A 72,089-nucleotide genomic window follows, 5' to 3' on the forward strand; every position below is an offset into this window, starting at 1 on the left:
GAACCAACTAGACTTTAAGAACATCCTATTAAAGTACATTCCCGCTGATCTGCCAGATTTCAGCATCATCAGCAAGCACTCATAAATATTTTCCTCGGTTTAACGCAAATGCTCCGAATGACTTGGTTGGGGAATCTTTCAGAACAGACTATTGGTTATTCCCCACATCCTTGTCATGGGAGTAAACGCCGATAAGGTCTCAAATAAAGTAGCCCATTGAACTCGTCTTAACCTTTTTGTGTGACTACGGACAAACAGCGTTTACCCTGCTATATTCAGAGTCACAGAGGGATCCCCATTTTTTCTTTCATTAGTTATCGCTCCGCTGCATGAATTTTTTGAGAACTTCTAGGTTATTAAACATTTCAACAACGTTTACATAAACTAAGGTGCGCGGGAGGCTATCGATGTTAAGAAATACCAGTTCACACGTTTATACACGAAGTTCTTACAAGTACACATGCGGTGAAAGAAGAAAAGGCGATAAAAATGAAAGCGAAAGTGAAAGTTAATTTCAACGAAAAGAGGGCGCCAAGACAAAAGGAAATAGCCTGACAAGGTCCAGGACACCCGTGGAAAGCTGCCATTGTGCACGAGCACTTCACAACAAATTTCTCAAGCATTCTACAAAGTATGACGCAGTAAATCAACATGCATGAAATCAGTACTAGAAAAGAGTGAATCGCATACACAACTTATCGTAGTAGCGGTATAAAGATACATAATTCTTTAAAAACACAAAAATGTCCGTCCTAAAACACAGAGAAAATATCACAAAGCTTGCTATATGTGCGTTAGAGAAAAAACATTGGGACAGTAATAAAATAAATACAAAAGAATACAAAGTCTGTCGACTAAAGAAATATCTCAATCCGGTTATCGTGTTCTTAGCCATGTTTTGCATTCTCCATTCCCGTTCCGTGCAACTGAGTGATCATCCCCTAAGTTGCTTCTCATGCTTCTTCTTCTCATCACAGATCATGCTTCTCACACCGACGTGATATGAATAAATATTATTTTTCGTGGTCGCGGCTGAATGTGTGAGAAACATGCACAGGGTTGTGTGGTTAGTCGTTCGTTACGAAATAATCAAAATTAATCACAAATGACCGCCCCACTATGCTGCACACCTTTGGCTCTCTTTTTCTCTGAACATCTGTCGGTAGCGGTCCTTCACAGTTGTTGGGCCGTCTTGGCTGTTATGTAAATTAAACTCGCAGGTTACACGGCCCAACATGCCTGCTTTCCCGGCACCAGGAAGCAGCTAGCTTGACAGCGCCTAGATAACATGCACAAGCTGTGCCTCTTCTAGAGCGTCTGATACACCGAATAGCTTAGTTTAATTAACAGACCCACAAAGCTGAGATGAAGTCACAATTCCACGCTTAAGATATGAAGCGTTGAGGGAAAGCGTGCATGCCTTCAGGCTATGTTATCTTCAATACAATGCTGTCAGTAAAAATTGGTGACATCAACTAAAACGTATTTTGTATAATTTATCACCTTGGCTTAAATTAATACCAATGTACTCGAGATCATTATAAGGGGGACCAATCGTGTCTGCTCTGTACACCTTAGATCTCCATAGTGTAACATCGGTTTTATGGAAAAACTTCCTGCAAAAAAAAAACACCTCCGTCATTTATTTTTGTAGCACAGAGGAAGAAAGAAAAGGCAGGCCTTTTAACCGGACGAAAATATTTGTTCAACTTTGCGATTGATATATTCCATCGAGCCATGTTATGAGCTATCGAAAATGCTTGCGCATGTCCAACCTAATATATCTATCTTTCCAGGGCACAGTTCAAGCACCCAAAAGCCTCAAGATCGCAACGGATGGTGTTTGCTCCAAAATAAAGATAAAAACCGTTCACTAGAGAGAGAGATCTCAATAGGGTCTCATTATCGCTTTCACACAATATTGAAGTCAAGCACCAAGATAACAAAGGAAACGTAAAATACAGATCGCATCGTATCACAACATTTTTCTAATATGAGTTACAAAAATTCTAAAATGCAAAGCAGTCATGTGTATGAATAAATATCAGTTGTTCTAAAAAAATTGTGCTTCTTGTCTTTTTATCGCCCCTATATCTAGGCTCTGTGCGCTTGTTTCTCAAAAAGAAATGGCGGACGCACAACATAGTCGCGATACACAAACGTCGCCAGATCTTCTCTTGACTTACGCGACATGGAATAAACGCTGTTATGATGATCATTTGTCTTGAGTCTGAATGTTTGGATAATATCGACAAATCCACTTGTTTATCTTTACTTGGTGGCCATGTTCCAGCCTCTAAGAAATATCACTCAACGCAGGACGCGCCTGCATGTATCGGAAGTTTTTACAATGTTATCGATGGTTGTATCGGCTCTCTGTTGTCACCGCACCTTGTGTAATCTGATTGCGTGTACGGGTGACGCGAACTGTGTAGCACTTTCTGGAAGAAAACGTGGTACCTGCGGTTACTCTGGAATTTTCAAGGGCTCATGTACGAAAGCCGACGTGCTTGACCCGCTGATGAGGTTTCGACTATCGCCGGTTGTCTTCGCCGTTATCGTTGCGCTGTGAGTGTAGCCTGTTTCTTTGGGCACACATTCACCCAATATAACTTAGTTTTGTAATTCACTGTTGTGCTACTGTGTTTGTTACCGTCAGTACTAAGTACCATCTGGCGGAGGTGCTTTGCATTCGTGTACCGGACTTCCTTGCAAAGCGGGAAGAAAAGCCCGAACCATGAACACAACCCGACCGTCGTCCAAGGGCCAGCAACTAAGCCGCAAGCTGCAAGCAATGCCCCCGGTGTGCAGCCTTGTGCCTGAGACGACTAGGAAGATCGTTGCCAAGACAACAACAATGGTAGCTCCAGCGTCCCCCCTCGCGCTTCATCAACCGAAGCAGCCACCTACCCTCCGCGCAGCTTCGTCAGACGATCCCGACAGGTGGCTCCAAACTTTCCAAAGAATCTCAGCCTTCAGCAACTGAACCTCTGAGGATAAGCTACACCACGTGTACTTCTCCTTGAAAATGTCACGAACTAGCCCTGGAGGTCGTTGGACATGGTTCGAGAAATGGGAGTCTACCATTACAGCGTGGAACCTGTTCCCCAGTAACATTCTGAGGACCTTGATGAGGGCCGTCCGTAAAGTATGGGACAAAGTTACAGTGGATGCCCGAGTGCAGCTACCTATCGATAATGTTGCCTTCTTTTCGGTAGAAATTAGCCCTATTTTACGCCACACCGACTGGGCCATGTCCGAGGAGAAAATCACCAACTCATGCATTGTATGAAGCAAAAACTTTTCGCCATAATAATATGAAGCTCACCAAAAACATCTGAAGAGTTTCTTCGCGAGGCCGCTAGCATCGAGAAAACATTGGAAATGCGGAATGGACAATTCAACCGCTGCACCAAGTTAACAAACTACGCCGTATTTCAATCAGTGGGCACGGACGATCAGCGTGAAACTATCAGAGTGGGCGTACGGGAGCAGCTTCAGAAGTCGTTGCCCTCGACGCAGCTTCAAGCAGCTTCCATCGCTTAGATGGTCCGCGAGGAAATTCAGCATTCACTTGGAGTCCCCTAATCGCAGTGGCCTCGGCCGGAAGCCATGACCTACCCCTCCGCAGCCTGCCGTCTCCCGCCGTCACGCTCCCCCTCGGTGACCGTACCAGGGCCCAGGGCCACCGCAGTTCCGTCGTTCGCCACTGCAGTTGTCAGCTTGCCCTTACATCGCTTAGCGCAGCAACCCAGGCAAGACAGATATATGGCACGATCCGGAGCACTGCCCGATCTGCTACCACTGCCTAGAAGCGGGCCACGTCTACCGCCCATGCTCATACCAAGACTTCGAACTGCATGACTTGGCCGTCAACGCGCCGCGTCCACAGCTACACAGACTATAACAGCGGTCGTACGGGAGGAGCTCCAGTAGTCGTTGCCCTCGACGCAGCTTCAAGCAGCTTCCAACGCTGAGATCTTCTGCGAGGAAATTCAGCAGTCGCTTGGAGTCCCCTAATCGCAGTAGCCTCGGCTGGAAGCCATGACCTACACCCCCGCATCCCGCCTTGAGCGGCCAGCTTGGACAGCTTCGTGAGCGGCCACGTGACACTCGCCGCCATCCAGACGAAGCCTCCAAGCCAGAAATACGCCTACATAAAACGACCGGACGACGCCACGAACCCGCCACAAGTCAACGCGACGCAGCCGTGATGCGACACCAGGACCTAACTGCAACTGAAGATAGTGGAATGGGCTACTCCATTATCAGTGGATTATTGGCTGCCAAGTTAAAGAAAGTCAAGACTGCATGCAACGGCCCTCTAATCTGGATGGCTTGAAGACACCTCCTACTGCCAGAAATGCCGTTCATGACTGCACCTACCCTGCTACCTTTGTAACCATCCAAGAGTGTTCTCGAGACGTATTTCTCGGCATGGACGTCTTGAACTAGCACGGCGCAGTCATCGACCTGAAGTCGAAGTCGACAGTGCTATCCGAAGATCAAGCGATACCGCAGGAGCACTCTCGCAGTCACCACGCCTTGAGTGCGCTCGAAAATCAAGTCTACATGCCGCCTTGCTCCAGCATTGCTATTACCGTCTGCACGGAAACACCCACAGACGTAGAAGGCGTCATCGATGGTCACCAAAGTCTACTACTGCAAATGGTGTCGCTCGAATGCACGGAGAGAAAGCGAAAGTGATGCTGACAAACTTAAGCCAGGTGTTCAAGCACATCAATAAGGCGACGATGATCGCATACATCGAGGAAATTATGGAAACCAGCAATTCTTTTGTACTCTAGGATTCTGCCGCATCTACTCCAAGGAATACGGTTCCCGAACCGGACTTCGACATCAATTCAAATGTCCTCATGAGTAAGCAGCAACAGCTCAGAAGTCTTCCCCGAGGATAAAAAGAGTGCTTTTTGACGTCATGGAAGATTCGACAAAAACCACTTGAAAAGCATGCCATAATAACCGAAGAGCGTGCTCGACGACTCCGCCAGAGCCCTTTCCTAGTTTCGAGTCGAGAACGTCAAGCTATAAGGGAACAAGTCGACGAAACGCTGCGCGTAAGCAGCAGTCAGCCGTCAAAAAGCCCGTGGTCATCACCTGTTGTATTCGTGAGGAAACGTACAGAACCATAAGCGGCGACTATGTGTGGGCTCCGGGGTCCCACTCCCCTCCGGAATCATAAGGGGGTGGGGGGGGGGCTGAGCCCACACGGGCGATGTCGCAGTCCCCTCCTGCACCCCCCCCCCCATTAAGAAACACGTAAAATGTCATTACCAGAGCTGCATCACTCAGATAAATTGAGGCTTCTTTTGACTTTCCTGGACCTATACCCTTGCAATTTCATAGTGGCTAATACCTTATTGGATTAGTGTGGGCGCGGACGTCAACGACATTTAGTTCAAACTTTCGCGTTATTGCTGCAAATCCTGGCAATAGGAGGACACGCGCATTAGAAGCACTAGCGGTGGCTGCCTCATCCGTATTTTCTCACTTAAACAATGTGTTAAGCTTCCCCTGTAAACACCATGCACACACTATATATATATATATATATATATATATATATATATATATATATATATATATATATATATATATATATATATATATTGTTTTAGAACAGATGGAGGTAGCCAATAAAATCTTTAACGTTATTGATACTAGATGATGAATAGAAAATAGAGAATAAATGAATTGCTGTTTTCTGGCCTTCCTTAAAATTTATTTGCATGCATTTTTGTCCATGAAACAAACCTATAGTCTTGAGTAAGCCCTTCGGAAGATTTTTATCAATGGCGTGTGTAATGCACGTGAGTGTTGCTTGTCTCAGTACTGCTTCTCTTTCAAGTAAGCAATGCTAACGACTCATAAACAACTCTTCCAATATTTTACAACATTATAAGCGACCGAAAGATTGTCAGTTGCATGCGAAGGTCATAAAAATGTACAGGGTGTCCAAATTAACTTTCACGCACCAAGATTTAAAAAAATGGCAATGAATTACTCGAAGAAAACCTAGTACAGATTGTTTTTTTCCCAAGTGCAAGTGCTTTATTTTGCTTTATATATATATATATATATATATATATATATATATATATATATATATATATATATATATATATATATATATATATATATATAGTGTGTGCATGGTGTTTACAGGGGAAGCTTAACACGTTGTTTAAGTGAGAAAACACGGATGAGGCAGCCACCGCTAGTGCTTCTAATGCGCGTGTCCTCCTATTGCCAGGATTTGCAGCAATAACGGAAAAGTTTGAACTAAATGTCGTTGACGTCCGCGCCAACACTAATCCAATAAGGTATTAGCCACTATGAAATTGCAAGGGTATAGGTCCAGGAAAGTCAAAAGAAGCCTCAATTGATCTGAGTGATGCAGCTCTGGTAATGACATTTTACGTGTTTCTTAATGGGGGGGGGGGTGCAGGAGGGGACTGCGACATCGCCCGTGTGGGCTCAGCCCCCCCCCCACCCCCTTATGATTCCGGAGGGGAGTGGGACCCCGGAGCCCACACATAGTCGCCGCTTATGGTTCTGTACGTTTCCTCACGAATACAACAGGTGATGACCACGGGCTTTTCGACGGCTGACTGCTGCTTACGCGCAGCGTTTCGTCGACTTGTTCCCTTATAGCTTGACGTTCTCGACTCGAAACTAGGAAAGGGTTCTGGCGGAGTCGTCGAGCACGCTCTTCGGTTATTATGGCATGCTTTTCAAGTGGTTTTTGTCGAATCTTCCATGACGTCAAAAAGCACTCTTTTTATCCTCGGGGGAGACTTCTGAGCTGTTGCTGCTTACTCATGAGGACATTTGAATTGATGTCGAAGTCCGGTTCGGGAACCATATTCCTTGGAGTAGATGCGGCAGAATCCTAGAGTACAAAAGAATTGCTGGTTTCCATAATTTCCTCGATGTATGCGATCATCGTCGCCTTATTGATGTGCTTGAACACCTGGCTTAAGTTTGTCAGCATCACTTTCGCTTTCTCTCCGTGCATTCGAGCGACACCATTTGCAGTAGTAGACTTTGGTGACCATCGATGACGCCTTCTACGTCTGTGGGTGTTTCCGTGCAGACGGTAATAGCAATGCTGGAGCAAGGCGGGATGTAGACTTGATTTTCGAGGGCACTCAAGGCGTGGTGACTGCGACAGTGCTCCTGCGGTATCGCTTGATCTTCGAATAGCACTGTCGACTTCGACTTCAGGTCGATGACTGCGCCGTGCTAGTTCAAGACGTCGATGCCGAGAAATACATCTCGAGAACACTCTTTGATGATTACAAAGGTAGCAGGGTTGGTGCAGTCGTGAACGGCATTTCTGGCAGTAGGAGGTGTCTTCAAGCCATCCAGATTAGAGGGTCGCTGCATGCAGTTTTGACTTTCTTTAACTTGGCAGCCAATAATCCACTGATTACGGAGTAGCTCATTCCACTATCTTCAGTTGCAGTTAGGTCCTGGTGTCGCATCACGGCTGCGTCGCGTTGACTTCTGGCGGGTTCGTGGCTTCGTCCGGTCGTTTTACGTAGGCGTATTTCTGGCTTGGAGGCTTCCTCTGGATGGCGGCGAGTGTTACGTGGCCGCTCACCAAGCTGTCCAAGCTGGCCGCTCAAGGCGGGATGCGGGGGTGTAGGTCATGGCTTCCAGCAGAGGCCACTGCGATTAGGGGACTCCAAGCGACTGCTGAATTTCCTCGCGGACGATCTCGGCGTTGGAAGCTGCTTGAAGCTGCGTCGAGGGCAACGACTTCTGGAGCTCCTCCCGTACGACCGCTGTTATAGTCTGTGTAGCTGTGGACGCGGTGCGTTGAAGGCCAAGTCATGCAGTTCGAAGTGTTGGTATGAGCACGGGCGGTAGACGTGGCCTGCTTCTAGGCAGTGGTAGCAAATCGGGCAGTGCTCCGGATCGTGCCATATATCTGTCTTGCCTGGGTTGCTGCGCTAAGTGATGTAAGGGCAAGCTGACAACTGCAGTGGCGAACGACGGAACTGCGGTGGCACCGGGCCCTGGTGCGGTCACCGAGGGGGAGCGCGACGGCGGGAGACGGCAGGCTGCGGCGGTGTAGGTCATGGCTTCCGGCCGAGGCCGCTGCGATTAGGGGACTCCAAGTGAATGCTGAATTTCCTCGCGGACCATCTAAGCGATGGAAGCTGCTTGAAGCTGCGTCGAGGGCAACGACTTCTGAAGGTCCTCCCGTACGCCCACTCTGATAGTCTCACGCAGATCGTCCGTGCCCACTGATTGAAATACGGCGTAGTTTGTTAACTTGTTGGAACGGTTGAATTGTCCATTCCGCATTTCCAATGTTTTCTCGATGCTAGCGGCCTCGCGAAGAAACTCTTCAGACGTTTTTGGTGCGCTTCGTATTATTATGGCGAAAAGGTTTTGCTTCATACAACGCATAAGTTGGTGGATTTTCTCCTCGGACATGGCCCAGTCGGTGTGGCGTAATATACGGCTAATTTCTACCGAAAAGAAGGCAACATTAACGATAGGTAGCTGCACTCGGGCATCCACTGTAACTTTGTCCCATACTTTACGGACGGCCCTCATCAAGGTCCTCAGAATGTTACTGAGGAACAGGTTCCACGGTGTAATGGTGGACTCCATTTCTCGAACCATGTCCAACGACCTCCAGGGCTAGTTCATGACATCTTTCAAGGGGAAGTACACGTGGTGTAGCTTATCCTCAGAGGTTCAGTTGCTGAAGGCTGAGATTCTTCCGAAAGTTTGGAGCCACCTGTCGGGATCGTCTGATGAAGCTGCGCGGAGGGTAGGTGGCTGCTTCGGTTGATGAAGCGCGATGGGGGACGCTGGAGACGTTGTTGTCTTGGCAACGATCTTCCTAGTCGTCTCAGGCAAAAGGCTGCACACCGGGGGCATTGCTTGCAGCCTGCGGCTTAGTTGCTGGCCCTTGGACGACGGTCGGGTTGTGTTCATGGTTCGGGCATGCATTCCCGCTTTGCAAGGGAGTCCGGTACACGAATGCAAAGGACCTCCGCCAGGTGTTAGTTAGTACTGACGGTAACAAACACAGTAGCACAACAGTGAATTACAAAACTAAGTTATATTGGGTTAACGTGTGCCCAAAGAAACACGCTACACTCATAGCGCAACGATAACGGCGAAGACAGCCGGCGATAGTCGAAACCTGATCAGCGGGTCAAGCACGTCGGCTTTCGTACATGAGCACTTGAAAATTCCAGAGTAACCGCAGGTACCAGGTTTTCTTTCAGAAAGTGCTACACAGCTCGCGTCACCCGTACATGCAATCAGATTACACAAGAGGCGGTGACAACAGAGAGCCGATACAACCGTCGATAACGTTGTAAAAACTTGCGATCCATGCTGGCGCGTCCTGCGCTGAGTGATATTTGTTAGACGGTGGAACATGGTCCCCCAATAAACATAAACAAGTAGATTTGTCGATATTACCCAAACATTCAGACTCAAGACAAGTAATCATCATAACAGCGTTTATTCCAAGTCACGTAACTCAAGAGAAGATCTGGCGACGTTTGTGTATCGCGACTATATTGTGCGTCCGCCATTCCCTATTGAGAAACAAGCGCACAGAGCCTAGATATAGGGGCGATAAAAAGACAAGAAGCACAATTTTTTTCGAACAACTCATATTTATTCATACACATGACTGCATTGCATATTAGAATTTTTATAACTCATATTAGGAAAATGTTGTGATACGATGCGATCTGTATTTTACGTTTCCTTTGTTATCTGGGTGCTTGACTTCAATTTTGTGTGAAAGCGATAATGAGACCGTAGTGGGATCTCTTTCTCTAGTGAACGGTTTTTATCTTTATTTTGGAACAAACACCATCCGTTGCGATCTTGAGGCTTTTCGGTGGCTTGAACCGTGCCCTGGAAAGATAGATATATTAGGTTGGACATGCGCAAGCATTTTTGATATTGCATAACATGGCTCGACGGAATATATCAATCGCAAAGTTCAACAAATATTTTAGCCCTGTTAAAAGGCCTGCCTTTTCTTTCTTCCTCTGTCCTACCAAAATAAAGGACGCAGGTGTTCTTTTTTTGCAGGAAGTTTTTCCGTAAAACCGATGTTACACTATGGAGATCTAAGGTCTACAGAGCAGACACGATTGGTCCCCCTTATAATGATCTCGAGTACATTGGTATTAATTGAAGCCAAGGTGATAAATTATACAAAATACGTTTTACTTGATGTCACCAATTTTACTGACAGCATTGCATTGAAGATAACATAGCCTGAAGGCATGCACGCTTTCCCTCAGCGCTTCGTATCTTATGCGTTGAATTGTGACTTCATCTCAGCTTTGCGGGTCTGTTAATTAAACTAAGCTATTCGGTGTATCAGACCCTCTAGAAGAGGCACAGCTTGTGCATATTATCTAGGCGCTGTCAAGCTAGCTGCTTCCTGGTGCCGGGAAAATAGGTATGTTGGGCCGTATAACCTGCGAGTTTAATTTACATAACAGCCAAGACGGTCCAACAACAGTGAAGGATCGCTACCGACAGATGTTTAGAGAAATAGAGAGCCAAAGGTGTGCAGCATTGTGGGGCGGTCATTTGTGAATAATGTTGATTATTTCGTAACGAACGACTAACCCCACAACCCTGTGCATGTTTCTCACACCATTCAGCACATTCTCACACATTCATTCAAAAAGAATACGTCGGTGTGAGAAGCATGATCTGAGATGAGAAGATGAAGCATGAGAAGCAACTTCGGGCATGATTACTCAGTTGCACGGAACGGGAATGGAAAATGCAAAACATGGCTAAGAACACGATAAATTTTTCCATTCTAAATACGGCGTCCAGCAATTGGCTTAAATTTATTTCAATTCAGAAACGCGCTTTGCGTGCCATTGAAGGCTTTCGTGGTAGACCTTCAGATTTACCTACGTCCCTGCTATTTCAGAAATATTGAATCCTTAAAGTAAACGAAGCATATAATTTCTGTCTACTTAGGTACATCCAGCGTTATAAATTATTCTTTTCTTGTGCGGGTAATTCCAGGAGTCGATAAGGTTTTCCGACGAAACGTAAGCTTGTTCCAATCACACGAACCAATTACGACAAACAAACACAAAGTTACGAAATTCCCGTGGTAATAAATAAATCTCCCTTTGAAACTGAATATTACCTTCAACAAAAACGTTTTAAATCTACAAATAACAAATACCTATTGGAGCAAACGGAATGAGATATTTCTTTAGTCGACAGACTTTGTATTTTATTGTATTTATTTTACTACTGTCCCAATGTTTTTTTCTCTAAAGCACATGTAGCAAGCTTTGTGATATTTTCTCTCTGTTTTAGGACGGACATTTTTGTGTTTGTAAAGAATTATGTATCTTTATACCGCTACTACGATAAGTTGTGTATGCGATTCACTCTTTTCTAGTACTGATTTCATGCATGTTGATTTACTGCGTCATACTTTGTACAATGCTTGAGAAATTTGTTGTGAAGTGCTCGTGCACAATGGCAGCTTTCCACGGGTGTCCTGGACCTTGTCAGGCTATTTCCTTTTGTCTTGGCGCCCTCTTTTCGTTGAAATTAACTTTCACTTTCGCTTTCATTTTCATCGCATTTTCTTCTTTCACCGCATGTGTACTTGTAAGAACTTCGTGTATAAACGTGTGAACTGGTATTTCTTAACATCGATAGCCTCCCGCGCACTTTAGTTTATGTAAACGTTGTTGAAATGTTTAATAACCTAGAAGTTATCAAAAAATTCATGCAGCGGAGCGATAACTAATGAAAGAATAAATGGGGATCTATCGGTGACTCTGAATATAGCAGGGTAAACGCTGTTTGTCCGTAGTCACACAAAAAGGTTAAGACGAGTTCAATGGGCTACTTTCTGTGAGACCTTATCGGCGTTTACTCCCATGACAAGGATGTGGGGAATAACCAATAGTCTGTTCTGAAAGATTTCCCAAACAAGTCATTCGGAGCACTTGCGTTAAACCGAGGAAAATATTTATGAGTCCTTGCTGATGATGCTGAAATTTGGCAGATCAGCGGGAATGTACTTTAATAGGATGTTCTTAAAGTCTAGTTGGTTCATACTTGAACAGAGGTTAAAACAGCGGGAAGAAACGAGGGCAGGCGAAACAAACACACGACACAAAACGAGCGCAGGGATGCCCAACCCTTTTTGCTCTCAATCATTCCATGGGATGGATACGCTATTCACCCTTCGCGAGTTGAATTTGGCTCTTAGCGTAATAAAAAGACTTGTGCTGTTGGTCCGGATTTGGTCAACAATCAAGTGCTGACCAATCTATCATACGAGCGAGAACGAGCCTCTCTGGACATATTTATTTGTGTCTGGAGCACGGCAGAGATCCCCGAAGCGTGGAAGACAGTATGGATGGGGCCAGTGCCCATGTCTAGAAATGTTCCTGCGAACCTCGCTTCAAATCGACCAATATCGCTAACATCATGTGTATCAAAGTTGATGGAAATACTAATACGTACGAAGTTAAGTTGGTTTATTGAACAAGTAGGTAGGCTGTCAGCGTGTATGATCAGATTTTGCCCATGGTTGTGTGTTGAGGACAGTGTCTCGGCCTCACTAAGCCACATCGAGCACCTTCGCGTCCATGCCCTTTGGACACTCGTCATCCTTATGGATGTTGCCCAAGCATAACGACTGTGTTCCTCATATCGCGTAGTTTTGTCTACAGCACTAGAAGGTGGGGCAGTTATCGCGGGCTTTCGAGAACTACACGCTTATTTCGCATGTCACGTCGTGGTTCTAACGGACTGGAAGCCATTGTTACAACGATTCTGCCGTGGCCTTCCTCGAGACAAGTTTACAAGGCAATCTCTGGCACCAATAAAGTTCTTATGGGCAAGGTATTTAACGTAAAGTTTCAATGCATCCCATACCACATAGGAAGGGAAGGAAATGAAAAAGCTGACGTTCTTTGCACGCCTGGCACTGATATATGTCCTGAAAGTAACGGCGCGAGCGATTTTACAGAACCCTATGGATGCACTCCGCATTCATCCTAGGGCGATCCGCCATATTCCACATCAAGCCTGTGTGACCGATTAACTTACTCAGGAAGATGCAACGCTGGTCTACCGCCTCCGAACGGACTTCGACTACAGCGCGGTTAGGTTATTCAAGACTGGACGATGCGTTTCCCGGCTGTGTACCTTTCTTGATGGTATTGGGCACATCAAACATTTGATTTGCTTATGCTCGCTGTTCGACGCAGAAAGAAAAGCGATGGTCGACAGCCTGCAAAATAATGGTCTCTTGCACAGGACACTTGAAGACATCGCTTTCCCTAAAGGTTCCGGCCTTTTCAGGAAGAAAGTGCAATGAATGATAATTTTTCGCATGTAAGCTGCGGGGCCCTTCAACACCTGAGGACCCACTTAGCGACGCACTCAGAATTGCCGGCTACGTATGCCAGGCTAGCCCCGCCTGCTGCAACACCGCCACCAATAGCATCATCATCTACGAACGAAAGTTCATCGAGACAGCGCCTGCATATAATTGTTAAAGATTAGATGCAACGTTTTCTCTATGAACCGAATATGTTATGCATGTCTTACCCAAGAAAAACGAATGTACTTCGGCTAGACAGACTCATTAACCTAAACAGATAGAAATCATCCCAAGGGAGAAAGAGAGAGCAAATGATAAATGAAAGGTAGGGACGTTAACCGGGACTGAGCCCTGTTGGCTACTCGACACTGGGGAAAGGGAAAGGGGGACGGAAATATTAAAAGAAGAAGAGAAAGTCCACTGGGGATATCATTCGGTCAATCAGTCCGGATCACAGACGGTGACTCAATCCGGTAGCTTTCAAATATCGCAGCAGCACTTTTGGGGCATTTTGTAGCTGCCATATGTGAGGCCATGGTCCCAAGATCTTGTTCAAGGTGAACGGCTTTCTATCTAGCTGATTGACAGCTGTGCAGAGGTCATGCGTTTAATTTTCAGATGGGCTCTAGCACAGTAGATGTTCTATCGATTCCCCGACACCGTAGGCATGGCAAAAATCTTGTGAAACCAATAATAACATGTCTCACCGTCAACTGGCTGCACGTTTAGGTTTCTACTTTGAAGCCGCTGCACCAGTACTAACACCAGGAGCAGCAGCTGGCGCGGTTGCAGGAGCGGGAGCAGCGGGAGCAGCGGGAGCAGCGGCAGCCGTGACCGGGGCAGCAGCAGCAGCGCCAGCGGCTCCGCTACCGGATCCTGTGCCTGATGTAGCACCGCCTGTTGTCTCTGCTGCCATGCACTGGGTTCTGCGAGCACAAGCACATTTTTAAGTTTGGGTTCTTAATATACAAATCATACACGTAGCAACATTTAAGCGAAGCTGTTCTTGCTACTTGAATTGATTTTTGTATGAAAAAAATATCACTCCCTTGGGAAACTTTCTCGGCAAGGATGTCCTCACTGAGTCTATGATAAATCGAATTCGCGATTATATTTCTCACAAATTTATTATGTATTGCCAACACTTAAACAATTTTTAAATCTACTACTCAACCAAAGCAATGCACAAATTACGGAAGCCCCAATCACAGCAAAAGAGACCTACCCGGTCGTCGCATCGGACTGCTTACCAGAATAAAGTCGGACCGAAATAAATTTTCGGAGGAGTAACTAGGGTAACTTACAGATTATAGTTATCAGCCCTACACTGATCTGGGGTATGATGGCGAAATAATCACATTGCTATATTTCATAGAGAGCAAATCAGCTAAGGAAGGCAGTTTCAATCGAACGCGAGACACTAAAAGCAATAGCAAGGCTTTCTGTTTCGCTGACGGCTTCTCAGAGTTATTTGGTGACAAGAGCAGTGCTTGCTAACAGCGGCATCGCAATCGTCGCGCATCAGTGGTGCACGAGGTGACAAAGAAGGAAAAGCGATGACCTTAGTAAGGGCCGAAATTTACGATTACGTATATCTAGCTTGGCGTTCACGGCACGTTGTGCTATGACCAGTGTATGCGCCACTACGTGGCTTCTATACAGCTGTTCAGCAGGGTAATTAATGTGTGTTAATGTGTGTGAGCATAGCACTGTAGCCAGCAACGGAATGCAGAACACGGTCCTGACTCTGTCGGAACCAATCGAATGGGGCACGAGGTTTCGCCCACATAGCTTCGTCTCTATCGCCGGCAAACGCGCTGCGCTTTTCTGAAGACCTTTTAATCTTCAACGCAATGGCTGTGCAAGCGCATCGACGACGTGACAGCGCGGCGGCATAGGCGCCACTGTGAATGGTGATGGCACAAATGCGCCGCAAACATCCGTATAATTGCTACAGTAGCAAAATGAAAGTCAGATTGGACTGACACTTTTCTTCGGTACTGGCGGCATGACAGACCATTTCTGGGAAGATGAAGAGAATACAAACTAAGGTCTGGCATACGAAATTATTAAAGTTATGCGACTCATGGGAAACTAATTCTTCAAGGAAATTATTTCTTTTCCCAATACACACACACGTGGCTTTCTCACGTAAACACGCTCTTGCCTTGTTATGTGTGCTGCCTCACCAATGTCATGATTATGGCCGTTTTTGTTGTTGTAAATTACAACTGCTTTATAGAAAATGAATGCACAACCTCACGCATGGCCGTGCAAGGTAAACGAGCATATTTTCTGTGTTAGACGTTCTTAAAACCCTCACGAAACTAATCATTGAGGCACCTGTCTGTATGAACTGCACAGCAAGCACCATAGGTCGAAATAATCTGATATACAAAAGCGTACTCTAACAAGGAAGAGTAGTCTGCTCCTTAGCAGCATCGCCCCAGGTATGAGCTCGTGGTTGCTGTCCTTATCCGAACGCTTCTAACCGCTGCCCCATCGCCTGCGTCCGCTGATAATAAATTCTTGGGAAATGATGGAGTTTGCTAGGCTTAGACAAACCTAGAACTTCAGAGTCACACTCTACCCACCATCATCCCCGACCACGCTCGCCCTCTTTGAACTACTCCAACGGCACCACCCACACTAGTTTGTTCCGATGCCTTGGGTCAGCGAGATCCCCCTATCTACGCCGGCACAGATGACAACGACGTTTAGGTGTGGATCACCTCTTACGAGCCAATGAGTGCCCATAACCAGTGGGACGATGTTATCAAGCTGAGAAATGTACCATTGTATCTCTCCGACAATGCGAAACTTTGTTTTCTAAACGATGAAGCAAACCTCGCTACGCGGTTGGTCGTCAAGACTAGCTTTAAGCATGTTTTCGGTCGTCCAGGGGTAAGAAAGCTTCATGCAGAACGTTTGCCTACGCTATCCCAATATATTGGAGATAATTTCACGAGTTACTTTGAGCACACGCTTGACCTTTTTAAACGGGCGACCGGGTTGATGTCAGAGAAGGAAAAGATCAAAGATATAATGAAGGGTCTTGTGAACGATGCGTTGCAAATGTTAATATCGAACAGTGCTCACACGGTCCTCGAAATGATAAGATTGTGTCAGAGTTACGACGAACTGCGCAGGCAACAGCTTCGCAACCGACGTCCTCCTACGACCGCCCACCTTCTGTCAAGCCTCGTAGTCGGCGACAACCATGCAACAGCGTTCCTATAAAATTCAGGAGTTCATTGGCGCAGGGGTCGCTCGCCAGCTATATTTGATGTCTTCTGTCGGAGACCCACCCCCCACTTCGCCACCTCCAATCCGCGACTTCATCCATGAGCAAGCTTATCAAGCCGTTTCTACAGTCCATGAACAGACGCCAGTCACTGCACCCCCAACGTACGCAGAAGCAGTTGCCCGATCTCGTCCACGCACGCTTTCTTCCTGGCGCCTGCGTGTGCTGCTAATAAATCTCTGAGCAGTAGAAACAATTCACGTGGCGGTCCTTATGTATGGTTTTGCATACTTCCGTTCTTTTAACGATAGGGCTTCTCTATGAAAGCAGAAACTCCCTGGGAGCAAGAAAAAAAGACCATAGCAATTTCGCCGTAAATACGCGAGAAATGCGTTAGCTGTACATCGCCCCTCTTTTAGATCGCAGATCGATAATTGAAGCCGCATGCACCACATTGCAAAGTGTTGCTCAGGACCTCGCTCGACAACCATGGTGCCTCTTGAAGGAGCGAAGTGTAACTGATGGTGGCCCGTAGGAGGCCACCATGAGTTGCTATACACGGGGTGATCATATTGCGGTTTTCCGAAGTTTTCTTGATGGAGATAACATATTTTTAGTATATATATATATATATATATATATATAGATCACTTAACACGCATACAAAGTTTGCCACTTCGACACTGCAAAGCTCTCGCGGTAAAAACCAGCCGAGAGCAACTGCGTGTCCCTTACTTTTATGGCCGGAGAGACACTGTCTGCTATATCGGGCGTACAACAACATTGAGCCTCTTATCCGCGTTTTCTCATTCCTGGCAACGGGTCGACATGACGAACAAAAGGTGACGTGTGCCTCTTTTTCATTTTATATATCGCAAGCCAGCGCACAGTCTCAGTGATGCCGTTGCTTAATTTCCCCACTTGAGAATTTAGTCGTGAAAGTTTGTTCCATGCACGCGATGACTGAAACCTTCTGCCGTATTTAGCAATTACAGGGTCAGTCTTTGATGAGAAAGCCGATTCGGCATTCAGTCCAGGGCACTTCTACCTTGAAGCGTTGCACTTAGTGCTGGCGATCTGGCCGACTTCTACATCAATTTAAGGCTGGCTTTTACTATGGCCTCCACTACAGGCATAATTAAAAACATTCGGACATAACCAGTTTACGATGGTTGCGTAAGTAATGCGAGAGCTCTTAATTCGCACCGCACATGTTCTTGATTCGGTTCATTACAGCCGACAAAAGGGGGCTGACGTTACGTCCGTTTGTCTTAAGAGGAATCGACATTTGTGCAAGTTCGTACTGGTGGAACACCTTTATGGGGCCACGCAAATGACGGATACACAAGGAAAGAGAAATACAGGAAATCGCTGACTCACAACTGACCGTATTGGAAAGAACACGCACTGCGGGTCTCTGGACCTCTGCTGATCTAGCACTCTCAAGCCGCTCAAGGCTGTCGCTCTTCTGACAGCGTACTGGTGGCAGTGCTCTTACACTCTAGTGGCGCGCATAGTCTGCACCCGCGTTTCAACTTTTGGCATAGCCTCAAGGATGGCTGACATCATTCTTGCTGCAGGCTCAGGTTCTACGCATCGTATGAGATATAATTTTGTAATCGCAGAATAATGTAACCTTTTATTAGCTCGTTGCTCGGTTTCACACATTGGGGCCCTCCGTAGCCATAAAGGTGAGCAAAGCCAGAAGAAGCTTCCGTTGAGGGAACCGCACGCTGCGTCGCTTGCAGTGAGAGAGGAGTGGTCGGTGACGTGACGCAATGATCTGGTAGCTTTGCGTCAACACTATTACAAGAGTAATTGTGTTGCCCTCCGCCGACTGTATCGGGGAAGTTTTTCTGTATGACTTAGACGCCTTGCTTTTCCTCTGATGGTTAACTGTTACGGTGGCGATGCCTGGCTCAGCGCGCTCTGGCAAGCCGGGCTGCGCCAGTGTAGGCTTTAGGAAGTCGGCGTGCGTTGAGGCATTCGCAGAAGAGCATAGTAGCTTACACGAGGACGCTGCAGAATATGATTTAAACAAACATCATGGAAGAACAGTGACCTTCGGCCTCTAAGAGTTTCGGCGAACTCGAGATCGTGAGCAAAAAAAGTCTAGCTGCCAGCAGAGCGAACGCAATTTTGTTTCTTTTTTCACACTAGTAACCGCCCTGTGATTTTCTTTACGCAGTCATGGTATCGAGACCACATAGATAACACATAGATTCGTGGAGAAGCCAATGAAATTGTATCGCATTTATAAATAAGAATCGTATGCCAATATCGGGTAACCTTCCGGTTGCAGTCTTCGAAATAGCCAGTTTGAGAATATAAGGTTGCTTACCATGACGGTGATTGCTTGAAGGCACAACAGCATTAGCAAGCTTTTGCTCTTGTCATATAAAGATTTCTACATACGTTGTAATGAGTGACACAAAGTAGGCATCAAAGTTGTCTATCAGAACGCCTTAATATTTGTAAAAATTCGGCATGCCTACAGCAAACCTTTATATTACCATTGTTTACGGAAATTCAGAAACTGCATCCACTAGTTGTGTGACACGAGTAGTTACCTGTGTGAGCAATTCTTTTCTGTTTCTTGCGTCATTTAAAAGTACGTATCCAAACAATATTGCTCAGTTTTCTGCCCTATTTGACAGACATGCCTTTTAGAATTTTAGTTCTAAAACGTTCTTGCAACGGTAGTTCTATCGCCCATGAGACAACGACATACCAGTGATGCAGTAAAAAAAATTTACAGCGTGTTTAACAAGGTACACATATTTTCGCTGCCCATTTCGTGGTAAAAACTTTTAGGTACAAAAGAGGGAAACTAAGATATATTTAGAATCAGTGCTGCAGGAGCAATCGAAACTTTTTCTACACACTCCTAGCTACCGCTCCCCGATTTTGAATGACATACCACCACTAGAACCTACAAGGACAAGCAATGTATGGATTCTGTACATTACCACATTTGTAAGGGTCTCGCCGCATACTTACGCAATCATGACGCTCGCAATAATGGACAGGATTACTAGAACCTTCGAAGCAGCCATCGCAAATATTGTGCACTAGCAGATCTCCACTGTACTGTGAACAGGGTAGCTAAGCGTCGCCGCCTTTTATACACGACCAGCCACCCCCTCTCTTCTCCTTCCCCCATAACCAAAAACATCTGGAGCGAGGTAGGGAGTGAGAGAAATGCAGGTTTCAATAACGCAAAGAGCATGAGAGCAACACTATTGCTGAAGGTACGAATGATCAATAATGTCATTCGACATTTCACAGGCACAATATATCTTTGTCAGTTTCGTAATCATTTGTTCGCGTCCCTTTAAAATAGAACTATGTTTCAGCGCAGGAGAGAACATGCTCGCGGGATTCTTTGTTCTTTCTCTTTTTTTCGTTTGTCAATGATACAGTAGGAAAAAGACGCCGCTGTATGCCTCTAAGAACGTCACAAATGTAATCGGCTGCAACGGGCTGTGTTTTTGACGCCAGCATGCAAGAAACACTACAGTATATTTCAGGAAAATATATCTCAAAAAAGTTTCTACAATACTTCTTGAGTAAAGGGTTCGCTGTGTTTCGGAAAAGATACGAAATGTGTTCTTGTTTTCTGTCAAAAGGGATAGCTGATAGTCTATCCTCATTTTTCCAGTTATGTTTTTACCCCTCAAATAAATGCTTCACATGATTTTTGTCATTCCTGCCTTCTGCTCTTGTTAAATCGATGACTTTATTTTTTCACCTCACCTAGTAAACAGGTAGAGGAAACTAGTTTTACGGTTCTATCGTATGCTCCGCATTTCTGAAGCAGCTTGCGCAATATGTCATCGTAAGCTGCCCTCGTTATTGCATTAGGCATATTCAGCAAGATTTGTGCGCTCTCCGCGATTAAGTCCTTTTCGGACATTTTGAATTTCCCTATTTTCCAGCGCAACAAAATTGCCCGTTACCTGTCCCGCCCCACCTGCCAACGCGGGATTGTATGACTTGTGCACTCGCTTCGTGTCCCGCTGCTGCCATGTTAGGAAGCCGCTATTCTGCCGTTGCCCCTTTTTCGCTCATTAGGTTCATGCTACTGGATATGTTACCATTAATGGGCTCACCTACAGAAAACCGTCTATCCGAAACAAAGATTATTTGCACAAGAAATTCATCATGCAGCAGCGTGCTACTTGGCACAAGTGCCCCATTGACATCGTAGTTGTGATTATTTTTGAAATTCGCATGTGTTATATAGTTTAAATGTAAGATCCAGTATAACCCCCTAGTCCACTGAGGAGAAAGTAGAACACAATATATACGAGAAATATTTTCAAGTGGCTGCACGCAAAATACAACTCCTTTCATCGAAATAGAGAACTTCGGTAAATAGAATATGTTAGTAGCGACAGCCTCCATGCGCCCATGTTGGGTTTGTCGGAAATCGCGCTGACCCAGTGGCTGTCGTCTACACTCTAAAAAAACTCTTAAATTAAAAAAAAATTGACAGAACATTTCTGAACCGCAATATAATGGTTCTGTGAATGTTCTACAGCAGAAACCTGTTAAAAGAAAAAAACTAATTTTATGTTGTTCTTATAGCCTATAAATCAATTTATAACTAAAATATAGCCGTTCGAAATTAACTCTAACCGCATAAATAAATGTAAAATAAAATTTTAGGGTTCTTTTCTTTTCCAACACGCCGTTTTTTCTATATACCACGCCCGACGCGCTGTTTGCTATAGTGCGTTTACGACCCGTGCCATAATCAAGATCGCTGCTCTTCGAGTCAACGCATGTCGACACTGCTGTGTTTCTCCTTCAGCCAATCGGAACACGTGAGGAGTGTTCTTTTCACAGAAACTTCAAACCATGCATGACTTAATTTTGCTCAATTTTTTCCGTGTGTTTATAACATAGAACAGGACTATAATGTAGCCCGCAAAGAAAATTCAGGCGGGCAGTGAAAAAAGTTTGCAGCTACGTGTTCCGACATTTCAGCGTACGTTGCGCTTTGTGAGGCAGCGTTAAATTTGGGCATGAAATTTAGCTTTAATGTCTGCAGCGAAGCTGTATATGGATACCCGATTCGTCCGTCCGTCTGTCACTCGCCTGTATGCTGAAAACTCCTGCGCATGCGCAAAAGAAAAAGGAGAGAAAGAGGGGCGCGCGATTTTTCAACACTGTTTACTGAGATCCATGATGCCACACTACCAGGACCGAAATTTCCACTTACAAGGCTGGCGTGACGTCCAAATCACTGTTGCCTACTCAGGAGAATCCCCATAATATTACATGTCAGTCGGGCCTGGCAACATGACGGAGGGCATGTTGTTAGGCAAGTCGGTTCATGAGTTAAGCGAAATATTGAACTGCCTGAAAAACACAGGACATGCGCAGAAACATAGCGGCACGCTGAAAGCGCAGATGACGTCGTGGATAGGGGCAAAAAGGCCTTGCGCTATATATTTTGGTACTGGATAGCGCAGTCACGCCGTTGCTTTCCGTCGCAGCAGAGTGCGCGAGCAGCCGTTTCTCTCCGGCTCCGAAACGGCTAGGCTTACGCGTCATGCGCACTCCTTAGCAGAAGGCAGCTTTCGACCAGCAATGCCGCGGGCGGAACAGGGAATAAGCTCGTCTACGCCATGCCAATTCTGCAGCCCGTGCGCAGGAAGAGGCTCGTGCAGCCGAGCGAAAGCAGCGACTGGGCACCGAGGACCTGGCAGCCTACTAAGCCGTCGCTTAATGAACCGCAGGGATTACCCCTGTGATAAACACTGTGGTCGGCCGTTAAGCTTCGCTGCTTAACCATCCGTACGGAGTGCATGGGCGGTGATTTTTGCTATAGCACACGTTAGGGCTACTACCCACTGGGCTTGACAAGTAAATGTATTATTCGGATTGTACTTCTTTGGCTGTGGCTGCGAGAAAAAGAAATGAAAGCTTGCGTGAGTTCTCAACAAAGCTCACTCAAGGTCGCGGCATCGAATCTCGGCCACGGCGGCCACATTTCGATGGGGGAGGAATGAGAAAACAGGCGTGTACTTAGATTTACGTGCACGTCAAAGAACCCCCGGCGGTCCAAATTTCTGAAGACCAACACTGCGTCGTGTCTCTTAATCAAATCGTGCTTTAGGCGGCTAAAACCCTATAATTTAACTTTTTTTAACAAAGCTCATTCTGCGACGTCAGTCCTTAGCTAGGATAAAGTGTTTAGTTTATTGAAGTGACAGGAATGTGTGACTTTTTTCTTTTGTGTAATATTTTATTTGTTTTGATACTTGCACGTGAACCCGCCGCTTTTGAGAGCATAGAGCATACGGTATTCATTTTGTTGCTTCGTTAGCGGGGATTCCATTGTTTTAGTGCGTTACCGTCAGGAAGCCGTCGCTTGTCACTGGCCAAGCAAAAGCGATTTTGCTTGGCCACTGACTAAATCGTTTCATTTTGTAAATAGCGGGAACACTTTTTTTGTTTGGCTAGGTGTACGATGTGCGCATTTTAGAAGCAAAGCGCGGAAGGCCGTAGTACGTGAGCAGCGAAGCTATGCTATCATCACACACCTGGCCACAACGAATTTCTCGCATGTCGTCTGCTAGCCTCACTTCCTCAGTCTGACAAATATTAGATAAATGATGGACTCAAGAATTAGAAAGCAATGGGCAAAGTTTGCATGAATGGAGCAGCAGTAAAACATTAAGTAAAAAAAATCAAGAGGCCGCAGGTGTCATCGTTTCACGTAACTAATGCTGTACAGTTAATATAATGTGTCCACCGCTTTAAACTGTAAGCACTATTTTATACGTTGTGCCATTCTGCAGACATTTTTACAAAAATAGCTGACGTGAGATTTGTTTGCGACGTATGTACGGTGCACTCGAAGCCTCGTGTTTGTGTTGCATATAGTAAATGCTGTAAATATCTGGCACTGAAGTAAATTCCGACTTTTTTTTCAATTTCTGCAGCTCAACGTTGGTACAGACGAGACGTAGAGCATGCTGCGTACGGGAGTTCAGTTTACAAGGGGCTCGCGTTAAACACAGTTTTGCTTTTCATGCCCTGCGCTCTTGCGTGCCGTTTTCTGCGCTGATAGTAGAGATGGTACAGAAAACGCGCTGAGAGCACAGGCGTCCATAGAGAAAGAGACGAGGACGTAAACCCTATGCGCTCCTCCATCCAAAGAGTGCAGACGTTGGCATCTTTACACACTCTGCGCAACCTGTATGCACACTGCGTTTCGCCCCATCTTCTCACGCTCGGCTGTATCGGGCGACAAAAATTTATTACTTAAGGGCGATTTAATTTTGTAGGCGGACTGTTTAGGTGGCCATTTTCGGCCTCTTAAAATCTGGCCCTTCTTGAATGCCGTCGCCCTGCCTCATAGGTCGCAATAGGCTATTGGTGGAGAAGCATGCGCCTCACGGCGGACCGCGGGTCTTTTGTACGCTGTAGAAACTCATTTAAGGAATGTATGAGTGCTTTTGAGTAGAGCAAAGAGACAGCAGCACACGGCGCACTTCAACACGACGCCACTTCGTGAGTTCGAGTTCGAGTGCTGATCCCTTCCACGTGGTTCCCTCCCGGAATGTCTGTATACGGCGCGGGTTCTTGAGGGTTCTAGCCTGCTGGCCATCCGTTTGGTGAGGTGGCCTTGTGGGTTTTCTTTTCCTGTTCTTTTTCCTGCGTTTATCTGAGGTTTTTTGGCTTCCTATATTCCTGTGGTGCCAGCGTAACTTCGGCTTGGCGCGGGCGCCACGTGGTTCTCCCTGCGATAGTGGCCCCTTCGTGTCTTCGTCCGCTCACCTTCTTTGGTCGTGTTCCGAAAGGCGCGACCAATGTCGACGCTTGTAAGGCGCTTGTGCAGCGTTTTTCGTTGTCCGATTTGAAGTCAGCGCGGGATTTTGGCGCGGGTCATTTTGAAGTTACGTTTAAGAAGAATGCCGCGGTTGTTCACTTCTCAGCTGATACCGCTTTGAAGGTTCGTGACAGCGAGGTTCGGTTCTAGTATGGAGGTGTTTGTGTTAAGGTGGTGAGGGTTTTTGGCTACCACAAGGATCTTTCAGACCAAGCTCTTGTCACAGAGCTAGAGGTCTTTGGAAAGGTCCACGACATCTACGAAGAGTGCGTGCCGGGGTTCTCTGCCATTCGTACAGGACACCGGCGGGTCCGGATAGAGGTGGTTCCTAATCTTCTTCGTGTAGGAGTGCGTGTCGTCCAGTGGGAGTATGAGGGAATCGTTCGCTTGTGCCGTATGTGAAACCTGGCAGGTAACCATGTGGCCGTGTGTGACACGCCGAAGTGCGCGCACTGCGAGCAGTTCGGCCACGTGGGGTGCGACGCGGCGTGCGTACGGTGTGGCGGAGACCATGCGGTCTCGGCATGTAGTGTCCGCACCTACTCGTCAGTAACCGAGAGGACAGACCAGCAGGAATGCGCAGCAGTGGTCGTGGTTGCTTCGCCCGTTTAATTGCACGGCAGCTGCCTCGGACGACGAGGACAGCCGTGCTTATTTGAGCGTGGTCGATGTCACCGAGTGCGGAGATGATTCCGTGGATTCTGTCGGGAACTCTGCCGCCTGTCACGGCAACGTGCGAGAGTGGAATGGGCGAGGAGGTTGACGCGAAGGTCACTGCCGCCTCTGTGGTTGTTGCGCCCCGCGCTACGCCGGCCGCGTGCCCTGGCGGGGCGGAGCCGTTGACTGACACGACCGACGAAAAGGAAGGGCAAAAAACAGCGCAGTAAGCGTGCTGGCTCTGCTGCCAGGGACGCGGCCGCACAGCGCGCGTCGGGCTCGGAGCCTGGCGCTCCTGAAAACAAGTGCACTGCCATGGACCATACAGATTCCGACTCTGATACTGACATTCCTTCGGACATGGAGGATTTCACTCCTTGTGTGCATTGTAAAGGGGTTCGATAGCGACTACTCCGAACTGCCGGACAGCTACTATGATGCTACTAATGAGGGGTCTCCGGTTTCGGAGACTCTCTCATAAGTACTTTCAGCTTATATGTCTTATGCGGCTAGGATTACTCAACGCTAGCCTGCTCTTTCTTTCTCCAGCTTTTTGTTGTTTCCTTTGCTTTAATTAGCTTTCCGCAATATTTTATCTCCCCCAACATGGCTTCTTCCCTTACTATAGCTTCTTCTAATTGTAAAAGTTTGTCCCGAGCTTCCAAGCAGTTAGAGGTTGTCAACTTGGCTAAATCCAAAAAAATAGGCTAGGCCAAATCCGTCACTTTGACAGCATTTTTCGCACCAGGTCTTTCTGGAGTTATGGCGAGTCGGGCAGCCGGGGTATAGCCATCATTTTGACGTCAAATTCCGATGGCCTTGTTCTTCGTCATGCCAGGGATGCCGAGGGCCGTATCTTGTCAGTGGATCTTGATTGTGGCATTTAAATTGTTAATGTTTATGCTCGAAACCTGTCTAGAGATCTGAGAGAGTTTTTCGCTGCATTAGAACCTTACTTCCTAGGTCCCCCACGGCTAATTCTTGTAGGCCACTTCAACTGTGTGTTAGAATAGACTGATCGCGTCTCACGTAGAGGGACTCCATCAGTGAAAGATATGCGTGGAAATACTGTACAGTGAGAGCTCGTCGATGGGCTGGAACTGGTCCATGCTTGGCGCTTGCTTCGCCCTGGACAGTCAGGAATGACTTGAGCAGGAAGGGGCCGATCGTTTTTACAACTCGTCGGCACTAGCTTCCAGTATGCATTCTTCTTGGTCGATTCCTTCTGCTCTTAGCGACTACAGCTTCCTTATTCTACGGTTTGCCATTCTAACACAGTCTCGCAAAGGAAGAGACCGTGGCGCGTAAATACACGTTTCCTGAAAGACATGCAGGCAACCGCTGAGGTATCATCCATTCTCTTTCGATCACTGCACAACAAATAGAATCTAGGAGGCACAGAATGGTATGACGTGAAGGTCAGATTGCGTGAGTGCTTCAGGTCTTGGGGCAAGCGTCGAGCGTGCGAGGAGTGAGGAGATTGAAATTGCTTCCGACGCGATCTTTCTGCTCTCGAGGCTGCTGTCCGGTGAGCCTGGTGTAGTTCTGGCGCTGGCCTCACTCCGAAAGGAACTTCGGATTCTCCGGCAGTGACGCTTGGATGGCTTGAGAGCCACAACCCGAGCAAAGCGGTGGGAAATGGAAGCGTGGTGCAGCAGAAACTTCGTACGTAGGCATCTTTCAAGGAAGAGCACAACTCTATCTTCCGTAGTAGATCCAAGTGATGGTAGCATAGTCGATTCAGCGTATGGAGTTCTTGCACTGGCGAGGCAGTTTCACATGACCTTGTATGCCTCTCCAGTTGCCTCTTCAGCTGTCTTTCCTTTTGCTTCACCAGCTGGGCCACCGCAAGTATGTGACTCAACCATAGATGAGGACGAGTTATCTTCAGCTTTGAAGTCTATGAAGCATAATCGCAGTCCAGGATCCCATGGTCTGAAAGTCAAATTTTATGTTAAGTTTCGGGCACTGTTAAGGAAGCCGTTCACATCAAAGCTGAACAGGTTACTCAGTGAAGGGACTTTGTCAACGTCTCCACGAGAGGGGCAAATCATTATACTTTGTAAGAACGAGTCAAAAAGCTCCGATCTGAGAGCATGGCATCCAATCACCCTCCTTCACTGCGATTATAAGTCCATAGCAAAGTGCCTGTGTATGCGAATCATACCAGTAGTCAACACTGTTTTGGTTTCATACCGGGCATGTTGTGTCCAAGGGCCCTCCACTCAGCTTCCCGGTTTAGTAGTGAGGGACCTTCTCCTGTGGGCAAATACCAGTAAACCTCCAGGTACTCTTTGCTCCTTCGATAAGGAGAAGGATTTCGACATCATTAGCCATAGGTACCTTTTCCGTGTTCTGGAAGAGGCTGCTTTTAGTGTGGGTTTTCGGCAGATGTGGTCCAAGCTTTCCATTGTCGACCAACTTCTATTGCTCTCATACGGAACCGCGTCTCGGAGGCGTTCATTGTGGGACGTGGTGTACGGCAGGGCGACCCTCATTCACCTGCCGTCTACGTACTTGCTTTTGAACTCCTTCTGCAGAGGTTGTCATGTGACAGTAGAATTGGCAGGTTCCTCCTCCCATCAGGTTCCCCTCCGGTTGCACTCTTTGCCTATGCGGAGGACTTGTCCATTGTCGTCCCGGACGAGACATCAGCTTGCAGCATCTTGGAGGTCATGGACAGTTACTGCGAGGCGAGCGGTGCAAGGTTGAATGGGTCGAAAAGTGCAGCCATGTACATGAACTCAACTCCGTCCACTCCGGAGCCCGTTCACGGTATCCCCGTGAAATCGCGGCTTCTTATTCTAGGTTTCCGATTCGAAACACATGGTCTCTCTCCTGAAAACTGGCAACAGGCTAAGGAGAAGCTTGAAACCAGGATTCAGGAATTCAGCGCGTTGTCATGCCCATTGATTGCGCGAGCGACAATTCTCTCACTTCTGTTTTCCTTCCTGGCGTAAGTGGTGTGTGTGTCTCCTGTTCCAACCGGAACCAAGCTTATCTTGGAGAGGGTTTACTTTCGCTTCCTCTGGAAGGGGACAACTGGTTGTGTAGCTAGGCAGGTGCTCAAGTTGCCCAGAGATAAGGGAGGACTTTGAATTCCCGACCTGGGCAGCGTGCATACTGCACTACACGTCAGGTGGACCCAGGTCGCCCCTAACTCCGATATGCTCCTAACGCAAAGCTTAACCCTTTCTTTCTCAGCACCCGACTCCGCTTGTTTTCGTAGAGCACGTTTTCCAACTGTGTGCCTCGCTCAGACTCCTTGTCCAGCATTGAGGCGGCGGCCGCCAATTCTCTGCTGAGCCTGGCAAAGTTCACCCCGGCGTCGACATAGTTTCAACTCCAATACAAGAACTAGTCAATATCTTTACCCCAGGTCTCCCCCCGCATTGCCAGAGGTACGATCTGTCCCTCCACAGGCAAAACTGGAAGCTCATTAAGGCCAGTTTCCTCAACTCTAGGCGAGCTGCGTTAATGTACTGCCTGGCGCTAGGGTGCCTGCGGTTGAGTTAAAGGCGCTTCACAGCCGTCCCGGCTACTGGAGTGTACCTTTTGTGTGGCGGTCGTCAAGACTCAGGCATCTTCACGCAGTGTTTGTTTCCTGCAGGTCTTCTCCAAAGGATTGCTAGTCTCCTTAAGCTCCCGGGTGTTCCATATCAGACGCTTCGATTTTTGCATCCTTCGCCTAATCAGGCGATTCGTGCTTCTTCTCGCCGAGTGCTCATAGCAAGTTTGGTTAGTACGCTGTGATGTACTTTTCGGGGGACGGGCTGCGGGCCTTCACGAAGTGGCATCGCTTGGGCGACAAGAACTTCCCGAAGTGTGGGCTCGTTCTGCCGTGTTTTTGATGAGTCAGGTGGAAAGCTCTCCATTAAGTTATGATGCATGCTCCTAAGATCACTCGACTGGCCATGTGTGCCAGTCGGTCTACGGGGATTTCTTTGGCCCAGTGGAACCCAGAGCCGGAACCGGTCGTGGCGCACCCTCGTGTGGTCATGCGGCTCCGGGGATGGCTTTGGCGGTCTCCATGGTTGTATGCCTTGACCTCTTTTGCGTCAAATCAATCCGAGGGTCAGTCAGGCTTGTGTCCTGTAACACCGACATGGCTATTTGTTTGGTCAGTACAGTAACTCAGTTGTGCTGTACCACAACAGCCCCCTTGTCCGGGAATGAGCGCTGGCCCGAAACAAAGCCACCCGCCCTGTCAGCCCGGGTAAAGGGGGAGTTCCGGGGTCAATGTACTGGATGATGTTGCGTTGATGAGTACATGTAAGCTCTGGGACGTGGCACGTCCGGGTGCCAAGTCCTCGTCCCATCTTACAATGGCACCAAGCCGGTCAGGCAGGCCATCGACGACGGATATGACATTGTTTTGTATGTAAACATGTGTACAATGTAAACTTAAAGCAATGCCAAGTTAACAAACCTAGTTATTCTAATGATACCTCTCATCGTCATCCTACCTGCGGATCTTGCCCCTGCCGGAGCTGATCGCCCTTCATCGTTGTCTCCCTCGTGAGCTGATGCGTCAGATCCCTAACCGCTGCGGCTCTTCGCTACACTATGTTAATACTGTCATCAGTAGGTGACGTGCAAAAAAAAAACCTGCCAGTGAACCAAGATAGTGGGAGGGTGATAATTACGCTGGTATGCTTAACCGGTGAAGCCCAACATCGGAACTTTTTTCTTTGACTTCATTGACTGTTGTTCCTATAAAATGAAGCAATAGTCATTCTGAATGTGTCTCCTTCTGTACGCTTAGCTGTCCTTAAAGAAGAAAACCACAGACGCCTCAACTAACCTGAGGCTCACACATTTTCTAGCTTAGTACATATTGGGAATAATAAAATGAAGCATGCCAGTGAAATGTTCTGTATAAGCTTCTACATTTTTAAACAAATAGGGACCACCAACATAGAGTTGTGTCTGTGTTTTTATGTGTGTGTTGCATGCGTGGTGTGTGCGTGGTTTTGTGGGGAATGCGTGTACATTTTGTCCCATGGTGAGTGCTGTTTGATTCAAAGTGTATACGGTGCCACTGACTGTCCGCGTACTAATATTCTGCAGTTACATAAAAAGAAATAGTCGTCCGGCTGGTATAAATATTTTTTGAAAGTGGCCTCCCACAGGTTACTCAGCTACGCACGAACTACATGGCTTTGCTGACCACTGGTCCCCAAAAAAAAGGCTTGTGCTAAAGTTCTTCAATGAGCTCTGTACATTCAAGCTGCTTGCATACGTATACTGAAGCACCACTGTTGTTTTTCTGGTAAGTCGCAGGAAGATGCCCTGCGAGAGGAACTGATGTCCAGCGCCCAGGCACGCAGAACGGCCTTGCGCCTAAAGTTGTCTCTATAATCAGGTGCCTTCACGATTGAGCTTTAAAGCACAAGTCTTCAACTACGCAACGCCGAGGCCAAATTGAGTGCTTTCTTTTTCAGCACCATTATTGTTTTATGCATAAACTGGTTCTCTTGCACTCTATTAAGAAGTTCACTGTTTCTGTTTTGTTTTCACGTGGCTTATTTAGCCATCAGTTTTTCTTGCTTGAAAATGAAAGCCATTAGTTTTTTAGTACGAAACAAACTCTAGCCTGGCTCTTTTTTGTAGCATGATTTACCACAGTGTTATCGCGAACCCCCAGAAGGCGAGTGATAGTTTCGGTTTGAAGGAACATGCGCGCTCCAAGCGGTGGCCGGACATCCTAACTGCTTTTTTTTAATTTTAAATCGGCCGATGCGCGGGAAGTGGTTGTCTTTGTGCGTCCGTCGAGCTTATCTCCGTTCACCCTTGCCGCTCGCTCAGAAATATCGCAGGCTGGATCGCTCTTCGTGATCTGCTTGGGTTGTCATCGCAGGTATGAAGACGGGAAAAATAAGAGGGAGAAGCTGGATCAGGCGTGGAAGGAACGGAAGACGCAGGGAACTCAATCAACCAAGCATTAGACGCAGATGTTGCGTGGCTCTGTGGTGTTCCAACACCTGGAATTCCAGTTCTGCGAAGTTTTTCAGGTTTTCTAAGGACAGTAGGTACGCACAAGTTTTCTCTTCATTTTCTGAGCAGGTATTCGTTTTGCATAAGGGAACCAGTTATGCGCGAACCTCAGTGAACTGACATAGAAGCAGTGGCGCTCGACTAATTCGTCATGACGGAAGCCCATTTCCAAGCTGTGGGAGAAATACTTGTACTTAAAGGGTTGAGTGCGTGTTCCTTTTGCTATACATTTTGTGCGCCCTTACTTTGTGGACACACACAGCAAAGGCTAAAGTAAAGAAAAATAAACACAGCCTTTTTCTTTTACCAAACTTCAAGAGCAATAATGGCAAAAGGGTGCACGCATGTAATTTCTTGTTGCAAAAACGCCCATGTTCCCTGCATAAGGGGCACGTTAATGATTGTCTGGTGATGACAATTAATCTGGAGTCTCCCACTACGGGGTTCCTCATAATGAAATTGTGTTTTGGCCCCTAACGTCCCGGAATTTTAGCATTGAAGAAAGCAAGCGTTAGAGTGAAACTAGATGTAACAATTTTTGTGGTGGCGAAAGTTTTGGTATTTTGCTAGTTAGCGACGATGGTTAAATAGAATAGCTGACTTTCCACATCAGTTCCTTTTTACATTGACAAAGCATTTCATAGCTTCTGCAATTTGTAGATACGCAATGCGTATGTGCACTTAAATTTATCTGGACACTGTGACATAATACATAATGTACACCTACCATGATGCCTCATAGAGAATTCACACCCATCTTGATGCCTTTGTGAGTCGCAAGCTTGTGCACGATTCCATGCCGTGACTAATCAAAAACAAATTGACTGACAGGGTCGAGCGAGATCTGTAACTTGGCCATCAGAGCCTGTTATACACAAAGATATGCGTATTTATTTACTTCGCTTACCGTGATTTAAAAGCGGAAGCTTATCTATGGCCTGGGAAATTGACTTTTAAGCTATTATAACACCTGGAGCAAAACCGGTGCTGGTTGTTTTCTGAACCTAGTGCGCATAGCCGGGTATATTAACATTACTGTTTTTTATGTTTATCTGTCCAGTGATGTTCTGATGTAAAATAAAATAAAAATTCATTTTCTTCTACAACTGCCTAAATTACAAATTCTTTCTTAAAGTCACTGAGAAAAAAAGCGTTGGCCACATTTACCAGCAGCGCAAGAAACTGACCGAAGTGAAAGCGAAGACAAACACGATTGCTAGGTGTGACCTTTGCTTTTTTACGCTGCAGTTGACTATTTTCAGCTTTGACCACACAGCCTACTTTTTGTCGAAGAAGTCCGAAGGAGCAGACGAAGGAGTCCACATTCGCTATCTTCGGGGGAAGCAGATTAGGAAACAGACAGCGAAAGCCACAATGATCGGGAGGCACCTAGTGATAATGGGCGGAGTGACTGACGTAGTGCAGGGTTAAGCGACAGGAATCGCGAACTAAATATTCGAAGCGGTTACCGATCGGCAGAATGTTTCGAAGGAAGTGCAAATCCCAGTCAGCACGATACCAAGGGTTGGAATGCAGGGGTATGGAATTGAAAGGGCAGTGCTGGCACTAAAGATGGTGATTAGGATAATAGCTAAGGATAAGGCACAAGTGCACTGTGCAGGCAGCTAAGGTGTTTTTGCGCGTTATGGGACACATTTTAGCGATACGGTAGCAACGCCACTTCGATGTCGATTGGCGACATGGGCAGTAGCTTGCTCAGGCGGGGGCCCAGGTAATCAGGGCGGTAGAGTAAGTATTGCATGTAGCCTGAAACCTCCAATGAGCTGCATTAGACCACAAGGAGTTAAGACGGGCGCACGGAAGAAACGGATACAGACTGTAAAATTTGCTAGACAAAAAAGCAAGGTGGTTGCAAGAAGGCATAATAGCTGTGAAATTCAAATGGAGCTGAATTATGAAGCTATTAGCGTGTACGCTTTGATCGAAATGCATCTACAAGATTTGGAGCAGCCACCTTTTATTGGAAATATTGTATGGGAGGAGTGCAACAGAATGACTGCATCAAGGAAAGGCGGCGGAGTGCGAATGCTAATCAGGGGATGTGCAAAGTGGCACAGAGTGAAAGAGGCATGTAAGGTTCATTTGCGGCTTAGTGGCATATGGGAAAGAAAAAGACATGCTTTGGAGTAGCTTACCTATGAACAGATACTGACAGAAGCGATGAAGACAGAGTTCACTGCATTACTAGCGGTATAATTGAGTTCAGGAAGTCAGGTCAGGTGGCATAGTAGGACTTTGAACGCGGGCATAGAAGATTTAGACGGATATAGTGATTGCGACGGTTTTCTAGTGATTGATTTTGGACAATAAGCGTAAGAGACAGGTAACGCAATAATGCGGTAACAGGCGATCATGTATCAACTACGCCTTAGCCTCAACAAGGGTCTACAAACGCGTACATCAAATGGCAATAGATGAACATGGAAAAGATAGCGTGGCTAGCGATCATAAACATTTACCACAGTCCAAAGTTCGACGAAAACTCGTCAGGCTAGGATGATCATTGTGAAATAAACTAAGATAAAATGAAATAAAGGAAGGACCCCTCTAACTACGACTACCCATAGCAGCTTATGAAGACTCAAGAATTACGATTTCATTTCATTTGATTTATTTACCTTAATGATCCTAGTAAGAGGTATACATAAGGGGTGGGTGTACATAAAGAAGAAAAACACTCAAATTTGCGACAACAGATACTCAGTCACATTCTCACAAAAAGATGATGGGCAGGTGAAAGCGATGATATTCTGAGGAAGGCTGTTCCAGTCTTTGGCTGCACGAGGAAAAAAATGATGCTAAAAATTAACAGTTCTAGAACGTGTACGGGAAACTTGCAGTTGGTGACCAGTGCTAGGAGATATGTATGCGGTCGGTTTGATGTAAGGAGCACTGTTAAGTTATGACTAGTAAAGCTTATGGAAAAGAAGAAGTATTGCTATGTGTCGGCGGAGGGATAAAGTTTGCAGCCCAGATTCCGCTTTGAGAGTGGTAACACTGACTTCGTGAGAATAAGATGAGTGAGTGATTGAATCGGCCGGCACGATATTGCACCGCATTAAGGTAATCTACAGGGCATTCTTCATGCCGGGACCATATGGCTGAATCATACTCTAGTTTCGAACGCATAAGTGACCTATAGGCTAGTAATTTAACGTGTTCAGGCGCGTTGCGAAGGTAACGTTTCAGAAAACCTAGAGTTATATTCGCCGATGATATCCCGTTTGTAGCATGTGCATGTCATGACAGATCATTGGGAAACGTAACGCCTAATTATTTGAATGATGTTACTGCTTGTATATGTTCGTTAAAATTGTATACTAGAATGTAACGGGACGCTTTTGCCGGGTAATGGAAAGAAGTTTGCGTTTAGTCGGGTTGAGGGTCTGTAGACACCGGTCGCACCATTCATGGACACGGTCTAGATTATGCTGAAGTTTTGCAGCGTCGCTATGGTGAGAAACTGATGGGTCAATTACACAGTCGTCAGCGAACATTTGGATTTGGCAAGATAAGTGTTGAGGGAAGTCGTAAATATATATTAGAAACAGGAGAGGACCGAGAACAGAACCTTGGGGTAGACCATATGTTACAGGAACATGGTCAGAGGCATGATTATTCACAAGGACGTGTTGAGATCAGTTGTACAAGAATGCCTTGATCCAAACCAGAAGGTTGTGGTCCAAGCTTAACTGGTTTAGTTTTAATAGGAATCGTTGATGCGGCACTTTATCAAACGCTTTTGCGTAATCTAAAAAAATGGCATCAGTTTGTATGTTGGTGTCGAGGTTAACATGGAAGCCGTGCATAAAAATGGCCACTTGAGTCTCGCGTGAGAAGCCCTTTCGAAAGCCATGCTGAGATGGATGCTGAGATGGAAGAAATGTTATGACATGAGAATAAGTGACATGCTCAATGATTTTGCACGGGATACTTGTTCATGATATGGGGCGGTAATTTAGTGGGGAATCTATTTTACCAGATTTGTTGACAGGAACAACCTTCCCCACTTTCCAGTCATTTGGCATGTGACCTACAGAGAGTGAATGAGAAAAGAAAATACACCGATTCCCAGTAATGGTATGTTGGAATTAATCTCTTGGAATTAGCTTGCAAGCGTGCAAGTAGCTTGGAATTAATTTCATCCATGTCTGTCGATGAAAAAATTTAATATTATCTAACAAAGATAAAATTCCATCATGAGTTATTGTGATAGCAGGCATAGTAGGCAGCGTTCTAGCCGGTGTAGTAGGCAAAAATGTGCTGGGTTCTTGGGTGAAAAATGTGCTAAAAGCAATGTTAAAGGTGCTCGCGCATTCGAGGTCGCCGACTGTTTCTCCCAATTCTTTGGTCAGAGTGATAGCGCGTGATATGAAAGGGCTGATGACCTTCAAAAATTTTCTCGCGTCATCATTTACCAATTTTGTCAAATCGTAGTTGAAAAATTTGTATTTAGCATTGCGCACAGCCATCAGGTAGGAATCTCAGCAGCATAATACCGCTCCCACGCGTTAGACGAGGCTCTCAGCTTATCAACACGAAAAAAAAAGCGCTTTTTTCTGCCTTCTAATATTTTTAGTGTCTTAGTGACGGATGGATTTTGGTGGTTTTAACGGAAAGTAATTTTACGAATGAATTTGTTGGCCAAGCCCTGCATTTTGCAATTAAATACCTCCCAGCTCTCCTGGAGAGGCATGCTGTAAAATTGGGCTTCAAGTACAGAGAAAATACAGCCAAAATCGTTGTTAATAGTGTCTTAGTTACCTTTATCATACAGAAGGATTGTTTTCTTACGTTTTTTGCGGCGTTCAAGGAAAGACAAAAACTCGGTGTGGATAACTTTGTGATCACTAATTTCTTCAAGGTAAGTGATATGTGATAAGCTCTCGGGATTTCTAGTTAGTATAAGGTCACAAATATTCGCACTATCACCAGAAACACATGTTGGTTCCCTTACTAACTGAGTTAAATTGGCATTCAAACATACTTCTATGAAATCCTTTAATTATCTGTGGTTCGTACCTGATGGAGCTAGTTTTTGCCAGTCGACACCGGGATAATTGAAACCTGCGAACTGCAAGATATGTGAATTTCGGTGTGCAATACCGAGGTCGCTCAGAATATTGTTCAGCTCATTTAAAAAGTTACGTGAAGTATGCGGAGCCTTGTAACAAACACCAAGTAAAACGGATTGCGACTATGAGCGACAAATTAGCAATAACATTTCTAGATCGGAGGCGATGTCTACTGGTGTGCAGGATAAATTAGGGCCCGGAGCAATGAAGACACCGCCCCCTCGAGTGCAACTGCGGTCATTTCTGAAAACTTGGAAACCTGCCAAGTCAGCAAGTACTTCTGTGTCAGTAACATCAACGATAAGCAACGTTTCGGTTAGCATCAGTATATGGCTGTTTGAAGAAATCGTGATGTTTGAGACAAGTTCACGCTTAAGTAGGAAACTGCGAATGCTTGTGGATATTACAGATAAGGAGAGATTCATTCTTGGCATGGTTTAGGGGCAGGTAACCGCATTTTTTCGAGCGGTCGATTGCTATGGGTCTTATCTTACAGTTTGAGCTACACAATCAAACACATAGCGCTTCGGTCCGATGTGCAGGGTTCTGTAGCGCAAATTAAATGGCGCAGATTGCTTCCTGGCAAATTCAACGAGGTGGCTGCGAGTAATTCGAACTGCACGAGGAAAATTTTCGCCAATGCTATAATTGATACCTTTTAGTTTCCGGGCCCTCGAAAAGACAGTTTTTTTTCTTTTGAAAAATGTGAATTTCGCTATTATTGGACGAGGCTGGTCATTCGAATGACGTCCAAGTCGATGGGCGCGCTCTATCTCTTTTGCGTCGATGTGTATATCTGAATGTTCGCGGCAACGTCTAACGATAAGTTGTTCTGATTGTGCCTACGATTCAGGTGTAGTTTCAGGGAGTCCGTAGAATACCAAGTTGTTCCGCCGCGTCCGGTTTTCGGCGTCATCAAAACGAGCCTCTAGTTTTCAAATTAAGCGAGTAGCTTAATTTGCGTCGGCACAGATAGCTTGTATATCTGCTTTAAGTGTTCGAAGGCTTTCGTAATGACTCTCAAGTTCGGTCATACGTTTGCCGAGGTCAGATACATTTCAGTCTGTCGCTAATAACAGATTTTTTATCTTGAACTTCAGAAGTAAGCTTCGACTGGCCATTAGATATATTCTTTAGCTCAGCGAGGGTAGCTGTAGTATCCAGACCGGGGTTCGTTTCTTCATCAGCGGAAAGTAGGAGTAGCAGGGAAAATACGACATGAAAACAATCAGCAACAACAGCGTTAAGGCACTCTGCGCTTGGCAGACATACTAAAAACTTGTTTTTAGACTTTTTGACAAAGAGGCCGACACGTTCCCGAACCTGCATCGCGAAGACGAAAGGATTAGCGGCCTGCGCAGTGGCAAAGCCGCCAAGCCCACAAAGTGCCATTGGTGGCTGCTCCTATTTTATAGCTGGCCTTAATATTGATGTCGGATGCGATGGCACTTCCCATTCCGCTGCGAAGGGCAAGTAATCCAAAGCTGACTGTATATTTGTTTCAAAGACGCGTAAAACGTTGGCAGTGGCTGGTTGACGGGAGCCTGACATATCCACGCTGAGAAGCTTTGGCCAACTTGAAGTGCGGTCAGTGGCGTAGTCGCCAATCTAGGAAAGAAGGAACGCGCGATGAGTGGACCGAGCACCTGCATCACGAAGACGAAAGGATTAGAGGCCTGCGCAGTGGCAAAGCCGCCAAGCCCACCTCATCTGCAGTTGCTAGCCATGTAAGGGTAGAAGAAAAAGCGAAATGGAAACGGGCGGCTGTCTCCTATACGCCGGGCATCAGTAAGGCACTGGCAAGAGTTTTTGGCACATGCCGCGTATATATCGCACACGTCGAAACAAACAAAGACAGCAGCTCGTAGGCGTGAAAGACCCTTTGGAAAAGCTTAGGTTTCCAGTGGTAATCTACAAGATTTTGTGCAAGAGTTGGGACGCATCCTAAGTAGGTGAAGCTGGCAGTTTTGAATGTAGGATTCAGCAACACCAGAACGATGTCAAGTATGCCGAAAGGCACATCGCACACAAAGGCATTCCAAAAATTTTGTTACGTGAGCGGGGGATGAAACCCTAAAGACCATTTTTACAATTAGTATTTACAAAAAAAAAAAGAATTGCAGTGCTGGCCAGCTCAGACGACAGCTCCAGACTCGGGACCAGTTCGGCTTCTTCGTCGGGGCACCCGCGCGCATCGTCCTCCTCCACCCCCCCCCCAAGAAAAAAACACGCGATATGCATATAGCATGATCCCCAGCGGCAGAAGCACCATCCCGGTGCGTCTAAATATCGGTGTTGACAGGACAATAGTACAGCTTGAGGCGTCCGACATGCACAACATCAGTGGAATGCGAGGCAGATGAGGCACTGGAGCTTACTGGTGCTATTTCACATGTAACTGGAGTGACGCCACGCAGCACTGACTACGGGCCTTTGTACGGAGACAGGAGTTTTTCTAACAGCCCAACGTCACGGCTCGAGAACCACAGTAGTACCAGAGATCTCATCGAACAATGCACGTCTGTCTGTCTCTCTGATGGCGATCTTACAAGGGCCGTTGGTTCCCTTGGGAGGTCGGGAAACGAGCATGGGCAATTTCGCGTGCTTGCGTTGCCATGGCGATGCCATCAAGTGCATATTTGGTCTTCTAGTCTGCGGTGGATGGAACAACTGTGTTCAATGGGAATATTGGTTCTCGGACGAACCACGCAAAATACGGGGTATAACCAGTAGTGCCTTCGCCCGAATTATTATACACAAATCTTACCTCAAGTAGAGCAAGGTCCCAATGAGTATGGTTAGTCCGACAAGACATACTTTGCAAGCTTCTCTGTCACGGTTCCATTCAGCCGCTTCGTGAGGTGATTAGTATGCGGATGGTAAGAATTAGTCAGCTTGTGCCTGGTTTAGCAGGACTGCAGGATGGTAGCGATGATTTTTGTAATGAATGCGCGGCCACGGTCAGTGAGCAGTTCATGGGGAGCTCCATGTTGCAAAGTAACGTCGTGTAGGAGAACTTCGGCCACATCAGTGGCGTGACTTCATGGAAGCGCCCTGGTGGTTGCGTAGCACGTGACGTAATCTGTCGCCACAGAGGCCCGTTTCTTGCCAGATGTTGATAGAACTAAAGGGCCAAGAAGTCCGAGCTGAGATCAGCGCTGGTTGTTAAGTCATGAAGTTCGCGGAGAACCACTGACCGGAGGTGCTTATGAATAATGGGGAGTAGGGCAGGACCATCGGGGCAAACGTTTTGGTGGTATAATAGACCATCCCGGAAGGCAAACAAGTAAAGGGACCAATCAGAAGGCGAAGATTCCAAGCAATCAATGATGGTTTGCAAAGTGGCATCACAGCGCTGCGGGACGGTGGCGTGGAGCAGTTGAGATACGGAGAAAACACAAGCGTCGGTAGCGGTGTAAGTAATGAAGTGTGGTTCGTCCACACGTTCACGGGATAAACAGCCTGCGCCTTGATGCAGCCGTCCCTATTTGAATGCTGCATTATAGGAATATTCTTGCAGCCCGATACCCCAGAGACCAAGCCAACCAATAGGATCTTTGAGTGCCGAAAGCCAGCGCAGCGCCTGATCGTCTGTCATTACTGAAAAGTGCGGACCATGCACATAGGGGCTGAATTTTGAAATTGCCAAGACAAGAGCCAGGCATTCGCGCTATGTGATCCAATAGTAGAGTTCCGCCGCTTTGAGGAGGCGGCAAGCGCAGACGATAGCACGGGCCTCGAGGTAGGACTTGCTTTGTCAGGCCAAAATTAACGACGGGAAGGCACGCCCGGTTATCGGCGACCATTAAGACGAATTGAGGCACAGCGATATTGCGCATCAAAAATAGATCAGAAACAGGTGTGACAACGTAATGGCAGTCGGGAACAGGGAAAGCTGACAGTGACTCGAAGAAAGTCAAGGGTTTAGGCGGCAGGCGGACGAAAGGGGGTGTACTAAAGTTCTTGGGGAGTTCGGAGAGAAGTGCGAGGCAAAGGGTACCAGCAGAACAGTCTATCAGAGCGGAATGCGCCGTAAGAAAGTCTACATCGAGGATAAGGTCATGGCAACACTTGGTCCGCACTGTAAAACGAACTAGAATGTGGCGGCCGGTGATGCTTATACAGGCAGCACACAATCCAGTGACGGCAGCAGTGCTCACATCGGCGACGCGTACGGCTCGTGTAGTAGCAGGTGCGAGAATTTGCTTAAGTCGACGACGGAGATTAGCACTCATTATAGATAACCCTGGGCTCCAGTGTGATCCAACGCCGTCAAGGCGATACCCTCGACGTGAAAATCAAGTAAGTTCCGTTTTGTGGGGAGCGTCAATGGAGGATTTCAGCGCGTTGCAAATAATACACCGCTACCCTCAGTAGCTGTATAGTCTAATTTACAGTCCGGGAGGATCCATAAGAGGTCGGCGACGAATGAGGACCTGGTTAAGACGATGGGGATCGACGGCGTTGAGGTGACAGCGAGCGAGTGGGACGAGTGTCGTCTATATGAACGACAGACTTACGAGAGATATGGCGAGGCAAGTAGGGCAGAGGATCAGCATATGGTCCAGAAGCAGGAGCAAAGTAGCTCGAATACGGGGACGGCCAGGAAGTGCGGCAGTGGCGAGCTACATGGTCAATTCGGTGGCAATGGAAGCATATTGCCTTGTCATCCACAGTTCTCTACTCAGTAGGGTTGCGGAATCTAGGAGGAGAATACTGTTCTCTCTGTGTCGCAACTGTCGACACCAGGCTGGAGTCAAGTTTGGAGACAGAGCAGCCTGTAGGAAATCCCACGTTGGCAAATTCTTGACGCACACCTGCCCGAACGAATTAGATCGCTTGTGCTGATAGTTCAATGGTTTGGTCAAGTCGGCGTCGAACGATAGGGCTGGGCTTTCAGCCTCGAGCTCCTGTCGAACGGTTTGCGCTACGTTCTTATTGAAAGCGGGTTGAGTGGTAAGGTCTACGAAGGATGACATCGTAACCGGGTTCTGGAGATGGGACAACTGTGCAATGGCATGGTGGCCTTCGACCAGCTCGAAACGGCGGCACTCTTTGACAATAACGTCGATGATGGAAACATTGTTTTAGATCATGAAATTGAATGCGTCTTTGACAGTCAGTTTGAGGGTGTGGCCGACTTTGTCAACCTCGGCCATTTTCTTGTCGACTTTACAACAAAGAGCGATCACGTCTTTTACGTACGAAACATACGATTCCGTGGAAGACAGTGGAAGTCTGGCCTGCAAATAGCAAGACATGTGGTAGTGTGATCTCTTGTTTTTGCTTGGCCCCTTTCCTAGCGCTGTTAGTTTTTCCACATCATACACCAGCTAGGTCATAGACAGACAGGTCCTTACTTTACTGAGATCCACTGATGCCGTAATTTTCACGAAGCCTTCTATATAGCAAGCAGCCCTACTTCGGACTGTTTGCCTCATCAATTCCCCAGTATGATGAAATAACAGTATGCGACACGTGGTGACTACGATACGAGGATCCCAAATTACTTCCAAACACCGCTTCAAAGAAGTCGGAAACCAAGTCAGCGAAAGTGAGTGAAACTTGCACTATATGATACTATCGTTGTTCTAGCGCAAAACTTCGTTACTTTATTTCTAAACATAGAATAATATAGCATGACCACAACGCGGAAAGCGTAATTGACTGATAGGCGACTTGCAAATAGTGCCCGCCCTCTTTCGCATGCAGCCATGGCCGCACCATTCACTAGGAGATCTGGCTGGAAAACAATAGTTATCTTCACTGTTACGTGGGCTGCAACTAGTCTGGCCTGCAAACAAGAAGACACGTGATAGTGCGATCTCTTGTTTTTGTTTGGCCCCAATCCTAGCGCTGTTAGTTTTTCTACATCATATAACAGCTAGGTCCTAGACATACGTTATGTAAATGCATCAGTGCGTAAAGGAAAGTTAAGTTTTTTAACACCGTCATATTTAAGAAATTGCATAGGGATGATAGCATAATTTGATGAAAAGCGGAAGCATGCCTTACCAATCAGAAACTTTTGTCAGAGGTTAAGCAGAATGTTGTTTTGGCAATGCAAAACGTGCACATGCAGAGAGAGAGAGAGAGGTGAAGGAGGGGAGAAGTGGTAGTTGTCGGACCGAAATAAATTTCTGGCTAGGCCACTGAACTGAGTACAAATTGTATGGCAAGGCAGAATATAAATGAAGTGGTAGAGATTCACCAAGAACTGAAATGTGCTCAAACTGCCTCGAGTTGCAGACAGCTTCGACTTCGCCCTGCCATCTACTGGTCGCTTGGTTAGCTCAGATGGTAGATCGACTGCCCCGGAAAGGTGGTGGTCCCACGTTCGAGTCCCGGAGCAGGATGGGTCTTACTTTAACTCCGAAGATTTTCTTTCAAGGAACCCGTATGGTTTCCTTTGTAGCAATTTGCTACGCTTGGGAGGATGTCTCATTTTCTCTTTAATAATTTCTTCTCTCCACCTTGCGGGCTTCTGCAGAAGTATTACGTCTACGATGTCCTCTCTTTGCATTTTTGTTCCATCTCTACGTCTAGGGCCTAAATAGACAAATGTGAAATATTGACATAGGGTTTCATTTATGTTAAATTTGTAATGGGCAAATGGTGAAACAAAACGTACCTGTACTTATGCATGTTGGCGACAAAGTGCTACTAGCGGACAACGCAAGTGATTTACAGAAACTTGCGAATATATGTGGCAAAGCACAGACAAATTTAGGCTTAAGTTTAGCACAGACAAATCAGGAATTATGGTCATTATCAAAGCGAAGACTAATTACTGTTGCAAAAATTTAGGAGAAACTAATACCGATATTCAAAACAAGAAAAAACTTACTCGGGCACCTACCAGCATATCCCAAAAATAAAGCGGAAGCGGAATTCATCAATAACATACACGGACTGCTCAGGGGTTAAAGTAAATATGAGGTAGCGCGTCGATTCTGGGAAGCAGCAAAGTCGCCAGCGCTAACTTTTGCAAAACGCCTTCTGTACATAGAATCGCATATATTGTCAGGGTTTTATATTAAACAGTAATCGGTAAGGAGGTAGGCTTTGGGAGCCCACGTTAAAATAACAAGTGACGCAGCACAGAGCTACTTGCGTTGGATATCGTTTTGAAGTCATCGAAACGCATACCAAAATTTTCTTTGAACAAATAAAGAGGAACATGGATGAATAACGAGCTAAACTGCACAACTATCTCAACGTCGAAATCCAGGACACAAAATGAAGAAAGAGGTCAGGAAAGTTTGCAACCAAGTACAGGGTAATTGAAAGCGTAAATAGAAAAGAAGGAGCCATCATAAGGAAAGTGAAAACAAAGCAAACAAAACCGACCATGAATATCTTCAAGAGTAGGAAGAAATGAATTAGAAGGAAGGGGCTGTGCGATAACGCGAGCGACAGTGGCTTGCTATTCGAGGCTTGAGTTGGTTGCGGAAGGACAAGAAAATACCGCCTGAAATATTTGCAACAATATGAGGCATGTGTCTGCTACAGCCTAAATATCTAAACCATTCTGCGCATCAGAATGGAATGCAAAGGTTTCATTCATTGAGGCCCGTAGGTAACGTACGTCTTTCAGAAGCGCTCATATTTAAAGTGTGCAGGCGCACCAACCGGTCAGCAGCCGAGAAAGGCAAGAGACATTTAGAGCATTGGCGGAACAAATAGACTGTAGATTGATCAGACCGCATCCGTTACAGGCATAGGCAGTGGTACAAGGCAGATATAGAAGTTTTGAGAAAATGAAGAGAGATTGAGGAGATGTGTACACAGAAATGCTAGAATGAAAAGCCTGTATAGCATACATAGGCTGCTTGAGCGGCTCAAGCACGCTCAAGTGGTTGCCAATGAATGATCGTCATCATCATGTGAAGCATATAAAAAATCATCTGTTCGCAGTTATGTAAGATAGCTGTATTTGCAAGTAAATATTTATATTGTTTATTTGTTCGTGTTATTTTTACACATAATAATATAGCACAGGGCTGCTTCTTTAAAGACATAAAACAAACATCGCAAGAGTATCACCTCGCCTCATCGCATTCTCAAATGTCAACTGCAAGTTGCTTTATACGTAGTGATTACAAGAAAACAACTTAATATTAGAGTGAAATTGCGCACTATAGATTCGTAAAATCTTAAAACATTAGAAATGGCATTAGCGTGCTTCATGTAGAAACAGAAAACTGAATTCTGTATCGCAGTCGCATACTTAGCCGCCTCAAAGACATCGTTGGGTTTTATAACTAGACTTCATAAAAAGGATCGATCAAGCTCAAGGAAAGTACGCAATGTCGAACTATATTAGAGTTCAAGTTGGAAATATATTTTCTTATTCTTCCTTTCTTGAACTGTGTGTAATGGCCAAGGCCGAAACTGCTTTTATGACCCGTCGCGAAGCAATAAGATAAGAGAAAGCTAACGTCTACCCAATCAAGGATAACTGACTGCAGGAAGCGGTGACATATTCTAAGCCCCCATCAATCCACAACTAGGAATATCTGCAGGATCTCTCTCAGATGCAGAAATTTGGCCTGGTTGAGATAAAGCCAGGGAAAAATAAGTCTTTAAAAAATGTATTTTCTGTGTTTCTGCAACCTTTCTGATGTTTGATACACTTTGACCATTTTTCTTTCTCGCCAGTAAGCAAACTAGCAGCTTCCAAAGGTAATAGCCATTCGACGGGCAGCAAGGATTATTGATGTGAAAGCCAACCATTATGAAACATCCTTGTATGCAAGATGACACGACATGAAGGTCAGTGCCCACGTAAACATGTGGCGCCACTGCACGAGTCACTATCTGCGAACATTTCTCGAGTATTGTTCACACGTAGGAACAATGTGAACGAGCTTCAAGGTTATTAGAAGAACGACTGAGTGGCGCTTCGACCGTAGGATGTTGCTAACTTTCTTCCGAATACATTGTTACAGAATAAAAATAAAACTGCCTTGCAGAAACACCTTGCTGCTGACAGCGTAAAAATGTTTTTTCTCTACAGCGCACCTGTGGAAGCCACATGTTTTTGCATCGTTCGGTTTGGCTACTATGTTTAATCTGGAGCTATTATTAGGTCTTTCTCGTTCAACATTGTGTATAATCATACGCTTTAAGAAAAAAATTCATGGTTGCAAAATTAGAATCGTTTTAATTTAACAAATTTTTCGGGGCCTGCGTTTACTCAAAACAAACAAAGCAACCCACGAAAACAGGTGTGTCCACATTCTATGGATTTTAGCCCCCAACCCCGGCCCCACGGGAAAGGACAAGCCTGATGAGACAGCACACAGCCTAGCTCTAGGGCTCATTTTCCTATCTACAACAAATGTTGATCCTTTGTCAGAGTCCTCTTATGTGTCGGAGTGGGAGGACAGAATGACCTGATTCAATAATATTACGAAATATCGTAAATTGCACAAATGTCTTGCCCACAACCTCACCTACAACTCAATAGTTCGCTGTCTGTTCAATGTCAATAGTTAAAAACCAAGTCGTGTAGCAGTCTGGCACTATCACATGGTATAAATGCAGCAGCGTACACGACCAATATATGCAAAGACTGCGATGCACGAGCCACATTAGAACACATAATATGGGACTGCCAAGTATTAATACACAATGATGAGAACACAGCTTCCACCGACAGCCTCCGCGCGCGTTGTCGGGCTGCGCCACTCATGTCAGCACTGGACAAGCATGTATGAGCAATTCAGGGGACCGAGGAAGTCGCTAGGAGGCAAGACCTCTTGCCCGACGCCTAGGCTGGAGCCGAGTCTATAAACATACTGGATATGAAATAAAGTTTTTCCGGTCTGTCTTTCTTCATAGTCAGTCAAGAATAAAGCCAACACAAAATCAGTTGCCGCATGGGCACATCGTTTCTTGCATTACGTGGTATAGCATATTTCAGGTGGCAAATCACGGCGTACTTGCAGCTTTCCCATCTTTCATGCGATGATGTTGCCTCACAGACGCATAGCAGGAAGCACTAGCTCTATAGAAAAAGCTCACAGAAATTTCTAGCTCCCAGCTGGCATCAGATAATGTGGCCGAAGGCTTGCCACCATAAAGGTCCACTGCGATACACCTTTGCGCTATCGCCTTTTTTAGCTCCATTTCCGCTATCTATCGGAAACGAAGCTATTGCCTCATGATTCTGCAATAAATAACTTATGAAGCGCGAAATCTGAAACATCTATATATTGATTGCAGAACGGACAATCTAGCAAATAGGCTATATTAGCGTTTATGAGACGCTGTAACAAATGTTCAGTTATGGATAGTTTTAAAATAAAATTTCATTGGTTATCGTATATAAATGTGATTCCCGGGGCTGGAAATAAAAGTGAACTTAAATCTTCTGTGATCTGGAACTGTTTTTGAACAGTGCTGGGATAATATTTCCGATATATCCCTGCTTTTCAACATATGACACTTGACTGACTTTGAAAGCAGAAGTACCGGACTTTCAAATGTCACCTTCCAATAAAGAAAAACATACTTTCTACGCCTGTACAACTAACTCTGTAGTGTTCGTTTTCTTTCGCGTTCTTTCGCGATTTTCTTACGTGTTCATTTTCTTTTTTCATTTTCTGTAGTTTTCGTTTTCTTGAGTTAATCAAGTACGCTATACATGTTTTTCATTCTAGCAATTTTGTAAATATCTCCTCAGCCTTCTTCTACAGAGGAGCTGTTGTACGATAGGTTCTGGCGCTTTGTGTGCGTACACACAAACGATGGCGACCACTCCAGCACAGAAAGAGCAAAACCATATAGAAAAAGTGCATATCCCAACTGCGCTTATTCGCGAGAAATGTCAGAACGTATTCTAATAAAAGATAGCGTAACAAAAAACTCAAAATTCAATAGCCACTGATCGGTATGGATTGCTGTTTGACGTCAGACGTTCATAGGCTAACAACGTAAGCTTATATAAGTTTCTTTTCCCCCGTTCAATGGGTAGGCCGCGTGAGGTGAGGACTGCGGGAGAATAGCGCGCCTGCGAAGAACACCCTCGCGAACAGATGCGAGAATGTGCGCGGCGACGGTGGTAGGCATGTAATATGGACGAAGATGCTGCCGCAAATGTCAAGCGGTCGCTCTTTTGGTTGGAACACCCCTACCGACTACACTCCCATCATCATTGTGGGGTTATCTTAACATAGACGCGTATCAGCCAGATGGGAAATGGTTCGTGGAGTTCTTCTTCGACAGCTTCGGCATTCAATGTTACACAAACATCAGCGCGCCCACGACGTGACACCTGTCCTGTATACACCTCACATTGACTGAAAACCTTTGCAATGTCGCCACAAAGGCACTGGCCCTTTGTCATAGCAATCATAAAGCGATAGTCACTTTAGTGACCAAACATTAAATCCTAAAAAGCAGACAGAAGAAGGTTAAAGAAAAAAGCTATGAGTATGCAGTTTAATTAAAGAGCAAAGCAATTGTGAAAAACGAAATTCGTTGTGCTATGAGTCTTCCATTTTAAGCCAGCATATTGTTATGCGCGAATGAGACCGTTTATCACCCTTACGGATGAAGGGGACCGTTTACTTTATGTCGCGACGGTGAGCGCAAGAGTGGCCAGCTGGTTGATCAACTCAGTGTCGTCCTCTTGCTCTTTTCCCCCTCGGGACCGCAAGCACGTTCACCGGTCTTCGTTTTCCTCGCGAGTAACATTCCTCTTGTCGCAGACGAAGCCCGCCGGGCCAGTCAATCTATTTCTCTTCAAGAAAACAATTTCAAGCTGGCGACGTGGACCACTTGGGTTTTGGCAGCTCTTCTACCACTCGCCGTGAGGCGAGCTATGTTATAGGTGACTTCCGTGAGTCTGTTGATGATAACAAACTGTCCATCGTAGGTGGCCAAAAGCTTTTGACATAAGCCGCGTTTCCGTACTGGAGTCCACAGCCAGACTAAATCACCAGGGCGATAGGTTATCGGATGGTGGCGAATGTCGTAGGCGCGCTTTTCATCTGTCCTGCGATGCCTAAGTGCGCAAATGAGCAATACGACGAACTTCTTCGGCAAGGCAGAGAGTCTCGGCGACAGTCGGATTTTCGTGACTACCGAAAGGGAAAACAGTGTCGATTGTGTACCGGGGTGGCCGTGCTATCGTACAGCAGGAAGGAAGGGCTGTAGCCGGTAGTCTCGTGCTTGGCGGTGCTGAACGCGTACGCGTTAAAAGCCAGTACGTCATCCCAGTTCTTGTGGTCGGATGAAACATACATGGATAGCATGTTTACAATTGTTCGGTTGGTGTGCTCCGTAAGCCCATTCGTTTGCGGATGGTATGGTGTCGAGTGACGCAAGTGGTATTCACACAAACCAAGCAGCACCTCTACGACAGGCGCTGTGAGTTGTCGTCCACGGTCGCTGATGATCACGCGAGGAAGACCATGCCGCAGAATGACATATTGCAGCAGGAATGTTGAAACGTCAGTGGCGGTTGCAGAGGGCACCGCCGCCGTCTCGCAGTAGCGTGTGAGGTAGTCGACGCAAACAACTATCCAACGATTTCCTTTGGCTGATTTTGGAAATGGGCACACGAAGTCAATGCCCACTTGCTGGAAAGGCGTGCTTGGAGGCGGAATCTGCTGCAGAAGACCAGATGGAGCAGTAGATGGCCGTTTGTGGCGCTGACACTGCATGCAGCTGGCCACATACGTCTCAACAGTCTGTCGTATTCCAGGCCAATAAAAGCGTTCATGAATCCAGTAGAGCGTCCTCGCCGAACATAAATGGCCAAACGTCGGGTCGTCATGCATAGCACCCAGAATCGCTGCGCGAAGGCTTTCCGGTACCACTAGGAGAAAACTTGCACCAGTGCTGGAAAAGTTCTTTTTATACAGGAGTCTATCACGTACACAGAAACGGTTTGCTGTCGTCGAGGCGGTCGTAGCGGTGAACAGTGGTGTTAATTTAGCGTCTTTTCGCTGTTCGGCTTTGAAACAGTCGAAGTCTGGAAAACGCGGCGATACAGAAGCTACGAGGTGATGGAAGTCGTCGGCGTCACAGTCCGTAGTGATAAGGGACATACGTGAGAGGCAGTCCACATCAGCGTGTTGTCGACCGCTCTTATATGAGACAGTGAAGCTGTATTTTTGCAGTCCGAGCGCCCGGCGCGCAAGGCGGCCACAAGGGTGACGAAGATTCACAAGTCAACACAATGAGTGGTGGTCGGTGACAACTATAAAGGGGCGTCCATACAGGTAAGAACGAAACCGTTGAACCGCAAATATTACCGCCACGCATTCTTGTTCCGTGATAGTGCAATTCTGCTCAGGCCTACTTAATGAGCGACTTGAATATGCGATGGCGTGTTCGCGGTCACCGTAGCGTTGAACTAGGACGGCACTAATAGCTGTGCCGCTGGTATCCGTATGGAGTTCTGTTGGAGCTCAAGGACTGAAGTGCTGAAGAACCCGTCGTGACGTCAGCAGAAACTTCAACTGACTAAAAGAAGAGTCGTATTCAAGAGTCAACTTAAAGGGGGTGTCCTTTCGTAGCAGCCTTGTCAGCGGATATGCCACGTCGGCGAAATTGTGAATAAAGCGGAGGAAATAGGAACAATGCCCCAGAAAGCTAAGGAAATCTTTACGTGTTGCACTGAACGCTCCAACGGCTGCTGTTTCTGGGGATCAGGGCGGATGCCATCTTTATCGACGAGGTGCCCAAGCACGAGGGTTTGGCGCTCTTCAAAGTGGCATTTCTTGGAGTTTACAACTAGGTCAGCGTTCCTGACGCAGTTCAGGACAATATCCATATGCGAGTTGTATTCGCTGAAGGTGCGGCCAAAGATGACGACGTCGTCGAGCTAGTACAAGCAGATGTTTCACTTCAAGCCGCGCAGAACAGTTGTCCATAAATCTCTCGAAAGTTGCCAGAGCGTTAGACAGTCCAAATGACATCGCATTAAATTCAAAGAGCCCATCAGGGGTTACAAAGGCAGTCTTCTCCTTGTCGTGAGGATGCATCGGAATTTGCGAATAGCCGGATCATAAATCTACTGAGGAAAAGTAAGAGGCGGAACGAAGGCAGCCTATTGCGTCATCAATACCTTTTTCGTTACAGCATTCAAACGGCGATAGTCGACGCAAAATCTCCGAGATCCATCTTTAACAGGAATTACTAGAGCTGCCCACGCACTTGCTGACTCTCGTACGGCTCCATTTTTCATCATTTCGTGCACTTCTTCGTTGATAATCTGGCACTCTAATGTCGAAACTGGATATAGTTTTTGCCTAATCGGCTTTGCCGAGCCCGTGTTGATGGTATGGCGTGTTCCAGACGCGGGGATTGCAGGTATTTTGTCCTTCTGCGCAAAGTCGAATACCGAAACGTGCTTCGAAAGCACACCCACTAACGTTCGGCGTTCACTCGCGCTGAGGGACTTATTTATTATTGACAAAAGGGCCGCTTCCGAACTGTGGCCATCAGGTTCTTCTGGCGCATCTGTAAGTTCAGCCACTGATAAGGACGCGTGTTCCCTAGCGAGGGCTAATTTCAGGCCATCTAGTAGTATAACGGGCTCCTTAGAACAGTCTACGGTCCATAAGCAAGCGCGTTCGCGTTTGATCGACACAACACAATGTGGCACCAGCACATTCTTATTCATACAGTTAACGTGCAGAGATTCTACGGTAGCATCGAAGCTGTCGGAATCGGTGGCGCAACAGACAACGGGAACATGAACGGTAGATGATGCAGGTACGACCGCATCACCACAAACACACAGTGTAGTTTCGCGATCTACAGAGTTTTGCAGGAGTCCTGACGGAATCCTACCACCTATGAATACCTTCCCTGTGCGGCAGTTGACAGTAGCACCGCACTCCCGCAAGAAGTCCATTCCGGGAATAACATCATGGGTCGACCGAGGAGTAATGATAAACTCTGTCGTAATAACATGGCCTCCCAAAAACACGTCAGCACTACACACCCCAATTAGTCGCAACGGCTAGCGACTCACTCCACAGAACTTTAAATTTTCGTTCCATTTAAACAACACCTATCGCCCTAACACGACTTTAAAAGAGACACTCATGATCGAAATTGATGCGCCTGTGTCCACCAGGGCCACCAGGGGCACATTATCTACAAGAACGCGCACTTTGTTTTTTAGCATCAACACAGAAAGTATTTCTGCCAGTAGCACGTCTCCAGCAACCTCACCTCCATCGGCCACGCTAGGTAGTTTTCCGGTGACGAAGGGGACGTGGTGCGACGCAGCGGCGAGCGAGAACAGCGAGTACGACGTTGCGATGGGGGCGTCAAACTCATGTCAGATTCCGGGGAGCAATTCCGGGGAGCTGCTCGGCCAATACTCGTCGCGAGATGGTACGTGTGCTGGCCACTGGACATCGTGGGGCCGTTCGGAGCGCCGTGAATACTCTGAGGGTTGGCCATAGCACATGGTCCCACGCTGCTTGCAAAACCGCGATATATGACCCGAGACACCGCAGGAGTAACACACCAGGAGAAGTCCAAACCTTGGTTGTCCGTCGATAAACGGATATTGTCATTTTCCCTCGTGTAGCGGGTTGGTTCGTGGCGTGTGTCACGACGTTACATCGGGCATGGAGCAGGCTTGCACTGAGCGCATTGGTCATAGCGCGGAGTCGGAGGGCTTGTTGTCATCCTCGACTCCGTGGCTGCGATGTATTCTACGGCCGCTGCGCTAACCATCGGTTGCCAAGGTGTCGAATGTGGTGCAGTCATAGCCTCACGCGACGTGTGCACACCATGGAGGTCAGAAGTGGAATGCAACATCTCTTCGCGGCGGAAATGTTCCTCGCGCACAATCTATCGGAAAGTCGAAGGAAGGTCGAGGCAAGGGCTCGTGTCCACACTGGCAACCGTCGTAACGTTTGCCAACCGATCAAACTTTGGCGCAACCCGACGCATCTTGAGCGTTTCAAAAGTTCTGCAATGCCGAATGACGTCGGACACAGAACTGAGGCTTTCTTTCCAATTAGAAAATTATAAAAATCCTCAACCACTCCTTTCTGTACATGTCCAACATTATCTTTTTCCAACATGGGAGCATTGACCACCTTGCACAAATTTAATACTTCTTCGATGTGTGTGGTCCATGTCTCACCTGGTAGCTGCGCCTGTGCAACAGTGTCTGCTCCGCACGCTTCTTTTTGGCGACTGAGTCCCCAAAACACGCCTTTAACTCATCAACAAAAAGTTCCCACCTCGTAAGCGCGTCCCCCTGGTTTTCCTACCACACGAGTGCGGTATCAGTCAGGGACAACACCACATTGGTGAGCTGAGTGGTTGCACCCCATCCATTGGACTTGCTCACTCGTTTGTAGAGGACGAGCCACTCGTCAGCATCTTCCCCCGCTTTGCCTCCGAAGTTGGGTGGAACTCGGTAGTATGGCAGTGGACTGCTAGGCGCCGCCCTCGGAGCGGCTCCTTCTGGCATGTCGAAGACGGTCACGGCTGATGGCGGGAGGCTCGCAAGTCGACGGCTTCGACGAAGCTGCAGCAGTGACGGTTCCGTTGTTGTGAGCGCTACCCCGCACCTCCACCACATTCTTACATGCGAAGGAGACCGTTTATGACCCTTACGGATGAAGGAGACCGTTTATGTCGCGAAGGTGAGCGCAAGAGTGGCCAGCCGGTTGATCGACTCAGCGTTGTCGTCTTCCTCTTTTTCCCCTTGAGACTGCAAGCACGTTCACCGGTCTTCGTTTCCCTCACACGTAAAAATATTTACAATGAATATATTTATCACTATATTGTCACTTCGTTTTGACGCATGCAGTACACAGTAGCAACACTGTGAACGAAGAAACTAACTCTCATTGGGCGAACCTGTGCCCCCAAAAACTGGCTACACTTACAGGACGGCGACAACGGCGAACACAGTCGGCCATCGTAAAAATCTGAATAGCGGGTAAAGCGCGTCGGCTTTTATACATCAGCGGTCGAATATTCCAGAATAATCGCTGGGACCCGCGTGTCGTCCACAAAGTTCAACAGCATTCGCACCGCGCATACATGTAATCAGACTACACAAGGTACGGTGATAGACAGCGGATGGAAACATCGATAACATTCCAGAAACTTCGTATACATGCACGTGCGTCCTGCGCTGTGCTATAACATTTGTTAGGCGGTGAAATGTGGACACCCGACAAACATAAACAATTACACGTGTCCATAACCCCTCTTAAAAAGCATCGACCCAATGCTGCAAACAAACAAAAGTAATAAACAAAAGCAGCCGTAGCAAAGAAACAACAAGCAAACGAAGTTCATCAGCGTGCGTAAAAGGGCTCAAGACACACCACGTGGACTACTTCAGATGGTGTGGGGCACCGCTGTGAATGCGAAATTCCGTCCGGCCCGACCTTATAGTCCAGTTCGCCAACACGCAGGGCGATCTTGTAGGGTCTGAAATAGCGTCGCAATAGTTTCTCACTGAGTCCTCGTCGACGTATTGGCGTATTGGTCGCTAGGCTGGTACTGGACGTAGCGTCGTCGGAGGTTGTAGTGCCGGCTGTCAGCATGCTGCTGGTTCTTGCTCCGAAGGCGGGCGAGCTGTCGGGCTTCTTCGGCGCGCTGGATATAGGTGGCGACCTCAAGATTCTCTTCGTCGGTGACATGCGGCAGCATGGCGTCGAGACTCGTCGTTGGGTTCCTGCCGTAAACCAGCTTGAATGGCGTGATCTATATATTGTTTCTTGCACCGCGGTGTTGTGAGCGAACGTCACGTACGCCAATACGGCATCCCATGTTTTGCGTTCGACGTTGACGTATATTGCTGACATGTCGGTGAGGGTCTTATTCAAGCGCTCCGTCAGACAGTTCGTCTGAGGGTGGTAGGCAGTTGTCGTCATGTACCTTGTCTGACTGTACTGCAGAATGGCTTGGTTGAGCTCCGCTGTAAAGACCGTTCCTCTGTCGGTGATGAGGACTTCTGAGGCGCCATGTCGCAGCAGGATGTTCTCGACGAAGAATTTCGCCACTTTTGCTGCGGTACCTTTCGGCAGATCTTTCTTTTCAGCGAAGCGGGTGAGCTAGTCCGTACTCACGACGATCCACTTATTTCCGGTTGTTGACGTCGGAAAGGGTCCCAACAAGTCAATCCCGATCTGCTGAAACGGTCGGCCAGGAGGCTTGATCGGCTGTAGTAAACCCGCAGGCCTTGTCGGTCGTGTCTTGCGTCGCTGATATTCACGGCATGTCTTGGCGTAATGGACAACGTCGGCTAGCATGCGTGGCCAGTAATACCTTTCGTGTATCCTTGATAGCGTCCGAGAGAATCCGAATTGCCCAGTGGTCGGATCGTCATGCTGGGCGTGCAGTACTTCTGGACGGAACTCTGAGGAAACAACAAGAAGGTAGTTGGCGCCGACTGGTGAGTTCTTTTTTACTAGTTGGTTGTTTTGAAGCGAGAAACAAGGCAATCTTCGCCCAAATGCCCTAGGAACAACGTCGGTGTACCCTTCCAAATGCCCGACGAGGCTCCGCGTCTGCTTGTTGCTGTTCAGCGAAGTCTTCCGCACTTTTTTTTTCCAAGGACGGCGCCGTCATCCTCGCCATCTTGCAGCGGCGGGTGTATAGGGGCACGCGACAGGCCATCGGCATCAGGGTGTTTTCGTGCGCACTTGTAGGTTACAGTGATGTCGTATTCTTTTAGGCTGAGGCTCCACCGTGCCAGCCGTCCTGAAGGATCCTTTAAATTTGTTAGCCAACACAAGGCGTGATGGTCGGTGACGACTTTGAATTGCCTGCCATGTAGTTAAGGCCTAAAGTTTCCTTTAGCCAAAACGATGGCGAAGCATTCCTTTTCAGTCATACAATAATTGCCTTCCACATTTGAGAGCGAACGGCTAGCGTAAGCTATCACCCGTTAAAGTCCGTCTTCTCGACTAGGACGGTGCCGATGCCTAGGCTACTGGCGTCAGTGCGTATTTCGGTATCGGCGTCCTCGTCGAAGTGCGCAAGTACCGGCGGCGACTGCATGCGTCATTTGAGTACTTGAAATGTGACAGTCTGCAGCGCTTTCCATTTGAATTCATCGCCACATATTGTTAGACGTGTCAGCGGCTCAGCGATGCGTGAAAAATCCTTGACAAAGCTCCTGTAGTAGGCGTACACGCCAAGGAATTTACGCACTGCCTTCTTGCCGATGGGCTTTGGGAACTTTGCGGTGGCAGCTGTCTTCTGTGGGTCGAGGCGGACTCCAAATTTGGTGATGACGTAGCCCAGGAATAGAAGCTCATCGTAGGCGAAGCAGCAATTTTCCAGCTAGAGAGTGAGCCCTAATGACCTAATGGCCTCTAGTACTGTCGCAAGCCGCCTAAGGTGATCGTCGAAATTTTAGGTGAAGACGACGATGTCAAACAAATAAGCAAGACAGGTCTGCCACTTCAGCCCTGCTAACACGGTGTCCATGACGCGCTGAAATGTTGCTGCCGCCGAGCACAGTCCAAATGGCATGACCTTGAACTCGTAGAGGCCATCTGGCGTGACGAAGATGATCTTTTCGTGATCTCCCTCGTCGACTTCTATTTGCCAGTAGCCAGACTTGAGATTCATTGACGATCAATATTTAGCGTTGCAGAGCCGATCCAATGTCTCATCTATCCGTGAGACGGGGTATACGTGCTTCTTCGTCACCTTGTTAAGTCGACAGTAATCGACGCAGAAACGCAGGGTGCCATTCTTTTTCTTCACCAAGACTAGAGGACATGCCTACGGGCTTTTCGAGGGCTCGATAATGTCATCGCGCAGCATGTCGTCGACTTCTTGCCTAATAGATTCCCGTTCTCGCTTCGAAACCCGGTAAGGGCTCTGGCGGAGCGGTCGAGCGCACTCTTCAGTCATTACGCGATGTTTTGCAACTGGTGTTTGCCGAATCCTCGATGACGTCGAAAAGCAGATTTTGTATCGTTGGAGAACCCTTCTGAGCGGTTACTGCTTTATCATGTGGAAACTTGGTTTATGTCGAAGTCTCGTTCGGGAACTATAGTCATCGGGCTAGATGCGACGGAATCCGAGAGGACAAACGCATATCTTGTTTCCAGAACTTCCTCGATGTATCGACCGTCGTGCCCTTGTTAATATGCTTGGACTCCTTGCTGAAGTTTGTCAGCAACAATCGTTTTTCCTCCGTGCAGTCGAACGATCCCTCTTGCGAAGCAAATTTCACTGTCGAGTAGTAGACGTTGGTCAGCCCGATGACGCCTCCTACGTCAACGAGCGTTTCGGTGCCGAGGGAAATAATAAAGCTGGAGCGCGGCGGGAGGCTCATTTGACCTTCGAACACCCTGAAGGCATCAGCTCTCCGGCGGTAACGCTTTACCTTTCGACAGCGTTATCGATTTTGACTTCGGGTCGATGACTGTGCCGTGTAGGTTCAGGAAGTCCATGCCGAGAATGAGGTCTCGTGAACACTGTTGGAGGATAACGAAGGGGGCAGGGTAAGTCTGGTCATGAACGGTAATTCTTTCCATGCGGATTCCAGTCGGCGTGATGGGGTGTTTTGATGCGGTCCGAATTTGAGGCCTTCCGACGCAGTCTTCACTTTCTTCAACTTGGCGGCGATGTGTCCACTCATGACGGAGTAATCGGCACTTGTGTCTACTAAGGCGGTGACTGCGTGGCCGTCTAGAAGCACGTCGAGGTCGATGGTTCTTTGTCATGCGTCACAATTAGGTCTAGGCGTCGGATCACTGCTGCGTCGCGTTGACCTATGACTGGTACGTGGCGTTGTAAGGTCGTCTTTCGTCGGCGTATTCTTTGCTTCTATACTTCATCCGGATGGTGGCGTGTCGCTAGTATGTCGTTGAGAGAGTCCCTTCGGCGTCTTCGTCGGGGGTGGAGGATCTTCGTCATTTCGACGAACAGCAACCGCACCTCCAACGGTTGCTGCTTTTAGTTTTCCTGATATGAGCTTGCAGAGCAGCCCCGAGCTGGGCCAGTGTATGGACGGTGCTGTGGCGACAGGTAGTTGCCTAGTGGTGGCGAACGGGACGGTCGCCGAGAGCTCCACTGAGCGGCGGCGAGGTAGTCGGCGATATGGCGAGGTCGTTCACCTTGCTGCGGGCGCGGAGCGTTGACAGCGAACCCTCGTAGTCGCATTTCGTGGTATCAGCATCGGCGGTAGATATGTGCGGCTTCCCCGCACTGCTAGCAGAGCGGGCGATGGTCAAGAGCGAGTCAGACGTCTGTCTTCTTCGGGTAGCTGCGCTGGGCGACGGGCAGGTGATGGTGGACGACGCAATTGCGGCGTTATAGGGCACTGGCGCTGTCGCGGAGGGGGACCTCGACGATAGGCGACGGCGGCGTAGGTCATAACTTCCGGCACAGGAAGCGACGATTCGGGCTGCACTTCGGTAACGCCTAGTGTCCGTCAAAGTTCGTCCTTGACGACGTCAGTGACTTAGGACACCTGAGGTTGCGACGAAGGAAACATCTTGCGCAGTTCTTCGCGCACAATGACCCTGACGGTCTCTTGGAGTTCACCGGAACCCAGTTCTTGGATGGCGCACTGCGGCGTGAACAGTTGGCCGTTATGCAGTATAGTCCACATTTTTACAGTTTTCTCTATCGTGGTTGCCTCTGTCAGGAACTCAGCTACGGTCTTCGGGGGTTTCGGATTAGTCCGGCGAAAACTTACTGCTTTATGCTTCGCATTAAGAAACGCGCTTAATTCTGTTCGGACATTTCCGGGTCAGCGTGCCGGGAAAGACGGGTAATCTCTTCCGTGAAGATGGCGATGGTGTCATTGGGCAGTTGGCCTGGGGTTTCCAGCGAAATTTCGGCCCTTTCTTTACGGACAACGCTCGTGAACGTCCTCAGGAAGTAACTCTGGAACAAGTCCCATGTTGTAAGGGTGTACTCCCGGTTCTGGAACCAAGCCCTCACGGCATTTTCCAAGGAGAAGTACATACGTCGTAGCTTATCCTCAAAGGTCCAGTTGTTGAAGGTCGCTATCCTTTCGAAGGTTTCTAGCCAGGTTTCCAGATCCTCCGACGTAGCTCCACGGAAGGTAGGAGGCTGTCTAGGTTGTTGAAGCACGATGGGTGACACTGGTGCTGCCATTGTGGTTGTCCTGGCCACAGTCTCATTGGTCTTCTCAGGTAGAAGTCCGTTCTACGGGGGCAGCTGCTGTATACGGCGGCTTGCTCGATGGTCCAGGACTACGTTGGTGTTCTCTTTGCGGTCCGGACTAGGATCACGGCTTGTCGGGGGCGTCCGGTACATGAAGGAAAAGCACCTCCACCAGATGTCACGTAGTACTGACGGTGAAGAAAGCAGCAAAACTGGGAATGACGCAACCAGCGTTTTATTGTGCGAACTTGTGCCCAATAAAGGCAGATAGATAGATAGATAGATAGATAGATAGATAGATAGATAGATAGATAGATAGATAGATAGATAGATAGATAGATAGATAGATAGATAGATAGATAGATAGATAGATAGATAGATAGATAGATAGATAGACAGATAGATAGATAGACAGATAGATAGATAGATAGATAGATAGATAGATAATAATATTTGGGGTTTTACGTGCCAAAACCACTTTCTGATTATGAGGCACGCCGTAGTGGAGGACTCCGGAAATTTTGACCACCTGGGGTTCTTTAACGTGCACCTAAATCTAAGCACACGGGTGTTTTCGCATTTCGCCCCCATCGAAATGCGGCCGCCGTGGCCGGGATTCGATCCCGCGACCTCGTGCTCAGAAGCCCAACACCATAGCCACTGAGCAACCACGCCGGTTAGATAGATAGATAGATAGATAGATAGATAGATAGATAGATAGATAGATAGATAGATAGATAGATAGATAGATAGATAGATAGATAGATAGATAGATACATACATACATACATACATACATACATACATACATACATACATACATACATACTCGAAACAAGGAAATAATGTTCATTATATTTTAAAGTTTGCGTTAATGCTTTAAAAACACTTGAACTGTGGAAGTAAAGAAGTCATTCGCCTAAACCAAATAGAAGTTTGTAGACTATCTAAACTGAATGCATTCCTGATGAATGAGTCGCAGTATTTGACGGGAAGTTGTTGAAAGGATGCGTTAGCTCAGAAACTAGTGTCACTGCCCAACAGCAACACTTTAAGCAAAATTATTTTATCCGTCCGCACTTGGATCTCCCTTTCTCCACTGAGCGAACGTCCGCTGCGAAGGATGAATGAGCAAACGCGCAGCGCACCGGGAGATGAAATGTGGTGAGAATTAAGAGAGGGCGAGGAGGAAAACGGTAGAGGGTGTAGCGGTAGCTTGAGGAGGAAAGCGAAGGAGGAGAGCGTGGCGAAAGTGTGAGGACGAAAGCGAGTGTCGCACGCAGCAGCAGCAGCCTGGTTACGCCCACTGCAGGGCAAAGGTCTCTCCCATACTTCTCCAACTCTCACGGTGACGTACTAATTGTGTCCATGTTGTCCCTGCAAACTTTTTAATCTCATCCGCCCACCTCACTTTCTGCCGCCCCCAGCTAAAGCAAGGTTTGGGTACAGGCTAGTTGGGATTCCATGGTATCAATCGTCACTTACAGCGCATACATAGACGAGGGACAAAAAGGGCGACGAAGACAAGCGCTGTGCTCACTTCCAACTGATTTTTATTATGACAAACATACATATATATACTGGGACACCAAGGCAAAAGCGCCCCCTACAAAGCAACAACCCGACATGAGTATGCATTCAAAATTCATGACCCTAGATGAACGAGAGCGCATGTGTGACTTCAGAAAAACCAGTTTTTTTGTCTGGTAATGCAATTGATGGCTTGGTAACTGAGTCACCATCGGCAATCGTTGCTGCTTCGGTGATAAGTCTGGTGCATTTATTAGAATGCCTAGCTAAGATAGTGGTATCTTCGCTTGTCTTCGTCGTCCTTTTTGTCCCTCGTGTATGTATGCGCTGTAAGTGACCATTCCCCCTGCTACGCTTCCCTTCCCTTGGAATCAAGTCCGTAACTCTTAATGACCCTCAGTTATCTTCCCTCCTCATTACATGTCCTGCTCATGCCCATTTCTTTTTGTTGATTTCAACTAAGATGTCATTAACGCGTGGTTGTTCACTGACCCAATCTGCTCTTTTCTTATCCCTTAACGTTACACCCATGATTCTTCTTTCCATAGCTCGTTGCTTCGTCCTCAATTTAAGTAGAACCCTTTTCGTAAGCCTGCAGGTTTCTGCCCCGTACGTGAGTACTGGTAGACACAGCTGTTATACACTTTTATCTTGAGGTATAATGGCAACCTGCTGTTCATGATCTGAGAATACCTGCCAAACGCACCCCAGCCCATTGTTATTCTTATTATTAATTCAGTCTCATGATCCGGTTCAGCGCTCACTACCTGTTCTAAGTAAATGTAATCCCTTACCACTTCCAGTGCCTCGCTACCTATAGTAAACTGCTGTTCTCTTCCGAGACTGTTAAAATTTACTTTAGTGTCGCACGAGACATGCTCAACGACGGCGACCAGGCAACGGCGACAGACCAAGCGCCATTGAAACGAAAGTGCTGGCGTGAGCTTTGCGCCCAATGCGCTGCCGCAGCTAGAGAATGCGCCTCACGTGCGCCAAGCGTTCGCATATTGACGCTTCCTTTCTGTACCCTGTTAAGAACGGCCAGCTGCAGTGCAAATTTGCCACCCAGTTGCGACTGTGGATGCAACAGCTCGCGAGCATCGCCGCCAACCTATAGCCACAGCGTGACTAAATAGACTTTGTGTTGGGGAGCAAGACGCGCATCCCCCACTTTCCGTCGCTTCAGCTAGGATGCGTTCGATGAAGCAGGCTTTGTGCTGAAACCTCCGCGAACCTCTAGCCTCATCGCCGTTGTGACGGAATGAGTTCGGCGAGCCAACTATTGTTCCCAAACTCCCCAACGCGGGCCTGATCTGCTACGGGTGCGCGAGTTGCCGCGGGAACGCCGTTTTGCGCTGCTTCCCACGCACCGACCAAGACGCAAGACAACGCGCTACCCGGAACGGCTCCGAGTTCTACGGGGCCCCTCTGACGTCGGCTCCAGACCTTCGCACCTGAGTGTATGCTTGTGTGCGTGTGTGTGTGTGTGTAAACCGTGCCGCGTAGAGGCGGCTAGTTTGCGATGAGTAAACGAACGTTCGCATCACCTTGTATCGGGAGAGGACCGAGTGTTTAAAAACCGCTGTTGTGCGGCTGCTCAGGACACTCTTTCTCTCATTCAGTCATGTTAGACTGATGTACTTTCTCAAACAGTCATGTTAGACTGATATAAATACTGTAAATAAACCCATATTCCTCGTTCTCGATGAGAAGCAATCCTTCCCTTCATCAACGTCCTCAGCGTGGATAAGTTGGACGACGGCATGGGCCAGCTACCTTCTAATTCATGCCCGACTCCTACCTTGACAACGGATCACGAGCGATGGGATTGAACCCCCAATCCTGACAACACTGAGAGACAGAACCGATGTAAATGCTTCCTCCATCGCTGCTGTTAAACGAGTTGCCCTAGCAAAGGCTCAGCGCCGCCGATGAGAGAATGTGTCCTTCAAGCATGGAATACTTACCACAATACATTTTGAATCCAACAGATAATATTAACTGCGCTCAGGATTCACCCAAATGGGTGCGCAATCATCGTTGAATTGCTTTCTTTTTCTTCAATTCGAACAGAAACGAATGGATGATTACGAATACGTAATTCTGGAGTTCTATACGAATCAAAGAAAACATTATGCGCATAAAAAGTCACCCTTAGGCATTCGTGTGAAGCGAAGGTTTCTTTAAGCGGCGAATGAAATGTTATGAATGAATTTTACTATTTCATTGCTGCCATCTCTCCATTACTATTTAACATAGTGATGAAGGGACTCGTAGACAAACTACGAGACATCCCGAACGTAAACTGCGCTCAATATGCGGATGACGTCACCATATGGAGCCCGGGAGGCTCCCTGGCAGACATGGAGCAGGCACTACAGTCTGCCCTAGATGCCACGGAGGATTACCTACTAGACACAGGGATGAAACTATCTTCCAAGACATAGGAACCCTTACTATTTCGCAAGTCTTGCCAATGAGTCCGCTACCTAACTCCCCTAGACGAACTTCCGATCGCACTGCACACAAGAGACGGACAACACATTCCGCGAGTCAACCACATACGCATTCTTGGGCTGCTAATCGAAGCCACCGGATGCCACGGACACACGATCAAACACTTAACCGCCAAAACCGAAAACATGATCAGACTCATCCACGGAGTCTCAGGCCCAGGAAGGGTCTCTGCGAAGATAACCTTCTGAGCGTGTACAACGCGTTCCTTATGAGCCACATTAATTACGTCGCCTCTACCCACAATTCGACAAAAATAGAAAAGACAAAACTAAACACACTCATGCGCAAAAGCACCAACCAGGTCTTGGGCATTCCGCAAAGAGCAAGTACAGCAAAGGTTGATCAGCTAGGCATGCACAACAACATCGACGAAGTGATTGAGGCTCAGACTATGGCGCAAATACTCCGCCTATCCTCGTCCAAAGCCGGTAGACTAATTCTAAGCGAAGCTAATGTCTCCCCATCTCCCTATCTCGAGCACGCGGTTACCCTACCGAGTGAAATTAGAGACAACTGCAGAGGCTCACCGTTTTCCAGAAACGTCCACCCACTATACAACGTGGGTAGGCGCCGTGCCCGCGCCCGCGCGATTCTCGACCGCACCGACGCGGATCGTGAAGCCACCGCATTTGTGGACGCGGCCCAGTACGGCAATACATCAACTTTCGCGATAGCAGTTGTGGACGGCAACGGAACGTTACGATCATCCGCATCGGTTAAATCGACCGCCAGCGCTAAAGCTAAACAGATAGCCGTAGCCATCGCCATGGCAGTCCCTACATTTACCCACGTCCTCACGGATTCGCGTGCTGCAATTCGGGCTTATGAAAGCGGCAACGTATCGAAAGAGGTAGCACATATACCACTAGCGAGCTCAAAAGAGTGCAAACGATGCGTCTCCTGGTTCCCCGCTCATATGGGGAAAGACATTCACCCGCAAAAACCCAACCTCAAAGAAACGGCCCACGACCGTGCGCGAGAACTTGCCCGCCACGACGGTCCCACGGCCTCCGAGGGGCTGGACATTCAGTTTAATGACCCCCTACTCACTTACCAAGAAATCACCTCACACTATCGAAAAGGCAGAACCAAATACCCGCTCCCGCACGCCAAACTCGAACGCGCGCAGGCTGCCGCGTTTCGAATGCTGCAAACGGACTCGTATCCGTCACGAGGTCTACTAAGCCCCTACAACTCAGAAATCCCGGCAAATTGCCCATACTGCCAAGAACTATATTGCTCACTCTCGCACATGCTTTGGCAATGTACCGCGTTACCAGAGGGCCCTCTCTCCAGTGAGGCCGAATGGGAAGCCCTCAAAAGCCCGGACCTCAAACTCCAACTCAAGGCCATCCAGAGGGCCGAAGAACTGGCGGAGCGTCACCACGTTCCCGTCCCGACTTGGGCGTTGCCTACGGTTTCGGCCCATGGAGCTCCCCGCGTGCGATCTCCAACGGCTTAAACCTCCTAAGGACCTCAATAAAGTTCTTGCCTGACTGACTGCTGCGTTATCGGCGTAAAGGAAAATACGCGTGCGCAAACCAGTGCTACGCATTGTGGTAATGTTGGACCGGTTCGTCTTTCTTCATTTATTCTTGTTTATTTTAAATGCAGAGGGTGCTTTTTACCCGACCCCCCGTGCCAGAGATGAGCGTGATAGTATGGATACGTGCCGTAGTATGCAAATAATAATAATCGCCAACATGCGGCGATCATCTGAAAGAGCTAGTTCACGTTGAAATGATACTACCGCCCCACCACTTTCTTCGCCAGTGGGCCGTTGTGGCTGTATGTCATAGTATGAAAATGATCATTATCATAAAGAAGCGGCGGTCATAGGAGAGACCATAGAGGCATATGTCCGATGCGGCCTCAAACAAAAAAATTCATCGCATACAGCAAGTCAGTTCTTTTCTTTTGCCCTTTTTTTCAGTTAGTCAGAAAAACTTGTGACTAAACAAACATGTATGGATGTAAATATTCCAGTCATTCAGACTATATATAATGGATCTTGGACAGGCAATAAAAAATAGAGAATAATTGAAATTGTCGCCTTAGGGCTATAGCTCTGTGGCTGATGAAATGGAGAGCCGAGATTCGAGTCCTGCGTCGATCCCGATTATTTTTTTAAAAAGATTGGAGGAGCTTACTCCGCAACAGCACTACCAGCCACGCGATAGCAGGGAAGGAGAGCTTCAATACAGTTGACGGTAATGTGTTTAAAATTGAATCAGTATATCGACACAACCGACTGCCACTGTCAAAACGAGCTATGTAATAGGCGTGTACAGCAGCGGGAATACTGTTTTACGCTGCCCTAAGAACTCTCGGTGCCATCTAGGCCTGCCGCCTCGAAGCCTGCGTGTGTCTTTCAAAATGCAGAATCAGTCAGTGTGTGCAAATGCTGAGAACTGTTCCTTCGTTCACAGCACCCTCAATGGCACACAATCAGTCACCTTCTAAGGCATAAATTGGTGTACTCAGAGACAATCTAGGCACATAAATTTCAAGAAAGTTGGCGGTACTAAATTGACAAGGGAAGAGATGAAAGATTTGGCTCATGAGTAGAGAAATTAACAAAGTTAGATTTGGTGGTATGTAGAGATAACTTGGGGCGCTATAACGTAAAACTATTCGAAACTTTTCTATTCCAATTCTGCAATGGGTCCTCCGCGATTCGCCAAAAAATTTTTGGACCACCTCCACTTTACCTGTCTCTCACGCGACGTAACGAAAATCGCGATAGCTCCCCATCTTATATGACGGGTACGCAATGTGTATGCATAATCTCACCGAACAAAAGAAACATAGTTATTTGTCATTCGACGCCTTTTTGCCATTAGCCCTCAGCTATTGGTCAAAAGTTTTCGGGCAGCGCCCACTTCACCTGGATGCCACGCGACGTCATAAAACCACACAAAGTCACGGCGTCAAAGTGACGTGTACGCGTTAAAGATGCATTAATATGCCGAACAAAACTTAACTTTCTTCTCAATACCCGCAAGCTGCCCCGTTCCGAAAGGAATAAAAGATGGCTGCCGCGGATCGCTGAGGCACTGGCTGCTCGCACCTGCTGGAGAGCATGGCTTTATTTACGTGTAATAAATCTTTTTGGTGGGCGAGTAACGTTTTGGAGAACTTTCCACACGTTTACGGCTTCGTTCTGCCAACTCTTCTTTGCTAAGGATCCGTTTTACCGTCATTTTTAAGCTTCCGTTGCATGCCGCCGCGACTGTCGACGAGTGATCGCAAGCGAAGTAAGAAAAAGCAGACCAATCGCAGACGCCGGTACCACCCTCTTCATCCGGTTATCTATTTTCAGTGCACTGGCTCGGCCCCATCGAATCCCTTTCTACTTGAGGGTGCTCCTTGCCTCTTGTGAGCCAATTAGATAAGACAACCCGCTCAGTGTAGGCAATGCTGTTTGTTTTTCAAGCAAACAAAAGTGACCTCCTATGAACGACGAGAGCGTTTGATTGGTTTTTTCAGACAACCCTGCGGGTGACTGCCCGATGCTGGCGTTGGCGGTTACGCAAATTTGACGTCAGGAGATTGGAATAAAAACATATTGGAATAGTTTTACGTTATACAGCCCTTGATGCCCCATTTTAGGGCACGGGGAACTTAGGGCATTTTCTATGTCAGAAGGATCCTTATTTATCGAGAGATGAGATGTCTTCATGAAAGATAACTATAATATGATTATCAGCGTACTCAATACAATTTCTTGTAGAAAGAAAGTCAGGTAAATTATTAATATATAGCAAAAACATGAGAGGCCTTGAGGCGCACTCTTGAGATTCGCTGTAGAAATTAAACAATATGAATATAAACAACTTGAACTACGGAAAATGGGTAGGAAGAGTAGCTAGAAATACTGATTCTCTCGAGAGAGCAGTATAAGGCTTTATTGTTTAGGCTATCAAATGGCTGTCATAGATAAATAAAAACTCAGCCTACAAAATATCCTTGATGCACAAAAATTATACCAGCTGCGATGCGCTTTCCTTTTCTTTTTTTGCGTAACGCCGGCCACACACTTGCGCCAGGAAATGAACACGCAGAGAAAAATATGAAAATAAACTGGGCAGCACGAGGGAGCTATATTGAGGAAGGTGAACAATGTGGCATTGGCGGATAAGAAGGTCACGTTTTGCGCACTCCTGACAACATCTGCTTAGCAGAAGGTTCTTGCGCTGTGCATCGAACCTTTATTTGCACACAATGCTTTCAAGTTTCTCCGCTGCCGGCGCCTAGAACCGTTGACTAAATATAGCGAGCAAAAAATAACATGCAAGTACACAGGATTATCTAGCTGGCAAGAATATTTTCATGCTTCTAAAGCCGCGTTTGATATGCACATTCCGCTTTAATATGCAGAAGAAAGTTCTTCGTGTGTTCACTACATCAGATGGACGCTCAAAGCACTTGTTATTTAAACACCCCAAGAGCAAAATATTTTGGAGGTGCCTAAGACTACGTCTGAGGTACACGGCAACAACACAGTTTAGCGCTTTAATAGATGCGGTAGAGTGGCGGATCCATAAGTAGAGCGCTCTCCCGCAGCAGCATTCGGGGAAGCTACGCCCTATGTTCAGAGTACAGTGGTGAGAAAGCGAACAAAACTACTCATCATGCAGCCATACTTCCCTGTCATCCAATGTGCTAGGTGGAATCCTACGAAAACAAGCGGGAGAAGGTACGAAGCGTAGCACGAGTAGACCGCAGACAGCGCTGACGCGGCAGATGCTAGCTAGTCTAATGAAAGAGCCCTTAAGAAGTGCCTGTACAAGTTAAATAAGTTAAAGGACTAAAAGTTAAAGTAGAATGCACCCAAAGTGCGAAAGAATGTGAGCTTCAAAACGACAGAATTCACAAAACCAATTAGTAAAGACCGGAACAGTTTTCAGACAGTGGTTAATATCGCAACTAAGCAAAGAATTCGGGCAGCTTTAGCGGTGGCTGAACGGTAGTGCTTTTGACTGCCACGTAGCAGACCCGGGTTTGATTCCCCGTCGCGCTATACTTCTGAGGCGAAAGCGTCAAATGGTCCATTCAACGGAAAAGCCGGCGGCTTTCGCTGTCGCAGTGAAACTTCTCATTGGCATGCCACATCATTAGCGCGCACTCATGACGCTGGATCGCGTTTGGTGGCGCGCGCCTAGATGGAGCCGAGCTGGTGAACAGCTAACCTGCGGCCTCGGTGTTGCATGACGGGAGAGGGTATCACCGCAACGCCACGTCACTATTTCTTTTTCTCTCAGAAGCCTGTGTTATCCACACGTTCAATGTTCCCGGAAGCTCTCGCCTGCGTTCTTACGGCGTATCGGGAAGGCCGAATCAAAACGCTCCAAACTTCTTAACGCGTTCGCTTGCCCGCGAAGCATGCATCCCGCGCGTTGTCCACGTAGTACGCCTACTATTAGTAGCAGGCGCAGGCGAGCCGTAGTAGGCGTAAGTGAGGGCGTAGTAGGCGGGTGGTGCGTAGTAGTCGTAGTAGACGTAGTTGTAGTAGGCTTAGGCGAGTCCCACCTACAACATCTCTCAAAGCTGTGTAACCTTTCGCTCCCCCAACAATCCACCGCCCTATGTCCTCCTCTTCCTTGGTTGTACTTGGGTGCGTCTCAAATCTTGAGATTAAGTGCCTCCTTAAGAAACTTCCACACTGGTCGCGCGCAAGGACAGCGCCCGTGAAGTCACGAGCCATCTCGGTTCGCCACAGCTTTGCAGCCGGCGCGTGGTCACGTGACCCATTATTCTGCGCGTCTGAAAGGTGGATTTCGTCAACCCACCACTCTAGTCCCATCGCCCTCGGATGCTTTACCTCGCACCAAGAGCCTACGCCGCGCTGGGTTTTGTTGCTCTTGGGACTTTACATGGACCGTCATGTAGGTGGCGAAAATACAGCTGGGTTGTTATCATATCTTTCGTTCGAAGAAAAGCGCTCGTGGGGCCAATAAATTTTTATTTATTTATTTAAAAATACTGCGACCTTTTACATGATCTTAGCTAGGTGGCAACATAAAACTACATTCATACAAGCATACAGTTCAAGCAATCATGCCGACAATTGAACGATAGCCATCTTGATAGGAATCGATGCTTGAATAAAAGCCAACTTCAGCAGAATGAAATTCTGCTGATGTTGCCGAATTCTGAAAGCCAATGTAAGTGATGTGCGTGATTCAGACACTGTCCTTCTATCGCAAGAAGGAAGAGTGTTGCTTGCTGAGGTTGGACCCACGGTAGGAAATACGTGGGAATGACCTATGTGCTGCAGCGTGTTTCAACTGGTGTTTCAATGAGATCGCAGTTCCATAAACTTCTAAAGGTGATGGAATGTGAGTGCAATGTCGTGACGTGTAACAGGACAGATTGATGACTCAGCTGGGGAAAAGTTTTATTTGGATTCTTTAAGTGAAAGCAAGTAATAAGCTCTACATAAGGATCACCTCGGGCCACTACTGTGCATTTGCGAATGGCTCTTTAAATGGCCTTTTGCATGGACTTCGATGACGACATGAATAAGACAATGTAAAGCTGAGAGGATAGGCGCACCTCATTCATGACTTGTGTAAAGCAATATAGGGCTCATATATGTATAATAAGAATCCACGGCAATCTTTCACACAATATTTAGCGATCAATTCTCTGACTTTGGTACCAGGATGGAAGAATTACAAATGTTCTAAACTTCACTTCACCATCATTTGTATAGACTGCCAGGCTCCTTTCACTTGAAAGTAACGGCAATGGAGACTGAAATGGAGACAAACTACAAACTGAATTACAAGCACAAAGAAATAATCTAATCAGACCCTATAAACTACTACGCTCACAAGAGTTGCCAAACTTAAGGCGATGAGCCTTACGGTTCTTCCAAATTTCTTTCGTACCTGGGACCCTATAACTTGAAACTCTTCCAACATGTTTTTATTCCAATCTCCTGACGTCAGATTTGCGTAACCGCCAAAGCAAGCTTCAGTCGGTGACACGCCGCGTTTTCCGAACAGCCCAATCAAATGCTCCCCTTGTTTATATAAGGTCTCTTATTTTTATTAATTTTTTTAGAACGAGTATCATTGCCTACATTCAGCTTTTTTTTTCTTAAATAGTTGGCTGACAAGAGGCGACCAGCGCGCTCAAGTGGAGAGGGATTCGATGGGGCCGAGCCAGAGCACTGAAAATGGATAACCGGATGAAGAGGGTGGTGCCGCGCCTGCGATTGGTCAGCTTTCTCTTACTCGGCTTCAGGTGGCTGGTCGAACACGGCGGCGGCATGCAACGGAAGGTTAAGGCTGCTGCTAAAATGGGTCCTCAGCAAAGAAGAGTTGGCAGATCGATGTCGTACACGTGCCGAAAGGGCTCCATAACCTTATAGGTCCACGCGAAAAAGTTTTGTTTTACGGCAGTACACCCACGCTTTCCGGCATGTGCCAGTATCCAGTACTCGGCATGCCAGTAAGGCATGTGCCAGTGTGTGCATGTGCCGATAGGCGACAGCCATCTTCTATTCCTTTTGCAACAGGTTAACCTGCGGTTATATGGGAAAAAAAATCAGTTTTTTCGGCATATTAATGCATCTTTAATGGGTACACGTCACTTTGACGTGGTGAATTTTTGCGTTCTTGTGACGTCGAACGACAGACAGGTGAGGTGGGTGCAGCCTGAAACCTTCTGCCGAATATCAGCGGGTTAATGGCGAAAAGCCGCTGAATAAAAAATCATTAGTTTTGTTTTGTTTGGTCGAATCATGTTTATTCAGTGTGTGCACGTCATATCAGATTGGGAGCTATCGCGGTTTTCATGACGTCGCATAAGAGACATGCGAAGTGCGAGTGGTCCAAAAAGAATTTTTAAACAATCACGGAGGGCTGCTGGCAGAATTGTAATAGAAAAGTTTGGAATATATTTACGTTATAGCGCGCCTGCCTTGGTAAACGCCCCTTCTCGAAAACGCAAATTGACTATTCGAGGCAAGCGGATAATTTCTCTGGCAACTGCCTGAGTTTCTTGCTCATCATTGGCTCATCACGCTTCCCGTCAAAGTAAACTAAAACATAAATATCAAAGCATCACGTTAACCACTAACATTACGCACCATCCTACAGACTAATCGGAAAAACACCCAGATGGGCGTTTTTCGCTTGTTCACTATCTCAGTCCCATTTGTACATGTTTTTGCTCCCACTGAATGGAAATGCGATAAAACTTCAATTTCGGTGGGAATTCCTTCAGCTCATAAAGGGAGTACCATAAAATGCCCACTTTACCCCCCTTTGACTGGGAAGTTGCGCAGGCAAAAACGAAAGTTTCATCGTTTCCAAATGGGAGCATTTGTTATGCAATTAGGACAGCATTTATGACGTTTTTAAAGTATTAATTCAGGAGTTTGTTAAATGAGTTAGGCGAATTTTGGTCTACGTGCGGCCAAAACGTAGCGAAACGCCTGGTGGTGCGGATCACGCGCTTCCACAGCACCAGGCCGAACAACGGAGGCCGAAATGTCGGACGCCGGCGATCAAGGCACAAGGGAACTCAGGCGTCCAGGGATCTGATGCCCGAGCAGGCGCTGCGCCTGCGCAGAGCGATCGCCACCGTCCGACACTTTCGCTTCCTGCATTCCGTCTGCCACTGTGTAGGCGTGGCGTCCCGCCACGAAGCATGTCGCCGCGTGCTCGCCACACGTGGCCCAATCGACGGGACAGGGCTATCGCCAAATTGAAGAAGTCACGCGCACACATGGTCCAATGGCGAATAAACCATTCGCCGCACATATTCGCCATCTTTTCCTTTCACTGATCACGGAGCCCCTGTTTGCAAGCCTTGTGCTGTCTTGCAGTCGTCCTTGCAGAAATTCTAGCTGTAGGCATGGCCTCCGAGGCCAGCACACCAAGGTGGTTTAAAAAAAATAATTGCAGCACACGTCTTCGAGAGCAGCTGCTGCCTGCTGAAAGGAAAAGTACATGAGACACACATTCACTGATAGAGAAGAAAATTTATTATAGACACCAAATTTAACGAATATAATATATCTTTGCGTTCTTGCAAAAGAAAAGAAATCATTGTTGGCAGCAGTCAAAAAACTGTCTTGACCTTTAAATAAACTTGTAACATTAAAAACATGATAGTCACTTGTATTATACATTTCCTAGCACAATAAAACTAGTGAACAAAAGAAATATTTATTTATGAGATCTTGTCACATATTGAACTGTAAATATAGAACTGTTACTTCGTACAGACACACAATGTTTTTGCACATGTAATATTCTTATGGGGGATGTCGAGGGTATAGAACGACTGTATTTACAATATATACACAACAAGAGTAAGTGTAGTCAAAAATGGCTAACCAGCAACAACAGCAGTCAGCGTCTCGCGATTTTCTTCTTCCTTCCTCTTCTTTTATCCTTCCGTAACAGGACGCCCGAGTGCTGAAGCACCGTTTCTGCGCTTGGTAGGTGCATAATTGCGAGCGAAGTATGTGAAGTATACCTTCAGCCGCCAAACGTGCACGATGTCAACAGGCGTCGGACTTGATGGTGGACCATAATGCAACGAGCGAAATCTCATAATTGACGTCGTTAACTGGACGTAGGACTTCATAAGGGCCTGTGTAGTGAGAGATATGCTTCTGGGAGAGGCCGACCCGATGACATCGCAACCAAAGAAACACCCAAGCACCTGTTTTAAATAACA

Source organism: Dermacentor variabilis, chromosome 11 (assembly GCF_050947875.1).
Source record: "Dermacentor variabilis isolate Ectoservices chromosome 11, ASM5094787v1, whole genome shotgun sequence".
NCBI lineage: Eukaryota > Metazoa > Arthropoda > Arachnida > Ixodida > Ixodidae > Dermacentor > Dermacentor variabilis.